This window comes from Gymnogyps californianus, chromosome 2 (genome assembly GCF_018139145.2).
Source record: "Gymnogyps californianus isolate 813 chromosome 2, ASM1813914v2, whole genome shotgun sequence".
In the NCBI taxonomy this organism is placed as follows: domain Eukaryota; kingdom Metazoa; phylum Chordata; class Aves; order Accipitriformes; family Cathartidae; genus Gymnogyps; species Gymnogyps californianus.
The window spans coordinates 43419002-43491090 of record NC_059472.1 but is presented as its reverse complement, the minus strand read 5'-3'; the positions used below and the strand labels follow the sequence as shown (position 1 = coordinate 43491090).

The 72089-nt window shown below is 40.5% G+C and overlaps 1 protein-coding gene across 2 annotated transcripts; it reads right to left on the bottom strand.

Moving 5' to 3' along the window:
• Positions 1-29164: 29164 nt before the first annotated feature.
• Positions 29165-49828, bottom strand: OPRK1 (opioid receptor kappa 1). Of its 2 annotated transcripts, none has more exons than XM_050891611.1 (3): positions 49569-49828; positions 34417-34769; positions 29165-29697 (listed from the first exon to the last, which is right to left on the bottom strand). In XM_050891611.1, the coding sequence occupies exons 1-3, from the start codon at positions 49826-49828 to the stop codon at positions 29165-29167; spliced, it is 1146 nt and encodes a 381-aa protein (XP_050747568.1). The 2 variants fall into 2 exon arrangements, with proteins under 2 accessions (XP_050747568.1, XP_050747569.1); XM_050891612.1 differs by having other exon boundaries at positions 29165-29687; positions 34413-34769; positions 49569-49672.
• Positions 49829-72089: the final 22261 nt, after the last annotated feature.

The following is a 72089-nucleotide window of genomic DNA, read 5'->3' as shown; positions in this document are numbered from 1 at the left end:
CAGTCAGTGAAATACAGGGAGTGACTCATTATAACCCTAGAACTTTCTTCAGAGTATCTGCTTAGGCAGTGGTTTTCCAGTCTAGATTTCATTACTGATGTGTATTTAGATGTAGGAAACATTCATGTATATAATTGTTTCATTTCGGTACATGAGCTTGGAAAAAATTCTGTTTAAAGTATGTCTTTTTTTTTTTTCTGATGTAAAGTCTCTTCATATTTGAATACTGTATGAATAAAATTAATTACAACTGTTCAGAAAATTTCACTTTTTTTTTCTGCAGGCAAAGCATAAGCTTATTTATATCCACACTGTCACATGAAAAAATGTTTCTCTATTATAACAGAAAAGATAGATATGCAATTGTTAAATTGAAAAATCTACTAATATTTCCTCCCAGCAAAATTTACAGCATTCGGATATATTTGATTTTGGTAGACAAATTTCTAAATTTTGTGAAAGTCAAATTTCCCAGGTTGCATTGTACTCTATTATGTGTGAAGAGGCACTTCAGCAATCCAGTCACAGTAACATCAATATCATCACTGCTAGCCTGAGAGGAATCAAGAAATCATTAGCACTTCTATTAAAGGCCGTTTAATCATGTCCCTCACTTGACACACATGGAGCAGCATGTATTGGCCTTACAAGTAAAACCACAGTATGTGAACCACCTGGCAGCTGGAAGTCTTCAGAATTATCTGGTACTCAGATCTACCTTATCCTTAAGAGAGGAAGACTTCCTTGCCTTGCCATACCCTCCTCTTGAGAGATCTTCATTACAAAAACCAGAAAAACATATTGCTAACCCACTTGGCTGGGAAATGTATACTCAGGTTTTTTTATCCTATGTTCATTTTCTTTTCCTAAGAACTTATTTTTACTTAGACCTTGATAAATGCATGTCTTCTCACCCATGGTTTCTTGGTATTAATAAAAGGAACCACATAATTTAAAACTAAATTTTTTATTTCATCAAAGTGCTAGCTGTTCTTACATATATAATAATTGAAATTTGCCTAGGCAACCTGCATAACTACTCAAGACACAAAGTCTTGACATGGAGAAGTCCTCCAGTGATACTGGCTCTGACAGCTTGCACTTAACCACTTTCTTCTTTAGGCATGAGCAGCGGATAACCTTGCATCTGTACGGTACATTGCCCTCTCTAGACATGACAGCTCTGTCCCTCACCTTCAGCTTTTGTACACAAGCCGGCCAAGGTTAATGCTGGCCTTATGAACTCAGTCTCCTTGTATTGCTCTTGCAGGCAAAGGAGGGAGATACGTTCCTCCCACGGATGGGTGAGTGGCTCTGCCTCTGTTGTCTGTTGAGAAATCCTGAGCCAGGGAGCCCAAACAGACTAAAGTTAGCCTTTGTGAATACATCACGGTCTCCGCTCAAGCAAATTATGATGAACCCATCATCCATGTCTCTTACTCCAATGGCTTGTTAAATATGGGAGAATGATTTTAAAGCTTTCCTTGCCAGATTAAGTCCTTTCCAAAAGTCCATTCTCAGGCAACCACTGATAAGAAAACCAACTGGGAAGTTTGTTTGTATAACCTTAAATTACAGGGTTTTTTCCTGAAAACTGATAGCACAGTCAGTTCTGTGCCACTCCATGTTCACTGATGCAATATTTTCCATACTGATGTGTTTAGTTTACAAGTAATGTTCCTTTGATTTTTAGCCCTATACATAACCAGCAACAAGAAGGCAAACTTGATTTCTTTGTGTCTCATCTTTAATAAAAGTTTAAATTTTACTCTAAAAGTATATCCACACAATAATCATGAGAGTGACAAAAGCAAACAGCTACCCAAGTAAGCTGAGTCAAGTCAAGTTAAGAACCACAACTGTGTGGCCAGGTGGGTGTAGATTTGAGCACTGGCTGATTTACCACACCCTGATGTATACCAATCTCAACCATGAAGCATCTTGGCCTACAGTGTGGCATTGACCTACATAATCTCTTACCTTTGTGTTTGCACAGGTACAACCATTTTCAGCAGGAATGTACTACATTTATGTATTTAGGATTTTTTTCCAGAAGGAAAAGTAGCATCCAAATCATTTACTTTTAGAGTTCTACTGTGCCCAGTAGCAAAAGTAAGAGCGAAAATTTACTTTAACAAAAGCAAGAAGATAAGCCAGGAATGCATGGTAAGCAGAAAAACAACCCCAAAAAAATGTACTGTGGCTGTAGTCTACTCTCGAAACAAACCCCAGCTATAAGTGGTTATGTTTGCATTTTTAATTTACATTATCAAATTAGCGTTCATTACCCACAGTCAAGATAAATCCCATGTAAATTGAAATTAACAAGTTACAGTACTGAATTAAAGCAATCCAAGATGAACTACCTTATAGAACAGAGATTAAAATTCAATTATTTTTAGGAGATAATAAATTAAATTAGGTTCCATATTTTATTGGGGAAAAAAATCAGCAAAGTCCTCAAATCCTGGACAAAGAGTTTAGAGCCTGAATTAGGTTGGCAGTGTTCTCACAAGTCTGAGGGTTGCTTTTTCAGTCCAGGACTTTTAAATAACAGACTAATAATTCATAGAAATTAAAGTGACATTTTGGTCCTGCAAAAAACCACAAACAATATCACAGGCACAGTCAGTGATAAGCCCTACTGCCCCAAAATAAAAAATCCCTGGAGATATGACTGTGACTTTGTGTCCTGGTTTCGGCTGGGACAGAGTTAACTCTCTTCTTAGTAGCTGGTACACTGCTGTGCTTTGGATTTAGTGTGAGAATGATGTTGATAACACGCTGATGTTTTAGTTGTTGCTAAGTAGCGCTTATCTTAAGCCAAGGACTTTTCAGTCTCCCATGCTCTGCCAGCAAGCAGGTGTGCAAGAAGCTGGGAGGGAGCAGAGCCGGGGCAGCTGACCTGAACTAGCCAAAGGGGTATTCCATACCATGGAACGTCATGCCCAGTATATAAACAGGGAGGAGTTGGCTGGGAGGGGTGGATCGCGGCTCTGGCATCGGTCAGTGGGTGGTGAGCAATTGCATTGTGCATCACTTTCTTTTTTCCTTTCCCCCCCCTTCCTTTTTTTTTTGTTGTATTCCTTTTCATTACTGTTATTATTATTACATTTCATTATTACTATTGTTAGGATTATATTTTACTTTAGTTATTAAACTGTTCTTATCTGAACCCACGAGTTTTACTTTTTTTTTCCTTTCCTCCTCCTCACCCCACTGGGAGGGGGAGGGGGAAGTGGCTGCGTGGTGCTTAGTTGCTGGCTGGGGTTAAACCACGACACCCTGTCTTCTGTAATATTCTGTTACGTTAATTGTATTGTTCTCTCATATGCCACTCCCTTTGCCTATTTGGAGGCCTCATTTTGGCTTTGGTGAGGTTTTACATTTGTCCTTGTGAAGAACAGGAATTTTAGAACTAAAAAGCATGAAAAGGTTAAGAGAAACATTTCCTTTCCTGTTTCCTCCTTTCGACCAGCATCCCAAGACCATCAATGGTGCAGATCATGGAAGAAACAGTGCCCAAGACAGGAATAGGGAATAGACAGGGAAGGTTGTAGTAAACAGTTCCAAGCTTTAGCAAAAAAAAATTCCTACACCAAAGTATAAATAAAGGTTTGAGTAAGGAATGTTTGCCAGGAGATACAAATTATCATAACAGATAAAAATGAAAAAACTTTCTGGCATAGAAGGTGAATAAAGAAATGAGTCAATGTCATTACAGTCACGATATATATAATTCAGCATAAAATATCATTTGAAAGACAGAAGACCGAAAAAAATTACCAGGATAACTTTTTTTCCTAGTGTTCTGGGTAAGTTATTGATAAATGTAAAATCTGGGTGGCAGAACTGAAAAAATAAACATTTATTTTCTCATTAAGTATCAGCTTCTAGAGGTCACTTTTGACATGCCTCTAACTTTGATAAATCTCAGAAATCCATAAAAAGCAGCACAAAAATAGGCAAGTGGGTCTAAAGTGGTTTGAATTAGTTTTATTAATATGTCACATATTACTTTAACCTCCATTTCATGACTGGAGACTCATGATGGTATAGGTTGGTACAGAAAAAAAAATCGAAGGTCCTAGTTTTCAATATCTCTGTTCTGCTACTGAACCACAGGTTTGTGTTGAAGGTGCTTCTTAGCAGCTGTTGTCTTTGCTCTGCTTAGTTGCCAACCTGTCCTCAGACTTTGCCAATCATTGTTTGATAATCCTTTGGTTCCCCAGTCAGGTATATAATTTAAAAGCAAATAATCAATAAAAAAGAAGGCAAAGTAGCGTAGCTTCTGTATGAGATACTTGGAAACTGCTCATTATAAGTGTGAGAACCGTGTTCTGGCTTAAAAGAGTGTATTTCCCATTTTTAAAAAGCATTAATCCCTATATTCTTATGTCAAAGTTCAGTAGAGTCTATAGAGATTTATTTTTAATGAAAATAAGGTGTTCAGCTGCAAATATAGGTGTTTCTACAATGTTCAATTCTCTACAATGTCTAAACCATATGATTTTCATCAGCTTACCCATATCTTTATCTCCATTCTTGCATCTACCCATCTTGATGGTGAGGTAAGGAGTACAAGATGTGTTTTAAAGCCCCCAGTCTAAAGGAAGGTTTCTCTAAAAAACTTTGAACAATTTCTAATGGCTACCTTCTGATTCTTATATCAAAATTCTCTTATATCATATGAAGAGTAAGCCAAGTGTCAGAGATGATATAAAACTAAAAAGTGAAGGTTCATAGCATACCTACAAAAGACTTCAGGTTTACCCAAAATGTATCTATGGCCACCTCAGTGCTTGGAAAGGTCAAAGGTTACACGTATGGGCCATCTGAACTGTTGCATACACCTACAACATACGGCAGAAACGCTTCCAAAGGAGCCAAAAAATTGGATAAAATTATGCAGTTTTGAAGCTCTGCAAAAAAAGAAGTATGGCAAACTAAATAACTCATCAGCATTTGGGAGAATAAACACCAGAAGGAGCCCTCAAGGAGATGTGTGTCTTGCTGCATTTTAAACAAATATCAAGGTAGTTAACTTCCACGATAAAGACACTGTCATTTGATGTCAGTAATTTCTTAAAAGGAATGAAATTATATTTGTTTATCTCAAACAATTACTGAAATTGCATAAGTTGCTATGTTATTTTCACGCACAATTTCAGTCCCAAGCGTGAATTACAGCAGAGAATTTCTGTTGTATTTCAAATGCTTTTGAACCACAACTTGTCCTACACAGGGAATTCATGCTCCATAAGTTTTCTGGGCAGAATTAAGGTTATGCAAACACACCATTCACCATTTTTTATCCCATCATATGCTAGCTATATCCTCACACTCACTTGCAGTGCTAATACCTAAAAAATCAGATTTTAAATCATCAGATCTATTTTTTAGGAACCTACTTACCCCCACCCCATCACTGCAGTACCTAAGTCATGCAAGACTGCCATGTGTAGGAACAGGCTTTTTCACAGTTCAGTCTCTACGTGTCTCTCTTGGTTCGTGCTCCCAACCAGTTCTGTCTGCAGCCACATACCCCAGGTAGAGGGCTAGTGGTCTGACCTGCTTATCACAGTCAGACCTATAGAAAGGCAGTTTCTTCAGCCAACAAAAGGTGGTACCATTACAGCTGTGAAATTACTTAAATCCTATAGACCATCTTTGTAAAGGCATCTGAAAATGCAGATATGCCTCCAGTGTTATTTTTAAAACATACTGGCACCCAACTCCTTCAGGGAGTCAGCTGCCTTAGCATTTCCGAATTAATCTTGCTTGAAACTACCATGCAAATTTTGCCCACCTGATTTCTTTGATCTTCCAACAAGTATCTGTGACAGCGTCCGGGAGCAAGCTTCAGTTTGCCAAATGTTGGTTCAGGATACCTGCAGGATCATCTTTCCACTCCTGGAGCTGTTAATTGAAGAGCTAAACTATAAGTTTTGTAAGAGACAAAACATTACCAGCTTTTTTTTGATAAGTGCCACAAATATAGCTTCTGTTAAAAGGAAATTTGGAATACACAGTCACTTTCCACCAGTGCAAGTTTCCCATGGATACTATGTAGCTTCACTTGTTGAAAGCAAATTAACAACATGGTGTGGAACAGAGCTAGCATCTGTGCATTCACTTATGCCCAACACCCTGTGCTTTGACATATGATAGCCGAAACATGAATTCTTACATGATCGTATCTCAGATCAATCAAAGCATTGCCTACATGAACTCTTACTAACAAAGCAGAGAGTAAGGAAATAAAAAACTGTAAAAAGAGGATAACTCTCTTTTCAACTGAAAGCAGCTGCTCAGGCTGTCTGAAAAACAAGAATTCAATTTGTAGCAACAAAACCAAGACCACTTGAAAATGTTTGGGGAGAGAGAGAAAAATCCTCAAATACAGACCTGACAAGCCTCCCACACTTGTCAAGACACTCATGCAGCTGGCTCCCATCTTGCACTCCTCCCTGAGCAGAGCTGTATCCCACTTATTTGCAGAGCAGTGTCACGGCCTCTCTCCTGCTCCATGCCAGACGTGGCCTTGGGTACCTGGGTCTAACACAGCAGGTCTGACACTGCCTGGGCAGGGCCCACTTTCCAAGGAGCCCAGCTAATAGGCTGAGTGTCCTGCCTTCACAACCCCTTGTCATAACACAGCTTGTCTGAAGCCCCCCATGCAGGTCATCTCTCCCATGGCATGAGCCATTCCTGGGTCTCACATCTCTCCAGAGGAGAGGTCTGCACAACTGGAAAGTGGCTGCCAAAAGATTTCATTTAGTCCAGGGATGAAGCCACTATCTAGGACATGGGAGATCCACGTCACAGTCCCTGAACACCCCTTTTCAGTCGTACTAAACTCTGTCTCCTGCATCCCCAGTAAGCACGCAGCACCTGAACTGCAGCTCTTCTAGAGGCTGTTGTGTTTGTTTTCACTAAAAATTACACCCTTCCCTAAGAAACCTCCCCTAGGAAAGTTTTATCAGAGCAAATACATTTACAAAGAATTTCAGTTTTGACAAAACAATACTTCCTAGTGATAAGTACAGCTCTCATGGTTGCATCCTAGTGCATCAATGTATGTTAATTACTGGGATGTGGTGAGCTTTGTTCGCTGTTTACAAAAATGAAAGCATAGGCAGGAACTCTTTCTGTCAGCTGTCATGATGAGCAATAAGCTAGTGTTCACTGAATAAAGTTTCTGGCAAGTTGTCAACCAGAAAATTGAAAAGCAGGAAGAGAACATTTATCAGACTTGAAAAACAAATGTAGCATTTAAGCATGCTTAAAGCAAGGCTTGGTGTCACTGCATACAGCTGATCCATGTGGAGTGGAAACAAACAGAAACGGGTATCTGTTGAGAGAGAAGGAAGGGAATAGATTTGCTGACAAGGGGAAAAGTGTTCTGGGAATTTGCAGGAAAGTCTAAAGCATCCAGTTTACCTTGTTTACTAAGTTGGAAATTTCTGGATATAGCTCATAGTAGAAGCCCTTCCTTATCTGCCCATTTTTGCGTATCTCCTGAGGGAATTCACCTTACGCTTGCTATGCAAGTGTTTCTATCTCCACCGAGGACAATGAAGAATAATGAACTGGAAAAGACTTAATCAAAATGCCACAAAAGTTTGTAGGATTCACCATGTCAAATTGGACTGTTGTTCTAGCAAGATCAATGGACTTCTACAACAGGGGCAGTGACAAATGACTTGGCAGAGGGAAAAAAGCAACACATCTGAACCCAGATTTAATGGAACAACTACATATAAAACTCGCATTTAATCTCCTAATTTTTCATTGACTTTTAAGATCACTGATAAATATTTTGAAGCATGATATCGAATACTATTTTTCCAGCATATGTAACTACAGCAAGAATGTGTTATTGAGGAAAACAGCTATAAAGAGCCTTCACACTGAGAGTATGGGACATGTTAGAAATATATGCAAGGCTTACAAATAACAATCCAGATGAAAGCAATCTAAGACCACTTCAGGGCTATACAACCCTCCTTTTATTACTGGAAGGGCTGTAACAAGGAACAGGACAAGACACGCCTGTCCTGAGATGAGGGAGAAGGGGTGCCAGATGAATACAGAAGGGCGGGATCAAGAAATGGAGAGAGTCTCCCGTTTCAGACAGATGCAAGGTTACGTATTTGGAGACTATGTATTGAAAGTCAGCAAGATAATTTTTAAAAAGGTTGCATGATTACTCTAACAGCTTTTATGAGCTGCTTACCGCACTTCAGTAAGCAAATTTCCCTCACAAAGAAAAATTCCCTCTATATTCCCATGCGAATCCTTCTTCAATGTCCAAAGCAGGGAGGGAGCCATCTGGCAGATTCATACCAGACTAAGAACATAAAGCAGAAATTTCCTAAGTAGGGCATTTAGTTTGCAGTGTGGGTGTTATTCATGGAAAACATCAACAGGGAGAAGACTGAATATCTGACCCTGCTAATATGTGTGCTCTGTCCCTCCAAATAATATTGTGATTCCTCAAAGGCTAGATTGAATGGCTTTTCAGATTTCACTTTAAAGATACAGGCAATACAGATGGTTCCCAAAGGCACATCAAGGATGGATGCCCCTCCAAGGGACAAAGTAACAGGGAAAATATTTCCATTATCCATCAGCTACTACTGCCCAAGAATGATGTGGCAGCAGCTGTAAGGATCTTGGGGTGGGATAAGGGGGCCGAAAGGGCAGCTCCCAAATGTGCCTCTGAACTGGTTGATTGTCTTCCTCACGATGACAGAAGATTGTTTCTGAAAGATTCCCTATCACTACCCTTAAGACTCCAGGACCTGTGTCAAATACAATGTTCATGTTTAAATTTCTGCTTCCAAAGTACTTTCTTATCTTGAGAGGCAAACTGCCTAGAAGCCATACCAGTACATATTACCAGTCAGAGGTTATAAACCCAGCATTGCTTAGATGGGCTATTTCAAATGGGCATCTTGCCTATAACACCTTCAAGTTGTCTCACCCTCTTTAGTTAGCTCTTTCTAGGCAGAATCTTGTTATGAATACTTTCTTCTGGACTGTCTCATTCAGCTTTTCATGGAGTTATACTGTCAAAATAATTTTCTGTTCATATGTAGCCTGCAAATACTGAAACTCCCTTTGAGGTACCGTCAGCATGGGAGCAATGTAATGAATCTAGGAAATGAATAGTGTTTTTCAAGATAAAAACAAATCTCTTCTTAAAACCTTAGCAGTTTGGTAAGTACTAGTATCAGAACAAGGAACAGGCACAGGAACAACGTTCTCCATAGGTGTTTCACCTGGGCTTGGCAAAATGCATTTTCAGAGCTTGGTCAAAAGTGATGGCAATTTTTAAAAATATTTCAAAAGAATTTTCAAATAGGTGAAAGGTACTTGCAAAGGGCGTATATTCTTTTTCATGTTCACCACAAGGGAGAGCATAGGACGTACAAGGAGGGACTGGGAGAGCAGGGTTTGTTCAGCCTTGCAGAGTGAAGGTTCAGGACTGAATGTATTACTTCCTTCAACTGCCTAATAAAAGGGTGTAGAATGAGTGCAGCCAGGCTCATCCTGGAAGAGCACAGTGAAGAGGTAATGGGCACAAGCTCGAATATGGGAAATTCCAGTAAGGTACAAGAAAAAAATAATTCAGCAGGAGGTTGGTCAAAAACTGGAAAAGGTTTCCTAGAGAGGTTGTGGGCTTTCCATCCTCGCAGATATTCAAAACTACATTGGACATGGCCCCCACATAGTTGTCTCTGCTTTAAGCAGTGGTGGGATGAGATGGCCTCCAGATCTCCCTTCCAACCTGAATTATTCTGAGATTCTATGACAAGCAGTTAATGAGATTAAACTACAGCAAGGCAGTTTGTTAGACATGTAGATAAAACTTCCCAACATCAGGAAGAGTGAAACTCTGAAATCACTTGCCTACAGACTATGAACATCACTAGAGGTCCCCCAAAAACAGTGTAGGGGAACATGTCAGGTAAGTCTTGTTGATCCTGTTTTGGGGTGGGATACTGGGAGTTCTATATCTATTCAGTGTTTAGACAATTTGCCGCAATGTCTTAAGTAAAAAGCCTCAATGTCTTTTTTTAACACTGTGTTAGAAAGGAGAAAGATATTGACCTACTTAAGCCATTTAAAAGTTAAAATAAACATGTAAATCAGATCTGTCAACCTGCCAAGCTCCAACTTTGAAAAGTAGTGCTAGAGAAAGGTAATGAGGCAAAAAATTTTCTTAGATGAAACAGAAAATGCTGTCAGATTAGCTCTTTAGAGGACATACATAGAGAAGCATAAGGCTGGTAGCGGAGAGATTTCTGATGTAACTCATTTTCCACAATAAAAAGAACAGACCTCGAATTGCATCTAGTCTTGCAAAGTCCCAACTTTGGGACTAACCTGAATCATTTCCCTTTAATAAGAAATCTTCAAGCTATGTAGCCTGGAGAGACATTATCAAAGGTATTATCTTACTTTTGGGACAAAGTTTGCTGTGCAAATAGCATATAAAGAGCTTTTCACAATTGTATGCATGAGAATAAGTAGATATCACTATGACATTGTTGTTTCCAGTAGACACAGGGCCTGCTAGCAAGTGTCTCATGTGATGAATTTCCCACTCTGTCACCAAGGATATAAAAGTCCAAAAGAAGATATGAAAAGGTTTATGGACAGTCAGAGGTAGGGACAAATGTCAGGTTAAAAAAAATTTAAATAGTGATTGGAGGGTAATAGGTGATTAAATATGTTTCACAAGTAGGAAAAAAATGTTTATAAATATGTGAGTAAAGAAGGGACTTCAAAATTAAAATTTGTGATAATGCTTATTGTAATTACAAGCAGAAAAATAATTTTTAAAACTACAATCTATAATCACAAGACAGAAAAGTATACTTAACAGTGTCATCTTTTATAATATTACAAAAATACCATGATCACCATTAATTAAATCAGTACCTTTTAAGAATTTGAATTGATTTATTTTATTTACTTATACTAGCACCATGATATCATATGTCTCTGCTATATATCACATTTTGATTTGGGTATTAAGAGTGAAAAATGCTCTGCCTGCAACAACCACAGACTCAAGTCTCCAGAAAAAGATGACGTCACAGAATAGTTGAGGTTAGGAGGGACCTCTGGAGGGCATCTGGCCCAACCCCTCTGCTCAAGCCAGGCCACCCGGAGCAGGTGCCCAGAACCATGTCCAGAGGTCTGTTGAATATCTCCACAGCCTCTCCGGGGAACCTCTGCCACTGCTCAGTCAGTCTCACAGTAAAAATGTATTTGCTGATGTTCAGAGGAAACCTCCTGTGTTTCAGTGTGTGCCCATTGCCTCTGGTCCTGTCACTGGGCGCCACAGAAAAGAGCCTGGCTCCATCCTCTTTGCACCCTCCCTTCAGGTATTTATATATGTTGATAAGATCCCTCTGAGCTTTCTCATCTCTACGCTAAGCAGTCCCAGCTCTTGCAGCCTTTCCTCATAGGAAAGACGTTCCAGCCCCTTAATCACCTTTGTGGCCCTTCATTGGACTCTCTTCAGTTTGTCCATGTCTCTCTTGTACGGGGGAGTCCAGTACTGGATGCAGCGCTCCAGGTGTGTCTCACAAGTGCTGAGAAGAGGTGAAGGATCACTTCCTTCGACCTGCTGGCAATGCTTCTCCTAACACAGCCCAGGATGCCATTAGAGTACTGTTAATAGACTCGTCTTACTCAGCAATATCATGATTTCTTCCTCATCATTCAAACCCAGCACCTTCTCCATTCAAATCATTGTCCTAGCTTTATAAGTAAGTGCTGTGAATGCAATGTAGAAACTAACACAGAATACAAATAAAGCTTCGTATTTTATCATTTGCCTTACCTTGCTCTTTCCAAGAGCCACAAATTTTAAAATTAAAGCTACTTACCTAAGTTTTGCCAGTGAGATAACTAACATGCCTGTGCCTATAGGCCACAGCTACATGCCACAAGCAGAAAGCTGTTCAGAATGCCAATTTAGCTCCTTGAGCAACTATTAGCTCCCAAGTAATTTCCTCCCTGCTCCAAGAACATCTGCCCACTACCAGCCCCCTCAGGGGCTGGAGATCAGAGTGCCAGGCCACCAACAATACGCTATTTTTCCCCAGAAAAGAAGAAAAAAAGACTCTGTTTTCCTATCATCTTTTTTTTCCCCTCCATCCATCATAATGCTTTTCTGAAAGGAATTCCATATTCGGATCAGCTGTATTAATAAACAGGGCAGCTTTCCCCATCTACCAACTTCTTCCCTGCTAAGCAGCAAATCTCCATTTCTTTCCTCCGTTTATTAAAGTGATGACTCATTTTACACCTCAGAGAGTTCCTGTAAGGCTGAAGCACCCAGGATGTGTGAAATGTTCATATCAAACCAAGCCACAAGACAGTTTACAAATTCATAAAAAGCTGTTAATGCCGTAGTAATCCACAAATATTTTTCTCACTGACAGACTTTGACCCCTGTTTGTGTTTGCAGGGGGAAGAAAGCTCATTCCACAACGCTCATCTCATGAAGACCTCTTTCCCCAAGCAATCACTTTAAAAATATGACTCTCTAGGCCCTGCTTGAGTTTATTCCAATTCCAAGTTTATTCCACCTACTTTAAGAGTAATAAAAGTAGGTGGTGGAGCTAAAATAGAACACACTTTGTGTTTTATTCTGAAAATACATGTTTAGCAAATAGTGGATAAGCAGCAACAGGCCAGATATGTGAATGCTGTGGCCTGCCCTAATCTTTCCTATATCATCTTCTAGTATGGCATATGCTCCCAACTATGCAGCGCCATAGCTGGCAAACAGCCAAGTGTTCTGTGGTGGGTTGACCCTGGCTGGATGCCAGGTGCCCACCAAAACCACTCTGTCACTCCCCTCCTCAGCTGGACAGGGGAGAGAAAATGTAACGAAAGGCTTATGGGTTGAGATAAGGACAGGGAGATCACTCACCAATTACTGTCACGGGCAAAACAGACTCGACTTGGGGAAAATTAATTTAATTTCCTACCAATCAAATCAGAGTAGGGTAATGAGAAATAAAACCAAATCTTAAAACACCTTCCCCCCATCCCTCCCTTCTTCCCGGGCTTAACTTTACTCCTGATTTTCTCTACCTCCTCCCCGCCCCGAGCAGCGCAGGGCGATGGGAAATGGGGGTTGTGGTCAGCTCATCACACGTTGTTTCTGCCTCTCCTTCCTCCTCAGGGGAAGGACTCCTCACACTCTTCCCCTGCTCCAGCGTGGGGTCCCTCCCATGGGAGACAGTCCTCCACAAACTTCTCCAACGTGAGTCCTTCCCACGGGCTGCAGTTCTTCACAAACTGCTCCAGCGTGGGTCCCATCCACGGGGTGCAGTCCTTCAGGAACAGACTTCTCCAGCGTGGGTCCCCCGTGGGGTCACAAGTCCTGCCAGCAAACCTGCTCCAGCGTGGGCTCCTCTCTCCATGGGTCCACAGGTCCTGCCAGGAGCCTGCTCCAGCGCGGGCTTCCCAGGGGGTCACAGCCTCCTTCAAGCATCCACCTACTCCAGCATGGGGTCCTCCACGGGCTGCAGGTGGATATCTGCTCCACCACTAACCTCCATGGGCTGCAGGGGGACAGCCTGCCTCACCATGGTCTTCACCACGGGCTGCAGGGGAATCTCTGCTCCGGCGCCTGGAGCACCTCCTCCCCCTCCTTCTCACTGACCTTAGTGTCTGCAGAGTTGTTCCTCTCACATCTTCTCACTCCTCTCTCCAGCTTCAATTGTACAGGGTTTTTTCCCCCTTCTTAAATACGTTATCCCAGAGGCGCTACCACCGTCGCTGATGAGCTCGGCCTTGGCCAGAGGTGGGTCTGTCTTGGAGCCGGCTGGCATTGGCTCTGTCGGACATAGGGGAAGCTTCTAGCAGCTTCTCACAGAAGCCACCCTTGTAGCCCCGCTGCTACCAAAACCTTGCCACACAAACCCAATTCATGTTCCCATCAATATCAGTGCTTTGTCTGGCTCTAGAAGGAGCTAAAATCTCTAAAAGGCAGCACTTTTTAATCTCTCATTGCAGAAATGAGAGAAATTAGAGAACAAATGTGTGGAAAAAAAATTTTTTTTCAATACATTTTTGCAAAAGTATTGCCACATATTACTTGTTTTGGGAGGAAACCAGATAAAAGGTGAAAAGAGTAAGGCAATTTCCAAGAAGTATCTTCTGTTTGCTAAAAGAGCAGGAGTTTTTGAAATAGAGTGATGTAACAATTTTTAGCTTATGAGGAATGTTTTTCAGTTTAGCTGACTGAATCACTCACAGTGCATGTTGAGACAGCATAGTCTTTTCTGTGCATGTTACATGTCATTTGTATTTTGCCATGAGGGGCCACAAAGTCTGTTAGATTGCAATAAAATAGAATGAAATAAAATAAATAAAATAAAGTATAAGTTCCTGAGATGTGTAATGTTCAACTACTTATAACTAGAGCCAGTACTGACAGACTGGATTAGATTAAAAAGTGATCTCTATTACTTCACTACACCTCTCTAGCAAACAAAAAAAAATCTTAATTCTAGTAATTACATAAGCTTAACAGCAGCTTTATAGCATCTATGAACAATATGGTGGTGAAGGACAAGGTAAGGTGGATTAATGTATCACAAGTAAAGCAAAAGCCTGCACTAAAAACTTGATGATTGTTAGAATGCAAATGGTATTACTCCATCTTCTTACCTGAGAATGGCAGTATCCATGTACCCAAGGTACTCCTACCTATACCAGCTTCTTAATCAGCAATACCCAACGCTGGAAGTCTTCTTCACTGGGATGGAGCATAGGAATCAAAGCTTTTTGAGTAGGAAGAAATATAAACCAAGGCTTTCAGCTCCATTTCCTGTGATGGGTACAAGGCCAGAAGATGCCACTTCAGCAATACCTCTGTAGGTGCCTCAGCCTTTGAACTGCCTTAACAAGAAACAGTTATTCCATAAAACAGGAGGTCCTCAAAGTACCATCTGAGGGACTAAATATCTTCTGGAAACAGCTTTTGCTGGTCAGACAGGAGGTACTCTGTGAATAAAAGTCCTGCTTCAGAGCTGCAGGTGCTGCCAGCGATTCCTCTCCGTGAGCCCTTTTCATGCCCTTTTATCCAACCAGCGTGTCCTCCAGTCCTGTCTCCCGCCTGGTTCCTTGTACTTGGTCGAACCAATCCCTTTCCCTTGTCAGGAGCCACTGTTTGCCCTTTGGGAACATCTCTGCTGTAAAGAACATCAGAGTGGCTGGAAACCCTGCCTGCTTGCTTTCTGCAAAACCATAGCATTTCCTCCAAAGGGGCTGGCTAGTTATAAGCCTGGCCATTCACCTGCCTGAAATTCTCTGGCTTTACATTTAAACAAAAAGATCTTTTCACTTCTCTCAATAACCAAATAGCTTGCTGCATTTCTTCAGCAGGAAAGAAATTTCTGTTCATTGTGTGTATTTTGTAAAGTACCTTGGGATCCCTCCAAATGAAAAGGGCTATAAAAAGATATAGTTTTATTATTTTAATTTATTTGTAAGCTCTGTGCTGTTTGATAAGACTACACAAAAATGTTTCCTACAGAACAGCATGATGATTGCCCTGACTATCATATGAATTTTTTTAAACCATATAAATGAGAAATATCCCTTTAAAAAGCCTTTCTACTCTTTCCTATACTGGTTAAGAAATGAACAAAAATGTTATATATGTGTTGTATAGTGGTTGTATGAGGGAATCTAATCTGACATGTTGCATATGTGACACCAGTTAATATTATTTGAATAGGTAGGATTCAGAATTTGTGTGCTCCTGGCCAGAACTGGTATGAAGAGTTAAGCTTCTAAGTTCATAAACAGATCTTTATATTAGTCATCTGATGTTAATGGGGTTTGAGTTGCAGCTGTGATGTTCATTAGGGGTTATCATTAGGTCTGTGTGACTTAACTGTATTTTATTTTCTGTTTAAAATTCATTTATCAGAGTGAAACCAGAAATGTGGCTTCTGTCACCCACAGAACAATTACTTTCAGCACAAAGCCTGTGAAGAGAAAGGTCTGCTTCTCTTTGAAGAATAGGTAGAATTTAACACAATTTTGTACGCTAGCAGCATACTTTCTATATCTTGCCCAGCTGCCATTTAACACTACAGAAACCTATAGGCATATATGTGTTCCTGAAGTTTTCCACACTCCAAATTTTTGCTTTGTGTATGCCAAGCCTGTGCCCAACCCAAGCAACTCCTTTCCTAGTTTATGCTTTTTCCTGACAGTTGTGGCTTAGAAACCTCTCCTACATGCCTCTTGGGCTTCAACATAAAGTGTAGTTGCAGCTGCCACCATCTGGCATTCAAGCAGGTGAAAAGAACACCGTAGGAACAGCATTAAGCTGGGGACAGAGCACTCTACACCAGCTCTGAGACCTATTACATGAGGTTCAAACTTGTATCGCTCACTCAGCTGAAAGTGCCCTGACAATGCACATGGAAACTCCTCTGTGTTGCAGAAGGTTTGTTGAAAGTGGAAGCTGCAGAGAGTTTTATACAGTGGAAAATGAAAGCTTTTCCACTGTATAAAAACAAATAAAGGCCATTGGCCATAACTGAAGTGTTCTCCTGGGATGAGAAGGGCTTCTGTTCTCCTCCTGATGCCAGAGACAGTACAAGCATTTTTTCATTAAATGAATGAAATGTCTCAAATGTCTCATTTTGTCAAGAAAAATATTTCAATTACTTTCATAACATTTTATATGATCCATTTATTATTACCACTATTATTATTATTATTACTCACTCTTATGGCCGCCACACTGAGGAATCAATTTGTATGTACCTCTGGGTTATGGCACAATCAACAACAAAATATTTTTAAAACGCACAAACACAAATGCAATTAAGAACCATCCATATCATCATATGTTGCTGATATCCACAGGGTGCAGTAGAGTGGCTAAAGTTCACTTTGCCCTCTCAGATAGGAAAAGAGAAACTCCATACCAAGAAACAGCTGCCAGGGAGCACTGTATGTGAGTACTTACATATGGGGCAGAACTGTAACACCTGCCATAGTTCACATAAGGCGAAAGCACTACGTTTTTAATGTGATTCATATAGCTGGAGGTAATCACTGAGTTTTGAGGATATACAGGAGCTGTTAAGATAAAAAAAAAAAGAAGGAAAAAAGGAAGATATGGATGTACAGATAACAGCTTTATGCCTACATATAAAATTTCTAAGTCCTTTTTTTCAGCCAAGAAGAAGACAGGAGTTGGAGCAGGAGTGGTGTCCTGGTTTTGGCTAGGACAGAGTTAATTGTCTTCCTAGTAGCTGGTATAGTGCTGTGTTTTGGATTTAGCAGGAAAATAATGTTGAGAACACACTGATGTTTTTAGTTGTTGCTAAGTAGTGTTTATACTAAGTCAAGGATTTTTCAGCTTCTCACGCCCAGCTAGCAAGAAGGCTGGAGGGGCACAAGAAGCTGGGAGGGGACACAGCCAGGACAGCTGACCCAAACTGGCCAAAGAGCTATTCCATACCATATGACATCATGCCCAGTATATAAACTGGGGGAGTTGGCCGGGAGGGGCGCATTGCGGCTCGGGAACTAACTGGGCATCAGTCAGTGAGTGGTGAGCAATTGCATTGTGCATCACTTGCTTTGTATTGTTTAATTCTTCTAGTATTACTATTGTTATATTATTATTATCATTATAATTGTTTTTCATTCCTTTCTGTCCTATTAAATTGTCTTTATCTCAACCCACGAGGTTTTTTTTTCTGATTCTCTCCCCCATCCCAGGGGTGGGGGGGAGTGAGCGAGCGGCTGCGTGGTGCTTAGCTGCCGGCTGGGGTTAAACCACGACAAGCGGTAAGAAGAGGGGGGCATGATACACTAGGTAAGCCTAATCCCTGTGCAGGAGTTGTGCTGCCTGTGGCAACACCAGCAGCACCTGCTTCCTCAGCTGGTGCTGTGACCCATTGCTGAGCATCGAATGGCCCATGCTTTTCCCCATCCCGCTCCAGACACTTCTTGCACTGTGACACAAACCAGAGATAAGAAACATCACCCGACTGAGGAAAAAGGTGCTCTGAGAGCACAAAATACCAGCTTACCTACTACAGAGTGCAGTATATTCATGCTACTTTTGAGCTGAATAAAGGCATTTTTGAATAAGGGCGTTTTGGGCCATACAAAATTCTTCTTCTAGAAGAAAGGGAAGACAGAGGGGAGGTATGCATCCCTAAAATGCATTCTGCCATTTCCTTGGCTAATTAACAGTGGTTTTGTCAAGTACAGTACAACTTCACAGTATGAGAGTATTTTCACAGATCAGTCACACAATTGTCCAACAGATGCAGAATTTCAAAGCTGTGTTTCAGATTTTTAGAAATAGAAAATAAATAGTCAACAGGTTTCTTGCCCACACTAAGCAATAACTAAAGAGCAACCTTTAGTCCCAGGTCTATCATCAGACTGCCTTCATGATTGCTTCCTGGTGTTGCTTTTTGAAAACCTTCTTGTACAGCAAAATATTTTAAGAATGGTCATGGCTTTCTTGGAGACAGACAGCTAAGGATTTGCTTTGACAGGAGACAGTCTGAAATAAAACGCATCAGCAGTAATAAGTAGTCTTCTTCCAAGACATGTCTTCTGCCAAGACATGATGGCCTCTACCAAGAAATTCTGCAGTATTTCACAGAAGTTTCCAAACTCCCTTTTTCCCTTGCACCTTTTTCCCACCATACAAAATCTTTTGTACTTCAGTACCCATCTTTTCTACATTATCTCCACACACTGAGGGCCTCTATATTGTTTGTGTTTTCAAACCATTTAGAACATATTTCAGCTGATTTGAAGAGAGATAGGTTGCTTTTCTGTTGAAATGATAGGAGGAAATACAAACTTCCATCTTTCAGAAAATACAATTGTTTCAGTTTTGTTCAGAAAAGCAATTATTTTTCAAATATAATTTTCTTAAATTGTGAGTTTGAAATGGAAATATTTTTATTTTTCTTTGACTGTGCATAAGAGAAAATGTAAATTAAACAATTCTCCTTTCAGACCAAAATATAAAATCTTTCTTCTATTAAAATCTTTAAAAATGAGATATAAATAGCACTTTGGACTGCCATCCCATCTCTACGATTAGTTCTCAAAGCCGCATTGAAAATTTTCCTTTGGTAACAGTTTTTCTCCAGTTTTTATACCCCTCTCTTCCTTTTTGCAGACTAGAAATGACCTCAGAATGGCAAACATGCATTATTGTACTGACATGTTAGCTCAGCCATGGACAAAATATTTCATCCAGTCCTCCTGGGTGCTGATGGCCATTAGCAGCTTCTCCACAATACATACACTTCATCTTAAAACTTAATATTCCAGGACCAATCTTTTGCAAAACAGCATTTTATAGCACTTGACTATTTTAAGACAAAATTATTCTATTAATAAAGTTTGCCTTAGGATGGATACAGAGGCCCAGTACCCAAACTCTGCTAACAGCTGGTCTGTGGAGAGGATTTGCGCACAGAAGTCGCCCAGGAGCTCCATCTCTGCGCATACTGCCAACCTGCGTAAGCCAAAGGGATGCCACTTTCACCTGGCATTTTTATGTTTCCCTGGGGCTTCAGCTCCACAGTGGTGATGCTACCAATAACTTTCTTTTTACCCAGAGCTAATGACTTATGCTTTATAGTAGCTTTCCAAAACTGTAAGATCAGGGTTCGGTGCCTTCCCATTACCCAATTCCCAGAGAGTTTTACTTCGACAGACAGATGAGCAGGTAATTGTGCTGCAATGAATGAAGAAACACCTACAACAAAATATTTATAACAAGCATTAGGAAGAAAATTATATTTGAAGTTACAGAGAAGAATCCACAAAAGCTTAAGACCTTTTAACCTTCATGCTTTGTGAAATCTGAATTTACCTGCAGTCTTCATTTCTAAGCCAGACCAAGATTAAATCCATGTTTAATTCTGGAGCCTTGCCGAGCATTTCCATTCTGAGGAGAAACAGATGATAAAGTCAGCTGTTTCTTTGGTGTAACCCATGTAAAACAGACACAGTTTTTCACCAGAAAAAAAAAAAAAGACATCTTGTACACCCCCACATAGGTACACATGTGCTCACACACCCTATTTCTCATGTCTCCTAGCTTTTATACTCTTTTCCTAAGCATCTGCTGTCACTGTCAATACAGTTTTCTCATACCATGTACCCACTACTCCACTACCAAGTTTTCATGCCATTAAATCACTAATAAACACTAACATCTCCAGGAGGTTACAGGTTTTGGTGCAACTTTGCAGTGGAGTACAAAGCAGCAGGTATTTCCGATATTCCTTTTAGCAGGGAAGTAGCAATCTAGAGCCCTACAGCCATCAATCTGCCCCAGGACTTGGTTACTTATGAAGGAGATGGGTATTTCCCTTCTGAAACTCCCTAAATCCATTTGAGGTGTCGCTGTTGGTATAAACAGCTTTGGGAGCTGGACGAGAGAGCTTGTATTTGCTGCCAAGTTAAAATCAGCATTGGAGGGAAAGCACCCTGAACAGGCTGGTTACTTCCGTGATTACCTTCCGTTAAGTGGTGTGACCTAAAGCTGAGCAGTCCTTGCACACAGCTTGTGACAGGCAAGTGGGCACAGGCCAGGACTTACCCAAGGCAGCAGCCGAAGTAGCTGCTGAAGCCGGCAGCTCCCAGCACAGCAGTGCTGCTCAACGGCAGCAGACAGCTCCTGCGGTCAGCCAGTTTCCTCCAGCAAGCAGCTCTCAGTGCTTGCACGCCACCTTTCTTGCATTAGCCAAACAGTTGGATGATTTACAGACGTCGAAATGCTTTTCACTAAGTGATCAAAGTCGGAGATCACTAGTACCTTGTACATCAGTGCTTTACGCAACAGCTGCTCCTGAGCCACACGCAGTCCATCAGGCAGCTACCCAGATATCTGAAGAGGCAGGTAAAGCTTGCTGTTTTCTGGACAGTTACAAAACAACATTGCCACCACAGCTCATCGTTTGTGAAGAAGGCTACCATTATGCCTCTGAATTACCAAAACTGCTGCATATTGGCTCAGAATTTTACAGTTCTGTTCGGAAGAGGAGAATATTTGCTTCCTTGCTAGCAAAGCAAGGAAACTCAGAGCCCATATGTTAATGTGAGCATAAGACTCTGAAACTGGTGCTAAATCTTAGCTTTCTAATTATCAGTTGCCTCACAGTCCTGATCTACCCCAAGGACATGCTCAAAGCCATCAAATTGCCAGTTAGGAGACATAGGGAGCATGGTCCCCAGAATTTCTAATTAGGGCTGAAAAAGTGATAAATCATACAGACAAAAAAAAATCTTCATCTTTTACCTCCTTGATGTAGTCATATCTAACTACATGCTTTCTGAGAAAGTTTCAGCCTTAGCATTTTACTTGCAGTCACAATAAAAAAGCTTCACCTCTTGAGATACTTTCATCAAATATTGTATCAAGTAATTCTGAGCAACATATCCCGCTGTTTGCATGTGGTACAAACGCAGCAGGAAGAAGGAAACTGTTTATTTTCCCAGTTACATTATAATCAGTCACATGAGTAATTTGTGACAAATATGTGTGTTGATTTTGAAGATGTGGACAAAACATGCCTTTTGAAAACAGGATTATTTTGTCAATTATCCCCATGTCACACATGCAAAGCACTGTTGCAGATATTGAAGGGGAAAACAGGGGTTTCACCTCTTTTATTTTTCACAATTAGATCATTCCACACATAATAGAGCATTGGCATTATGGTAACAAGATTTTTAAAAGTTGTATATAGATTAAAATGTAACACTGAATATAAACATATAAGGAAAATATTATTAGCTGTTAAAATTAGCTGGTTGGTCAAACATTGCTGTGTTTCTTTATTCCCCAGAATCTGCTTTATGAAAATGTCCATCTTTTCTTTTTTTAGCTTCCTAAAATAGCACTTCTTTACTATCCAGCAGATACAGAATGCCTTGGCACATACATTAAAGTACATCATCAGCTGTTCCTTTCCTGAGCAATAGCTCTCATTTTAGATTCCATTTTAAAATTGTAGTTTCTCAGTCCTAAGGAAAAGCTGCTGCTTATAAGTAGTCTCCCTTCCCATCAGACACTGTAGTTCAGCCTAAAATTCCTGGGTATCCTTCCCAAAGCAACATCTACCAAAATGCCCTGCCGCACTGAGCAGGGGATTGGAATAAAGCTGGACACCAACTTCCCTTGTGTTAATCCCTGTTATGTGTCCTAAATACTTGGAATTTGTGTTATACTCCTGGCAAGGTTAGTGTTGGTTTAATGCCTGAAATGGTGGTTGAAAACTTGAAGGTTTTCATCCTCCTAACTTTCTGATTCAGCTACATAAATAATTCTTTTGGACTATGACTGAGCCATGGCCTTTAATTTCATGTGCTAGCGATACGTGAAGTGCTTTTATTTATGAGTTTTCAACTTGTTTTCAATTTCAAAAGCTGTATCTTTATTCTTCTGCTATGGTGACACATCATCTTTATCCCCTCTCAAGGTCCATTTTGATCCGTGTGTAGAGTGGCCCACCCAGCTCCCTTCCTTAATAACCTGAACTTAGCTAATGGAAACCCAAGCTGAAAAATTCGCGTAGTGCAAAGTCGCATCCTGCACATTTATTGGGTTAACTGAGCTGTGACACTGCTGCAGTAAGCTCTGCTTTTCGGGTAGCGTTATACAGCCACTGCTCCCCTGTTTTTATACCCAGACAGGCAAGGTACTATCTACTCAGGGAGGTTGTCTCCTCCCCACGTTCCCCCATGTTCTTCTGCTGGTGGCTGCTGTCACACACGTGGTAGCTGGGTCCTTTTCCTGAGGGGCAGAGGTAATGAAAGACTATATTTAATGAGCAAATTCCCTGTTCTGTGAGAAATTCTGAATATTTCCATTTGCTTCTGAATCAAGACAATAAGTCAAACTTCCAGGATTTTTGCAATGAAAAAAATCCCAGCACAATCACTCTTGACTGTCTTCTTTGCAAGGACTACATTCATTTACCAGCACCAAGAGAAATGCTGGCTCAAATCAGTGAGAGTTTTCCCTTTGTCTTTCACAGGACAAAATTTTCCCTTTAACTTTTCCTCTGAATTTCTCGGCATGTTGAGATATTGCGCATTCACTAAGCTTGGAGTTTCTCAGCATCTGAGCATCATTTCTCTGTCATCTGCTGGTCTCACCATTTCATACATTTCAAACAGATTTTTACTCATGCTGTGCCATCTCGTTACCACACAGCCTTCGCCTTAGAGCTCTGTCTTTTAGGCAGCGTCACAAGTATTTAAAGCTGGAACAAAATTCTAGCAATTCAAAAATATCGCATTTCTGTGAGGAGGTAGGACGGGGGAAACAAGGGTATTCTCATTGATGGTCATTTCTGTGTCCATTGAGCCTTTTATTAGTGTGCATAATGAGTAACCAAGCCTTATCAGAGAGCAACACTAATCAGTCTTCAAACCAGCACTTTGAAATCAATAGTCCAGAATAATTTGTTCTTTCTTGACATTGTCCCACATGTATCCTTTGAGGGAAGGGGGAGAAAAAAGAAAAGAAAAAAAAAATTCTGCAATCTTTCACAAAAAGTGTGTAGAAAGGAAAGATTAACTGTATCTTTTTCTTTTTGAGCAGTCTTCATCATTCGGTGAGGTAAATCAGCTTTGCTCCACTTCCTTCTTTTCCTTCTGTTGTTTCACCAGTTCATAATCCCTCAAAAATGTGTTGCTACTATTCCTATCATACGGTCAAGGCTGCCTAAGAGGAAGCCAATTTCTACCAACGCATTGAGCTGAAAGCTAATATACGTAGAAGTTTTCTAGCTGATTACAACAGCTGCAAGCAGAAAAAAATGGCATTTCAACATTTTAATATGAAGTCTGACTATCAAACATGTTTTAACAAGCAAGTGTATCGTTTCAGTAATGGTTTGTTTACATTGACCATACCTTGACAGAACTAAAGAGGTCTCAATTTTTAGGGAAGGTTCTGTTTACTGAGAGATGGCTGCTTTTAATGGACATGCTCTTTGAACCTGAAAAGCAGTTTTGGACGTTGGGCAACACCTCAGGGGCCGCTGCTTCATCTGCGGTAAAATAGCATCCTTTCACTGATATCTGCATTTTTTAAGTCTAGTATTCTTTCAAAAAAATTAACGATCCCTGTCTTTTCTTGAATTCATTACCAGTGCCTATCTTTAAAATAAAGTGCTATATGGTTGTGTGGAGGAGATGCTTAAAGGCACAAGTGAGATAAGACATCCAAGGCCTACTAGAAACTGTATACACTGTTGCATGCCATATTTTTCAAAGTAGTTTCTTTGCCCCTTGGGACATAAATTCCTCTTGAATGTCACAGTTGAAAAGTTGAGAGTGATACTCTGGCCTGAAAAATATTAGCTGAGCCTCATTGCTTTAGCTAGGCAAAATATGGAATTTAAATGAAAACATCTGTTCGAAAAAATTCCTTATCCATCTTTAGACTTCCTATTAAAAAATTATTATTACTGAGTATATGGAGGATAACTAAAAATTGTGATGTTTGTGTGACATCATTTTTCCTGCAGGACACTTAAGAGTCATATATTTTCCCTGAAACACCTTAACTATCACATACTTGTCTTATTTTTGTGACAGTGTGCAACACAGATCACAAGTTTTTCTCTTAGTTAGCTGGAAACAATACAAAATCTGACTGTTTTCACAGCATGTGAAACTTGCTTTTTTGGTCCCATCTGGTATCAGCACAGAAAAACACAGAAAGGAAAGTATTTTATGCCACTCTAAAGATTCCTTCTGTGTCCAGTTGTTCAATGTAAGACAGTATGAGTGGCAGCTTAAGTTAGCTGCTTTGGCAGATGCTAAATCAAAAATGTTTAAGTCCAATCCAAACCAAGATAACATTTCTTAGCATTAATCACCTCAAACAAGGTGAAACTACCTGAAAACTTAGCTCTTCCTACTCACAAACAGTAGCAGAACATATCTTATTTTTTGCATTTGAGTAATGATGCATAATCTTCCTTTAATATTTTATTTATCCATGTAGCTAGAAAAAGTAATACTGAATGTTTGTTTCCTCTTCAATTTAATGTATTCTGAATGTACTAGCAATGAGGCACAGAACAGTTTTCTACATGTGCATGCATGTGCACATGCATGGGAAGAAAAGTTATTTCTCACGCACACAGACAACCTCACATTCTCAGCACCATAGATGAGATGTTCTGCTTTTGCGTTACACTAATTGTACTTTCTTTCCGTTTCTAGGCTGTCTCCGTCACAGAAATTAGTTATGTAAATTTTCTCTCTTTCAGTGCTTATTTGCTTTCATTAGGTTAGGAGGAAACCATGACTGTCATTAAATTAAAAAAAATCTGGTATAATGTTTTCTTGGACAATAAGAAACAATGCACTACAGAACTGTAGCTGAAGGCAAAAGGAACACCTTGTGGCCACCTTGGTTTTTAGAGGGTAATGACACACGTAGACAATAGTTCTCGTATTTGAACAAAGACACTTTCAATGTGTAGAAGATATTTAGCAATAAGGAAAGTGAAGGACATTTGACACATACGGATTTCACTGGGGTTTTTCCCCAACTTGAAAAAAAGGAAAAACAAAACCACTATTATTCCTTGTGGTACAATTCTAAAATACACACATATGTAGACTGAGTTAAATCCCCAGGAACAGAGAGATTTGAATAAAGATTTTAGTTACTTTTTACACCTAATTATTCTTTTGCAATCTGCATTTAAAAATACACAAAATTAACTATAGGGGTTGGCTAGTGGCAGCTCTAGAGTATTTAAATGTTAAGGATAGTTAAACTTCCAGTGGAGAGAGAGGTGAGACTGAAACAGCTCTCTACACTGCAAAAGTCTGAGATTTCAGAGAAGATACTTGATGTGCAAACTTCAGTAACTCCATGGTAATGCTCTTTTGCTCTGCTCTCCAAAGCAGAGACAAAAACACTGAACCAGAACACCTGGTATGTTTTCCATACAAAAGATTTCTAAATTAAAAGAAGCAGGGAATACAGAAGGCGACATCCTTATATCCACACTAGTTGACTGGAAATTAACCCCGCAAGCAGGTCAAATGACTGTGTACCACAGTTTTGCAAGACCAAACTTTTGGAACCTCCCAAAAGGAAGAGAGGTGGGACTGGCTGCAGCAAGTACAGCTGATTCCCAGGCTGCCTGCACGTGTCTGCCCCATGTTGCCTTCCTCCAGGACCCATGGGACAGCGCAGCCTGTCCCTGCTGCCCCATCCCCTACCCAGCACAACGGCTGGGCCAGGCAGCTCTCACCCCTTCCTCCACCTCTCGCTGCCTCCCGGAGCTAGGGGGTTACACAAGAGCGAAGGCAGATCTTTCGTCTGGAGTTACATAGAAAGTGAGGTGCTTTACAAGGCTTAAATACAGGTTTCCAAAGTCACCACGCATGTTCCTGTGAGAATAATTGGTTTTGCTTGTTAGTCATTCCAGTCTGGGAACTGCTGAACAAACAATGGGAATTTAATCATCTGGAAGCAGATTCTGTGAGCAAAAACATAATATTATTTTTTAATATACTTTCTTGGCTATAAAAAAAATCTTGGCCAGCTTTCCTTTGTTGTTCAAAGAAGTGTAGTAAGCCGCCTAATTTGACAAGAAAACCTCCAAGACTCCTTTCTGCTGCATCCAGACTAATTTGGCTGCTAATGTTCCATGAAAGAAATAAATCTTTAGAACACATTCTTATATCACTTTTCAAGCCTAATGTTTCCATACTACAGAAAAATTGCTAGGATCTCATATTTTCCTCCCACTATAATAGGGAAGATGGTCTCCTTACCAGAAACGTAATCACACAAAAAAAAAAAAAATTTATTATTATAAAGCTCCTTTTTACAAATTAAGAACATTGATTTTTCATTACAATGCAGAGCACTGTACATAATGTATAGAGTAATAACTCTATTGAAACACAGATATACATATGCAAATGGTAAATCATGAACAAGAACACAGGTTATTTGGAATGAAAATAATTCATTAGGGCCTAGTTCTTTCACAGTTCATTTGCTCCTAACTTGATAAATACCTTGGATTGTCAATTTTTGCCTTAAACATCCTCTTTTTGTGACTGTTTAAAGGTCAGAACTTTATTTAGAAATCTGTATGCATGTAAAAAAAAGAAAGAGGGACAGAGTAGGAAGTTAGACTCACTCAATCAGTTGTGTGAGCATCATTCATTTCCCCAGGTACATCAAGTATCCTGAGGATGTGAGCTACTCACTCATCATGCAGAAACAGTCAGAAAGTGCTAGATTTGTCCATAAAGGATTATCTTGAATATTTTCATTAACAAAGACAATTGCATTAGAGCAGCTAGTTCTCAAGCACCAGACTCCATGGCCTGAATCTCACAGCTCTGCTCCACACGGCAGCGCCACTGAAAGACTGTGAACACCTCTGACTGTTCAGGATTGGTTTGGTACTGCAAGATGAATGTAGGAGCACTGCATTTATCAACCTGATGTCAAAAATATTTGACATACATGACTGTATTAACAATAAAGGATATGGAAGTTATGCAGAAGGCTGAATCTCTACAGCATTTCCACAGGAACTGTACTGCCAGCTACAAGAGCAAATCTCATTATTTATACTGGTGTGCATAAAGGATTTTTGGTCCAGTAGGACCAAATCAGACTGTTTCTGAGAAAATTTGCCATGCAATGAAAGCACCCACCTTATTCATGACTTTGTATAAAGAACAAAGTTACCAGGGAGACGTCTGGTGACCAGATCTGTTCTCAGTGAAGATAATGACCGTATTCCTCCAAACTTCAGCAATAGCGGAAGTGGGGGTAGTAATATATAACAATTAGGAAGACGAAAGGCTACAGACTGAAAGTCAGGCTCAGTTTTACCGTAAACTTACCTTCAGCAAGCCAGTAACTTGTGTAGCTGTGCCTTGGCATCTCCATCTTCACAGGAAAACAAAGAAATTTACTGAATTCATAAGACTGTATAAAAGAAAATGTATCATCATCAATAAAATGGGAACTTTTCCAATCAAGTGCCATTAAAGCATCCAGTATATTTAATCTTCATTTCCTTTGTATCAATCCAGTTAATCCATGTGCTAATCCATTAGTTTCTAATTCATCAAATATTTATTTTAGTTTGCTTACAAATTGTCCAGGAAAACAAGTACAGCACTATTTTTAAGTATGTTCTTTTGTCCCCTTTACTGAAAATGGAGTGTGATTATTTCCCCCCCATGTAATGAATGTGACACAGTTTTTCATCAGTTTTGTAACAAGTGAAGTATTTGAAGTTTTCTAGCCTCTTGTTCAAAATACACTCTGAAAATGCATATTATATTATTCACAATCAATAAATATACAGTCATATTGGAAAATCACACATAGAAAACATTACACACAGGTGATTAAACACATGCTAAAAATATACTAACAATTCTCCTTAAATCCCAATATTTTTAAATGCCAAAATGCTTTACCATACACAGACACAATAAAATCACTTTGGTGTGTAGGCAGATCATGCTTAAATTGGATTTCCACGGCACAGACAAATGTTACAGATATATTAGTTGAGGACAATATTGATTATAGCTCTGGTATCATTCTGCAGAAACCTAAACAACACTCTTCACTGTAAAAGAGTATGACAAATCATGTTGTCAAACTACATAGTTCAGAAGCAATCACTGTTGGGGCAGAAGTTTCTGGCATAACTCAGTGTTATGACCAAATGTTGCTTAATATAACCTTACGTATTGTAAAGAGAAAAGCCCCAACTTTCCTTATCCAGAATCAGCCGGTACAACACTATCTCCTGTCTCCCCAAAAGTCTGCATTAGTACCTGCTCAAGTACAGCAAACATGGTGCCAAAACCTGACCATCAGCCAGGTCCTTTTCATTTGAGCTTATTTTCAGGAGGTTCTTGTTTGTCGATAATCAGCTCGCTTTAGTTCAAACTACTAGGATTTCTGAAATATTCCAGAAACGTCTGTCTGGGTGAGTCTAGTTCAAACTGCAGTGGTAATCTGCGTCAGTCCTAGGTCGTTGGACTCCTCTCTCTCTTGAGGACAGTAAGACGACATTTCCACGACTAGTCATACAGGTTTGTTTGTCCCTTCCGCTTCCCTCATATAAGCTGGGTCTTGCACAGTGTTTCTGACTCTGCTGGTGCTCTGCCTGTCCATCCTCATCTTAAAGGGGAAGCAGAAGTCCTTGAAACATCTCTTGAAGTTTTCATCCAAAAAAGCGTAAAGGATTGGATTGAGGCTGCTGTTGGTGTAACCCAAAGCAATACAGAAGTAATAGCTGGATATAGCAGCAGTGCTGTGCGACACGTCCCCTAACGCTTCAACCAGCACAAAAATGTGAATAGGAGTCCAACAGATAATAAAAACTGCCACAACCACAAGAACCAACCTGGTGATGCGGCGAAGGTTTCGATCTTTTTCTCGAGACCCCGAGAGAAGCCGTACGCTTTTAAGGCGCAGGATCATCAAAGTATAGCAAACAATTATAATGAGAACTGGAATAACAAACGCAAAGACAAAGACACAGATTTTCATGAAGATGTCCCACCACACGTAATCTCTGTCTGGAAATTGCAAGGAGCATTCAGTGCTAGCAGTATCTGGGAATGAAAGAAGCAAGAAGAAGAAAATTGCTTCATTATTAGATATTCTAAACAATGTAATTATCATAGCATAAGCTAGGAAAAGTGATTATCATGTAATGTGATACTAATACATGGAGTTATCATTAAATCACCCCAAGGAAAGCTTTCAACTACCATTGAAACTGGTTTTATGCAGCTGTCTCTAGAAATTACTTAAAGAGATAGGGGCTTTTTAAAATGCATAACATATTGTATAAAATTTATTTCCCATGGGAGGATCTAAAATGCAGAGCACAAAACCAAAAATTTGTAAAGATGTTTCCATTTAAATCTCACTGAGATTTAAAGCCAGAATGAGCACCATGTTCAATGGAGGAGAAATCTCATAATTATTATCAAACTATGAATGTTTTTGTCTGTGGGCGGAGACAGATTTTTGGTATCATGAATGGTGGGAGCTGAATGAGGTTTTGGTCGTAGGATGATTTTGCCAATATATGATAATTGTGCAATAATCTTTTCCCACGTGCCTTCTTCAGTGCAAACGGAATACACATAAGTGCTTGCATTCAGAAAAACTTATTTCCTGGCAACAGCTTCTTTTCAGTTGAACAGAAGCAAACAAAATATGTGTGTGCACGCAGTCAAATGGAACCTGCTCATTTTGCAGATCATGTCATCGAAAATTCAGCCTGCGCAGAGGCTGCAGGATCTGGGCCGCTGACACCAGCCCACTCCCTTTCTGATTGCCCACGCCAGGATTCAGAGTCACAGTCTGTCACTTGATTTTATGTCCCAGAAATATTCCATCTGACAGGAGGCTGCTAAGGAATGAAATATTTGAGGTTTAATTCGCTGACCTCACTGGAGCCTTCCAGCATATAAACCATATGGAAAACCAAGAAACAAGATAAATGGCAAGGCAAGAGAAGGGGTAAATTTACAACTACTATCAGCAGTTAAACTCTACTGAAGACAAGTCAAGGTAACACAGGGATTTTTCACTCTAAATTGTAGCTTAGATTTTGTCTTCTTGAGCACTGCATTATTCTTTGGATCTTTTTCATTTTCCCTACCAAATTTGTAATTCCTCTACAAATTATTATGTATTGGCTTTTATTGAATCAGATCTCAGGGTGAAATGATTCAATATACTCTTGCACATCACTTTTTCGTATCTGTCTCCAGCAGAACTAGTCAGAAACTTTCCCTCAAGCCGTATTTCCCTGCTATCGAAATGCTTCACAAATCAAGATGATATTGCAGAGAATTTGTTTTGAAAAACAACTAGGGGGGGAAGTTATCATTATGGTATCATACAGACATTTCCATGGTTAGATATCAGAAAGCTTTTACTGGGTGATATTGAATACTAAAACATTCAAATAAAAAAGTTGAAATCAAAGCTAAATATTTTGAGGTTTTCTTTTAAATAATATAACAACTAATGGATGATTCTGAAAGCTGAAAAGTGAAAAGACATATCTTTCAAGCCTGATGGAGGATGCTAAGCTGCCAGCAGAAGCAAGCCTGATGGAGAATCCTAAGCTGACAGCAGAAGTATGACTTAACAGGGTCTTGACACTCAGTCAACTTTTCTAAATCCTTTGTGATCTATGTTTTTGTAAGTGTAGTTGCTTTTACGTAATTTTATTCTAGAAATGTCAACAATCATCTTCAAAGAAGTTTTCACATTGATTATTACTGTGATTTGTAGTAGATCATGGCCTAGCAGCAGCAATAAAATCAGGATGCAGCTATAGTATCTAGACTAGTAAAGCTTCATTCAGATGTGCAGTTCTGGATAAAAGTGAGATGTGATCAGGGATGACTGCTCCGGACCACATCCAGCTAGTCACTAAAACCCCCTCCCAGAGGAAACTGCCTCTTCAGATCTACTGACGTAATTTCATATATTTATCAAAATAATTAGGTCATACTTGCTACATTTTAATATAATTTGTAGTTGACAATGGTATTTTAGAATTCCAAATTATCGAATACAAATTTAATGATTGTCTTACATCTCCTTACATTTTACTTTCATGGAAAATCTTATTCTAAATTCATTAATATTCATGTGTTTCACTTGATATATATAATGCTATGAAAAGTATGGAACCCATTTACATTTTCTCAGTTTACAGCTGGCAAACAATCAACAAAGATCCTTGTCATAATGCACAATATCATAATAATTTTCAGGAACTTTGGAAGAGAATGAAATAAATTGGATAATTTATATTTTGTTGCCTGAAAAGATGCAGAACTAAGTACAGTGTCACAAACTGAGTACTTAAGATTTCATACTAGCCTTTTCCACTCTGAAAGCAAAATATTCCAAATACATTGATATATTTAAGGAAAGTTATTGCATTCTAGATGGTATTTTAGTGTAAATATATTTTAAAATGTGTTTGATAAGCTACCATTTAAGATTAATCTTGATTTTGACAGAGGAAATACATTTCTGTTAGATACATTATTAATTATGTCACCTTCAGGCATCCATACTCCTCTGTACTCAAATGGAGCCTTCATACTATTACTGGGAATACTAATAGTACCTCTAATTTTATTTTTTTTTTTTAGGGAACAATTCTTCAGCAAGAAAGGCTCCATTAAGGCCAGAGAGGGAATATTTACACAGATGTAAAATTTATTCTGCAGGGAAAATATATCCAGAAGGACACCACTGGGAGCAATCCTGTACTGTGAGAACAAAAGGAACTAACTGAGCATGGGGTAGGAACTTTAAATATAATCACTTTCCATTTGATCTTCAGTTGTTGTTTAAATCTGAATCCAACAGAGGCCCTGTAGCATATAAACAACAACTATTTTGACCAACATAACATAAAGTTTCAGTCCTGAGCTCCAGCTGTCAGGCAAAGGGAGGATCCTTGCTTTTCCCCGTCAGCATTTATCAGTGCAATTCAGGAACACACCAGACAATATAATTGGCAGTAAATGCTCAAGAGAGACCTTAGATCAGACAAGCAGGGCTGAACAGTAGGGGCTGACAAGCATTTGCCAATAATTTCCAGCCTCGTTTGGCCCAGCTGAGCTGTGTATTACCAGTCTCTGTTTCAGGAGAAAAAAAAAGGCTGCCTGCCACGTAGCATGGAAAAGGCATTTAATAATTGCTGGTCTCAGAGCAGCCCCTTGATCTAAATGTGATGCTTACTGTGAATGACAGGAATATTCTGCTAGTCAAGCACACTCCAACAAAACACCTGACTGAGCCAATGTCCCACGGCCTTCAAGTTCTCATTAGTGAGACAATCATTATTCCCAAATGAAGATGCCTGGAAGTTAATGTCTCCTGAGCTAGACATTGTTTTATAGAGCCTGTCAAAACTTTACTGGGGAGAAGAGTTACAGCACTGCAGACCAGGACACTTGATCCCCCAAAGGGCTGAAAGAAGAGTTTCCAGAGGACTCTCCTGTCACCTACCCACCAGAAGACCAACAGCAAGAAAAAAATCTATATATCTTCAGCCAAATCAATCAGCCCTTGAGCAGCTGTTACTGAAATGTTTTGTTTACATTGATCTATGCCAAATAGTTTAACACACAGCATTTATTGTCTCTGCCAGATAGAACAGTGTCCTTATGTAAAGTTTACCATTTCTCTTGGGAGGAGTGAAACCTTTCTAATAGAAAAGGTTGTTAATTTAGGAAATTATTAATCATTTTCCAAAAGATTATTTACATCTCAAACAAGACTACCACCAAATAAATATGCATGTCTTGTATTTTATCGAGCCATCCATTAACAGGATGGCCCCAGCCCAAGGACATCATTAGAGGCCTCAAGCCATTTGAAGACACTGAGGTGCTCCTGCACCACAGTCATACCTGTGGGTATGAAGTATATGTGTGTGAGAATGCTTCTCCCCTTTCCTTCTCACGGAGGACTTCAAAATAAGATTAACCCCATAGCAGGGTAGTTTTGGTAATGAGTCACTAGTTATAGGGGCTAAATCCACAGTCCTTCATGGATTATGAATTTCAAGCAGAGCCTACAGGTGGTCTGTGTACAGATCTCACTGACTTCATGCTCTTGTAGTTGCTTCCCTGCCATGGTCTATATTCCCAGTTCCTCTGCTGATCCTTATTCTCAGCTTTTCCAAGTCTCCATATACACCCCCATCCCTTTTTAAAGAAGAATTTGAGATACTGTCACGTATAGTTTAGCTTGATTTTCTCTCTCCAGTTACTGACTTTTCCTTTCTTCACCATGCCTTCAATTTCTGTGAAATGGCTGTTGATAATAAGCTCCCAAGTCTTAATACTAATGATAGTTTTAATATTAATACTAATGACAAGCAATCTAGTTTCTGCTTTTGGAACTTCATCAGAACTACTCTCACAACACCTACAAAAAGCACCTTAAGCCCAAATTTCAAGTTTCATCCTAAACTGATCTTTGATCTGTCCACTGTAATCAAATTCCTGATTATTTTCCCCTGCTATCTGCTAGTATTTTTTGATGGTCTCATTCTAGCACAGGCAATGCTTCAAAGTGCATTTTGTTCTTTTAGTTGGCCAGGGCATCTGAGCTTAAATGATTTATATGTCATACTGCAATGTTCCACAATATATTTCAAAATGTCAGAAATTTAGACATATTTTTTGAAGAAGGAATCAATCAGGTTTAATGAATATTCAAAGCTACATTTTATGTCATCTGAGAAACAAAAAGACTGAATTTTGAATGCTCACACTCACCTTCCCTGACTTTGGTACCTCCGAGAACTATCGCAGATATACCAACAGATGAGGACAATAGCCAGATGCAGATGTTGATTATCTTCGCCTTGAGAGGCGTACGGAAGTCCAGAGCTTTCACAGGGTGACACACGGCAATGTATCGATCAACGCTCATCATGGTCAGTGTGAATATGCTGGTAAACATGTTATAATAGTCAATCGAAATAACTATTTTACACAGCACATCACCAAAGGGCCAAGAGTTCATCAGGTACTCAGTGCTTTGGAAAGGCATAGTCGTGGTAACTAGTGCATCTGCCATAGCCAGATTGAAAATGTAGATGTTGGTTGCTGTCTTCATCTTTGTGTACCTGACGAACAAAAAAAGTAAGGCTTTATTATTTCAAAATTTGATTGTGCACATTCAGATATGTAACAGTTTATCAGTCAGGCTTTGCCATAGTTGGGTTTTTTTCTGTCATTTCTAACTCATGACAGAACTGCACACAAATGCAAGACCCTTGGGATAATAGCAAACCCATTTGACTCAGTCTCTCAGCACCTGCATTAGCAGCTAGAACTATTCACCACAGGCAAAACCAGGTATATGAATACATTTAATCTAATTAGCCAAATGCTGGTTTCAATTCTATCTTCTCAAATCCTTCTACAAGAAAATATCATTGTCACATTTGCACGTGATCAAAACATTTTGTGTTTCCTTTTCTTATAGCTGTCAGTGATTGTGAGCTTTCTGAGTTTGTTTTGTGGAAGGAATAGTTATCCCATTCTCCGGTAAGGATCTATGTTAACTGTTACATCTGCCAGGCCAGATTGCCTCTTATATGAAAGTTTCTCTTCCTTGAATTCACTGCAACAATGCCAGCTTATACAAGTTTTAGTCATTTCCTTTCTTTGCTCCTTCATTTCCAATTTCTCCTCCTTTCTTTTCCTCAGCTTTTCCCAGTCCTCGCTTTTGTGACTGCTAATGTAAAAGATGACCATTGTTTAAGTAGGATACCACGGGGGGGGAAAAAGATCAGCATTTTTTCTGCATCCTTTAATTTCACCAAAATGAAGCACTTATTTTGTCCAGCTGGTAAAGAACCTAGGCCTACACAGAAGAATAGGATCTGGTTTTTTGAGACAGCACCCTGCTTTGTTCTGCCCTGATGACAGTCTGACTCTGGGGCACAGCCTGTGTCCCAGGGTGTGGAGGACTGCTTCGACTGCTCTGCTACGGGCACAATGAATGAAGGAGAGCCTGTTAACACAGGGATATACCTAACTCTCCTTTCTGAAATGCTTCCTCCCACTAGTTACTTTTGCTCATCGCTATTAATTTATTTTGAGATTCAATGACAGATTTTCCTTCTCAGAACTGTTTCACCCACATATTTTGAATGTGTATCCAAACTAAAAGGTGCACATGCAACACACACAGAAATATGTCTAGCTAGATTTTGATACGTATCACTAATAATTTATAGTGGAAATATAAGACTTGATCAGTCCAGCTAATGAACATGTAGGGCAATGTGTCTATTTGCCTTTAAAACTTTGATGTGTAAAATAAAAAATAAATTGAAAAAAGTGTTAACAAATTGTGCCCAATGAGTAAATTAGCTATTAATTAAAATATGGGCAGAAATGTCATTTTATGACCAACACAAAATGTTAAAAATAACATCAGTTTTTCTAAAACACTCTGATTACGACCTATTGAGAAAATGAAACCAAATGCTGGTTCAAAGCATAGAAAAGAGAACTGTAAGGGAAAAGAAAGTAAACCCTTCTCACCCAGGTACCATGCCCAGGCTCATATCTTGAACAAAGCCAGAGCCAGTGAAGCATTAGAAGTCTCTGAGCAAAGACAGCCAAAAGGAAGCAGCAACAAAAGCTCTGCGCTGTTGGCGTGACCCCCACGGTCCAGACTCCCTCTGCCCCAGTCTGAGCTTCTCCAAGATCAAAGGCAGAGCAAGGAGGCACCCGCCAGTCAGAGCTGAGCTTCTGCCCCCTCTCAGATCAATCTCCTCAACAGACCCTCCAGCAGAGGAGGCAGTCTGTCCTGTAGGTCACATTATAGCCCGTAAGGCACAGTTCAAACACAAATATGAGAGTATATAGCTAGAAGAAACAAATATAAGACACATTAACAGACTAGGAACTTTCCTCCTGGTAAAAAAAAAAAAGCAGTTCTGAGTGCATCTCAGCTGTAAGACTGAACAAAAACTCACTAAACGCTCAGATTGCAAATCCGTGCTAAAATGGACTAATTTCCATTAAATGTCTGAAAAGGAGTAGTAGAAAGGTGATTTTACTTCTACGGGCATCACTGACGATATTTGGAATTGTTGTCTTGTTCATATTGCAAAAAAAAAGATTATGAATAGTTGGAAAGGATGCATAAAAAGCACCACAAAAATAAGTGAAAGGACTGGAGAAAATTCTTACTGTGAATAACTTAAAAAGATCACCACATTTAGTTTATCAAAAAGGAACACTGAAAGGCGACTTGACTACAGTGTCTGAGGACCTCCACAGGGAGAAAACAGCAGGTACTGAAGAGCTCTTTCTTTGAGACTACAAAGAAAAGCACAACAAGGACAAATACGTAAAAGCCAAAGCCAGACAAACTCAGCTTAGAAACAATGACAGATTTTTCCTAACAGCTAAGGTGATTATTATTGGGAACAAATTACACAAGAAAGGAGTAATTTTTCCATCTTTTGATGTCTCCAAATCAATGTCTGCTGCTTTGCAAAGGGTGTGCTTCAGTCAAATATAAGTTACTAGACTCAATACAGGAATATTTAAATGAAATACAATGGCCTGTGATAAGCAGAGGTGAAGTAACTAGTAGTTCTTCTGAATCATTACTTCCGTAGATCTTTAAAAACTTCCCCAAGGGTTGGGATAGCGAAAGTTTGCTTTCACATACAGAAGAATTAGTTTGACCTTTTTTTCCTTAAAGAAACTCAGAAAAGTAGTGAAAAATAACTAAGAGGATTTTATTAGCCTTGAAAAATCAAATATCTGAAACTCTTTATATCTAACATTTCCTACTCCGTGCAACCTTAATTCAATTCTTTTGTGTGTGTGACACTGTGACCATATATACCATATTTTCCCACTACCCCTTTCCTTTCTCCCCCCAGCCTTCCAGCGGCAGACTAGAAAAGACCCTCTGTAAAATAGAACTAGTTTTTTAGGTAACTTCAAAATTCAAATTTTTGAAGCTGCAACATAAAGCATGTTCTCTGTATACGTATTGCTTCTATTACACATGTAAAGTGAGCAATTTTGATTTCTTGGGCTATGCAACACATGCACATATAAGAAAACTACTTTTCCTCACTACTATTGATCCAACAGGAAGGATGTCTTGTCATTCACAGGCAGTAAGAAATACAGAGTCATCCCAGCATCAGCATTTAGACAACTTCCAACGTAACCAAATCAAAGCTGTATATGGGAGTGAAAATATAATGTGGAAAAGAAAAACCCGCAGTGTGCCATTCCTCCCATAAAGCTCTATGAAAGACTGGGCTCATTTCAGGGGCACATACACACATAACAATCCCAGGTTTGATAACCTTACCCAGTGTGCATCTAGTGCTCCCCCACAGCTCACCAGCCTGGCAGTCCCATGACTGGCCTTGCCCAAATCCACCCCAGTTCACAGACCACAGATGCCTCCTTGCACCACTCACTCTGAGCCAGAATAGGCATCTGACTACTTCTCTGCCAGACGTTGAACAAGTAGGCAGGAGACCAATAAATACTGCTCCAATAAATACTTTATTACATTTAGACACTCAGTTCTCCCAGGCACTGCAGAGGCATCATTCGTACCTAACTCAGGGATGAAGGGTGCACCGGTTAACCTCAGCAATGCTAAGTCCAAGCACATTTTACTGATGCAACGTTAAAACTCATTGATCCCACACACGTAATGTAAAGAGCTTGATTACTTTCACCTGAAAGCATTGGCGTCCGTGTAAATGAGATATTGGCCTTTAAAGTTGTTAGGCAATATAGATTAAATCATACATTCATTTAGAAGTTCATAAAATTCAGAAATGCCTTCGAGAATCTGGACTCAATCATCCAAACTCCTTTCAATGTTTTTAATTAAACACCTAAAAATTATTAAATGCCTACATGCATCTGAAGATATGTGCTTGCAGGCTTAATCAAAAGTCCAGTTAAAGTAATGGAGTGACTGCTGTTGCTGTCAGACACTTTGAAGTGGACCCTGGTAGAGTCTTGACTCGAACATGAGATGAGGGATTTAACTGCTTTTCTACAACTCATTCTATTGCACCAAAATATAGGAGGCAATATTTTTATGTGGTCTGGGGTTTTCCCACCATACTCTCCATTCCCCCAAATCTGCACTTGAACAAGGCCAAAACAGTGATCGAGTAAAGGAATCTTGTCTTCCTTTGCAAAATTAAAATTATTGATTAAATACCTGAATTTCATTTAAGGAAAAAGTACTGCTATCTGCTTTAATTAGTCTAGCAGAACAGATATGGGAAACCTGGACATAACTACAGCATAGATGGCACAGTGGTAATTAATGACCAACTGTCCTGGTTTCGGCTGGGACAGAGTTAACTTTCTTCTTAGTAGCTGGTACAGTGCTGTGTTTTGGATTTAAGTGTGAGAATAATGTTGATAACACTCCGATGTTTTAGTTGTTGCTAAGTAGCGCTTATCTTAAGCCAAGGACTTTTCAGTTTCCCATGCTCTGCCAGCAAGCAGGTGTGCAAGAAGCTGGGAGGGAGCAGAGCCGGGGCAGCTGACCCGAACTAGCCAAAGAGGTATTCCATACCATGGAATGTCATGCCCCGTATATAAACAGGGGGGAGTTGGCTGGGAGGCACGGATCACGGCTCGGGAACTAACTGGGCATCGGCCAGTGGGTGGTGAGCAATTGCATTGTGCATCACTGTTTTTTTTCTTCCCCCCCCCTTTCCTTTTTTTTGTTATATTCCTTTTCATTACTATTATTATTATATTTCATTATTACTGTTGTTAGTATTATATTTTACTTTAGTTATTAAACTGTTCTTATCTCAACCCACGAGTTTTACTTTTTTTTTTCCTTTCCTCCTCACCCCACTGGGAGGGGGAGGGGGAAACAGCTGCCTGGTGCTGAGTTGCTGGCTGGGGTTTGAGTAGCCACAGTGCCTGTCATAGGGATTAGAGTAGCTGCAAAAAAATTTTCTTAGTGTCTTTGAGATACAACTTTCAAAGACCATTAAAATATTTATTGTTGTATAAACTACTGTTATATAAACTGTTCATGGGAAAACCCATATCTAGAAAATGGTTTGTTAAATACTGGGATTTCATAACAAGGTGATAACTTTTCTAATACTACATAGGAATGGAAGATCTCTCTCTTAAATCAGGTGTTAGAATCTAATTTCAAGAGGCAGAAAAACCTCTGATGACTTAAGCTGTTTGGTGGATCTTGAGACTGCTTGTCAAGCTATAAGCAGGCCACAAGCCTCTGTAGACTAAATAACTGGAAGATATATGGAAACTCCGCAGAAAAATAGTCAAGATGAAAAATAAAACTTTGGTTTGGATGTACTTTTGATAGATATGTGATGATAGTTTTTAAGAAGCAAGTTTTAAATGATGTCTACTTACATGTCAAAAGTAAAATTCTTAAAACTGTCACAATTTAGGCTAAGTCCACTTTCCAAAAGTGGAAAGTTCTTTGAGACTGACTTTAGACTGACCCTTAGAAAATTTCCCCCATTTCTCAGTTGACTCATCATTACTGTACTTTTCCTTCTGGAGTACAATTTAATTTGCACATTTTTTTAACGCAGTAAATAGGAAGAAATCACACCTCCAGCCTAAGCTTATCAATGAAATTGTGGTAGCAGAAGAAGGAAGCATGCTATTAAGGAGTTGGTATGCTTTCAGAAAAAAATCGAAATGCATTACTAAATCCGCTAGTAGAGCCCCTTAAAGTTATTATCTCAAGCAGAGGAGAGGAGTGTGATTCTAAAGTACACCGTACCATTAGTGAAGCTAATAAAAGCTGAGAAGGAGGCTCTGGTCAAATTTTTTTCATGTAACTGTAATAGGCTGAAATGTTCCCTGCAGTATGAAATGAGGGATGGGGAGGGGAGCAAGACTAACAAATATACTACAACAACATTCTCCAGCAGCAGAGTGAAAGTACAAAAGCATGAAATACAACAAAATATAACAAACACATATTTTTGGCAGATACCTGAGTCAGTGAAAGAAAAAGAAAGCTAAAGCACATCTAAAAGCAAATTGCAAAAACACCTATCGGCAGGATGCAGGCTCTGTTCCGCTAGGTTCCTCTGAATGAAGCATATGGAGATCAAGCAGCTGAAAAGCTTAGTCAGGAAAGCTCTAAATCTCAAGGCTATACTCAGGGCACACTCCATATCATACTGCATCAGAACAGGGGGGAAAAATAAAAATAAAAAAAAACAACCCAGGAGGATCTATTCCAAACATATACCGTGTCAAAAGGATGGCTCAGCTATCTTTTGGATCTTCATAATTCAATGCAAAAGGCTTATGCCAGTATGAAACTAAGACTGAGGTCATTTAAAGAATGTAAAAATCAATATGCTGCAGTTTCCATGTTCATATTGGGTTGTATGTTATTATCACATTTCGAATGACAGCCAGAATTTAGCTGTAGACAGGACCTCGGAAAACACTTTCAATAAAGGCAAACATTGTTACTGCACACATTTAAAGGTTGCCTGTCTTTAACATCAAAATTGTTAGGAGCCTACAAAAAATTGTATATGTTGCCTACAAAATAGTACCCTAAAGTGGAATTCTCTTTATTAATAAGCACCTGTAGGTATCTATTTTTAAGCAGCTTAAAGAAGAAAAGCTTGATCTTGTCTTTTATTCTCCCCTCAGGAAGCATAATCTACCTGAATGTCAGAAGGTATCATTAAAATCCTTACAATTTACCACTACCATTACTCCTCTGAAGAAGCCATAAACTGAGCCTGAACAAGATCTTGCAGATTTAGATTAGATGTGGAAGGTTTTCTTCTTGAGCTAAAGAACCAGCTTCTGAATTAGAGAAGTTCAAGTCTACATATATCCTGGTCAAAATGAAGAAAAATTCACACTGTTTAACAAAAATGAACTATTTTTCTCCTTCTATGATAAGGACTTTTAATATTTTTACGTGAGCTTAAGAGCCTCTTGTTGAAGAAATATGCTTAATGTTAGAAACAGCAATATTGTGAAATTTTTGCTTCCATGATTTTGGTAGGAGAGCTCAGAGAAATGTCAAGGCGCTGTGATTTAAATTGGTACTTTCCTCAAAACCAGTATGTCTAATATTGTTATTAGAGAGCCTAGACAATTAGCTTAGATTATGTAACTGATTTTTTGACCTCTATTGGTAAGTAAGATGAATCTAGACCTTGTCAAGCAGCTGACTGTCTCTTGAGAAAATTTATGCTGCTGCAGATGTTTTCCAGTGACCAGTCATGCTACGGGGAGTTCCCGGAGTGTTACACAGCCTATCCTAATCCTTCTTACTTGCTACAGGTACATTGCCCTGGTGAGTGCTGAGTCTCTGTCAACATCCATGTTTCCCGTTGTTCTTATCTCTTGGAAGGATTTTTTTTCATGAAGGACATGAGCTCCCTTAGCAGAGCAAAGTGCTTCCTATGTGTTTGTGGGAGAGGGAAGTGAGTAGGACAGGGATTGCCTGGCAAAGAGAACAAATCTCATTGCTCAAGGGGACAGGGATAGCAGCTCTAGCAGAAGATTTTTCAGGGTCTTGCTTTCCTTCTTATTCTTTGGAGAGGCTCTGATCTCCATAGGTAGCTATGTATGCAGAAGTTGGTTAGAAGCAGCCAAATGTTGTTGAACGTTGACTTCCCCTAGATGTTTCTGCAGGAGACAAATAAGGAAACAATTCAGAAATCTCTCATCTCACACAGGCATCAAAACAAGGCACCTCGTCTCCATTTTGCCACAGGGATGAATAATAACTGCCACTGCTGGGAGTGTTTTATAGGACAACTACACACTTCCAAGTGAGGAGATTTGAATCTCTGGTCAGCACTCCTGTAATAAAGTTGAATGGGAGATAAGGGATCTCACTCTATAACAAGTACAGGATTACGTGGTAAGGCAACAAATCCATATAACATTAGTGAGCCAGCTCAGGGAAAAGTCATCAGTCCCTTGTAGGAGACAGCTGGGAGGCTTTCTCTGAACTCTACCCATTCATCTGTTTTCCTCACCTGCCTCAGAGAAGCCCACAGCACAGACCAACTGAACACACACATTCCCAAAGGAGATGATTCAAGTGAAATGCAGGAAACTTTAAGACACAGTCAACTGAACAGCACAGCCGGCAGCTTCCATGGTGAAAATATTCTTCTTCTCCTGTGCACTTTAACAAACCAGTCATTCTGAAAGGCATGGCTAACAGTAAGTCCTGATGCTGTCTCCCAGCCAGCAGCATGGTAAAAAAACTTTTCTGAGTGTGAACACTAAATGAACATTGAATAGCTTGTCCGAACTAATCCTACCATGCAGGTTCCCATCTGCCACTACTCAAGGGGGCTTTTTCCAGTTGCCCTACGGTAGCCACAGTGGCTAGGCTACCTACAATGCAGTGGGAAGTGGATTTGGCTATGTAGTCAGTCAGCAAATATAAAATCCTCTGTCTTCCAGGTGCAGTGTAGCTAAGTTTGGGAACCCTAGATATTCACTTATAATGCACTGCTGAATGGCACTGACTTTTGGAGCAGAGACAAGGAGCCAGGCAGAGCACCACCTGGTGCATAGGTGGATTGGCATGAGGAATGGAAGAAACGGAAAGGTTCTGCACGCTTTCTTGCCAGGTATTAGTGGAAACTCGTGCGCTGAAGAAAGTCGTGTTAGGCTCTCATACTCATGCAGGGAAGACAGAGGTTTCATTGTAAATAATGTCTCAAAACAGAAAAGAGCAAACTGCCTAGAATTAATTTTCACTTCCCTAGGGATTAGAAGGTGAATCTAATGAGAGCTGAACCCTCTGGCTTCAGGAGAAATAAATAGATCAAAGATGATACACAGGCTAGTATGCAAACTTCCCAATAGGACCATGGAAATGCTGTGCACCTTTACATATTCTTTATTTATATTCTTTTTACATTTTGCAGAATGCCAGCATGGTCAGACACTCCTCTTTCCATGTCCTTGTTCCATCTGTACACACCCCTTCCCCACAGCTAATTCAGTTTGTGCACTGATGCCTCTCAAACTCCACAAAAGAGAACAACAATAAACAAAGCACAAAGTCTTCCTTGAGCAGAAGAGCACAGAATCCACACTTTGCAAGAATTATCTGATTTTTACACATGGGAGGACCAAAACAGAGACATGAAGTAAACTTCCTAGAAGTAGAGTTTATCAAAGTTTTTCTGGATGCTTTTCCTTTAGAAAGCAATATGTAACTGAAATCAAAACTCTCCTTGGGAACTCATCTGTTTCAGAGAATTTAGCTTAAGGGACAAACTAATCACAGTTTGAATAGACAGTGAGAGTAGGCAAGCCAGGAAGATTATCCTCCCTTACTTTTAGTGCATCCTAGGCCATCCAAATCACCAAGTTAAGAATTTTCTGCCACAACATCCTTTCAGCAAATTCAAAATCCTCTCTCAGGAAAAATGAAATGAAGGGTCTCCACTCTTCCCTCGCTCTGCCCCCTTCACCAGAAGGGTTTAGCCAACCTGCCCTCTCCAACACCATCTCCCCGCTATGCTCTCTTCCCATGTTTCGTCCAGGAGCATGAGCTTCCCCACCACTCTCCTGGCTGAGGACAAGAAAGCTATCTCAAGCTTTCTGCCTTGCGAGCAGCCAAAATGGAAAGTTCTTGTAAGTTTTCACTTTCTGCCAGTTCAAAAGGGCTCCCTGTAATTTGTCTTGCTTCCAGATGCTGATTCCAGTTACGTCTTTCTCTGAAATAAATAACTACCTGGCTGCTAGCCCAGCAGAAGTGTCTGGATGGATAGCAAATTACTTTTCAGAAGCCAAACGGATTACTTGCTATAAGCTATAGCCTCTCTCTAATGCTGTCTTTAGTAAATATTCCTTCCAAGACTTTCCTCTGCTCTCTCTGCTTTTTCAGTATCAGCTCTTCTTATCACAGAATCGTATTGGGAACTCATGTTGAGTATCTTGTCAGCTTATAAACCCCAGGTCTCACTTAGTCATTGTCTAGCAGGGTATTAAAAGTATTAGAAACATTCAAATTTGGTTTAAATGTACTGTGCTTGTCAAACTACCAATACTGTTTTATAAACCTGTCCTCTTCCGTGTTTCCTGTTACCCTGGTCTTTGTGCCATCTGTAAAAACTGTTGGTAATGATCAGTCTTCAAAGTTGTGATGAAAATTATGCCAAGTTTGGCCAAACCTTGCAGAACCTACCAAAATTACCTCCATTCAGTGAGGTAAGGCTAGATGCTCTTTGAGGTCCTGTGACGAATTACTATCAATCCATTTGATACCTCTGTACTGATAATAGTAAGGTGTCAAATGTTTGATCAGGTAAAAAAAAGGTAAAAAGCCATAAACCTCACGAAGTATAGTACAGCTCAGCCTTTACTTTTAGCAGCCAAACCCTTGATTTCATAAAAGAATGAAATCATACCAACTGCAAGTAATAGGGAACAGGTAATTCAGTTAGGTTGACTCTTTTGGAGCTTCATTTTTCATTTCAGAACAATATACTTTCCGAATGTAATTTAATAAAATTAGAACAATAATTTAAAGCAAATTAACAAGTAATTTTTGATGTTATCAAAATCTATTATTGATTTAAACCAATATATTGAATCAATTTCATTTTTTTATACTTTTTTTTTATATATTTTCATTCTTGTTTCGAATGAATGATGGAGAAGATTTTAAAACAATCTGGAAAGGAGTCAATTTTATACGACATTTCTTAATAGACTCTTCCTGTTACATAAGATTCCACCTGGTTTGATGAATATAAGAACAAAAATGTATTAGTAGTTACATTTTTTCTTCAACATTAGACTAAGCAGAGGAATACAAGCTTTCTCTTTTCCCTTAGGAATCAATCTACATATCTGTGACACAGCCTCTTGTTAAAACTGTTTTTGAATATAGAAAATTATTCAGTTCACTGGAAGCTTGAAAGATAATTTTAAAAGAAATATAGGATTGGCTATTTAGGATCCTGATGATAGCAGCTGCTCTCAGTAAATGACTTCAGGAACAATGAGGGTAAGGCACATACATAGGAAAAGTGAATCTGGAGTGGGTAAGAGACAGCATCTCTCAGAGTTTTTACCAGAGTACGTTTATGGTTTTGATAAGGGCAAATCCATAGTTAAAGTTGTAACTTTAGTCAGGAGACTTTTCTTCCCCTACAGCTGTCACAAGAAAGCACCATTTTCTTTAAAGCCAGCACTAAATTTCAGAGAAATAAAGTCAGGAGGGAGGAGGAAGAGAGAAAAAAGACTTTTTGCTTCCAAGGACAAGTAATTTTATTTATCAACTTCAGCCAACTATTTCACCTCCAGAAATATCTTCTAAGACCTCAGAGGTAAAGCTAATCTCAAAAGAAAAACTTTGGGGTTGAGATAGATTCTGATCATGCTAAGACACACATAGCTGTATAACTTTACTCAGGTGAGGTCAGATAACTTCACCTGGTTTCTACAAACCCATTTCATGCCTCTTCTCCTCCTCCATAGGGGGAGGACTGTGCTTCCCACATAGTATCTGCATTTCCCACCGGTGCAAGAGGCAACGTGATGCCCCCTTTCTCTCTTATTCCCTCCGCAGGAAAAGCAGTGGCCGCAGGAGAGAGTTACATCCCGTGTGCCATGGCTCGGCGTGAGCGAGGCACTCTCAGCCCACCCGGCTGGCTGCTGGCCTGACAGCAGACCCCGTGGGGCTGGTACACGTGCCTCACAGCTGATCCGAACACAGGGAGAGTTCCTGCAAACCACCCACACCGTGAGAGCCGACTGCAATGGGCGTGCAAAGGGTGCAGGTTGCATTGCGTACTCAACACAGAGCTCTTTCTGCACATTAAAAATAATCACTCTCAGTGTGCCTGAGGAGTCTGGGGTGCTTACAATAGCCCTGGTCTTGCTCTGTTAGGATTTTTAGTGATTGGCTTTTGGCTTTTAAATCTAACAGTTGCTGTGTGTTTAAAGACAGTGAATACCAGTATCTCTGTTTTACATGTGACGAAACCAAGTCACAGGGCCATGAAGTGACCTTGTCAGGACAGGACAAAGTGTTGAAGCCTGGTAGTGAAACCAAGAGAAGAATTCAGGTCTCCTGAGACATGGTTTAACAGGCCATGCTACCACCACCATACTGAAGTACCATTCCCACTTAGCCTTCAACACAGATCTCTATTTACAGGAGCTGTATCAAACTCAGCTACTTTTCTTTCAGGAGCTTGTACATGTAATCAAAGTGTCATTCTCCTGGTATTTTTCCCTCTGAGGTAACTCTGAGGTGGTTTTCCCTCTCAGTAGAAACACACCCCACCACACCTGAAGGAGATTTCGGACACCCAGCACTCTATGCACAGGCTGCTGAGATGCTGACTCGCTGGTCTCCATGAGCTTCTTTTGCGGCCCTTGTGCAGAAGTAGCAAAACCACCCCTGTGGGGGTATTAAAGCAAGGAATTGGCCAAGGCCTGCCTATGCCACAGCTTGTGGCTGAATTTGAGCCTGTTTCTGAGGCATCTCAAGACTATTTGGAGTCTCCTGAATCTACCTGAGCTTTGACACTTCAACAGTTTCACTGAAAGTCTCAGAACATAAGAGATCTTGTTTGTGTCACCCAAAAGGTGACTCAGTGTCAGCCCTGAAGTGGTCGGGCAGTTGGACTAGATGATCATTGTAGGCCCCTTCCAACTGAACTATTCTAACAATGTTAGATGTTGTTTAAAAGAGCAAAGAGAGGAGGAGCCGTGCCTGCCTTGCCTGCCAGTCCAGAGGGGGTTAGGAGGAGAAGAGCAGATCTGGAATTCAGAGAGATGAGAAATGGCAACGAGGGGCATCACACAAACCCTGTGCTCATCTGGAGGGTAAAGAAGAGCCACAGTCTGTCCCCATCCTCCTTTAGAGTTGTGGCAGCCGGAGGAAAGGCAACGTGGGACGGCTGGGGGACACAATCCCCCTCTCCCTTGCCACCTTCTTTCACAAACTTCCCACAGACCTTGGCTTTCCACACAAAAGGACATCACTGCAGGCTACGTTTTTCAATGGGTCATGAAAATCCATCTTGAGATGCAATCATGCAGAGAGTGGATGTGAGAGAAAGAGAGAGGGAGATGAGAGGTTAGGACAAAAATGAAGAAAATATACCTCTTAGACATTTGGAATATTTTGAAATCATAAGAAATGTTTGAAACTGTAGGTTTGTGTATACATGCACTTCAGCTAATGATTCTAGCAGTGGTTAAAGCATTTGCCACAGATAAAACCTAGGAGAGGAGGATACTGAAAAAAAAAGAAGAAAAGAACCAACAGGTGTTTTGTCATACTTATTTTTTTGATCATGTAATCAAGAGATGGACCAAGAGGAAATTGAAGCAAAAGGCTAATGTAGGAACTAGTAGGAGAGCAAGCCATAGCTAGCTAGACCCTCACAAAAATAATCTTACGAGGGTAACAGAAGGAGAGAAGAAAGGAAATACATATGCACCAGTATAATCCATACATGCTAACTTTTAGGGCTCTGGCTAAATTTGAATTTATTTCCACTGCCCAGGCCAGTTAATCAACTATCATTGTTAGTGACTGATGGCTTAGAAAATCTCTGCCTTTGCAGCTGTGTGTGTGTCAAGTATGGAGTCTCTCTTCTTGCGAGAGAAATACAAAAAGAAATGAAATCCCTACTCTGAATGAAGGGCAAAAGGGCGTGCAGGGGTATAAAAGTTACAGCATCACAAAGCTGGAGCAAACCAGTTTCTCCAAATCGACCACAGGCATCTTTATTTAGTGCAGTGACTATTAAAGGGGAATTTATTTCCGTTACTCAAGAGTATTCACCTGGTTATAATTCATCTTTCATAAAGTACCTCATCAACAACTTCACTGCCTCTAATTAACTCTCCCCTATATTATCTGACAGTTATTTCACCATCCTGCAACTGCTTGACCCTTGTCATGCATGCTTTACTAACAAGATCCCTTCCAATACCTCCATTTTTCTTTCTGTGTACAAGCTGATTTAATTTGAGCAATGAATACTCCACAATTATTTTTTTTTCAGAATTTTTTGCAGGATTCAAATGGACTGTGAAGCAAGAGTCCAAAAAGTTGCATGATTTCAGTCCCCTTGGTTGCTCATTACGGTCCTACTGATCTGTACTGTCCAGACATTTTTATAACTTGCAAAAGGAAAGGACAAAAAGAGAGAGAAATCATAGTGCAAGCTAAAATACACACCAATACACAAGCGTAAGTACAAGTATTGATGCATTTCACCAATAGTGTGATACGAAAAACTAGCTAACACAGATACACAGCTTTCTCCTGTTCCCTGAAAAACGTTAGGAAAGGTAGATCCCTCTCAGCATCTGCTCTGCTTTCTTCAAGCGAACACCAACAACTGGAGTCAAACACCACTAGACAGAGAAACAACATCTCTTGCTTTACATTAAGCATTTCCACATATTTTTATAATTTCCTTTTTCTCCCACCTTGTTAAATGAGCCGCTAGGTGACAAGGTAGCAATGTATCAGTGTCCATATGACTAGACACATAAGCTGTCCCTCAGGGACTCCTCACAGGGGAAAAAAAGCTGCCTTGCAAAAGTTTCTTTCTTCCACTTGAGCTTTCCCTCGGATGCGAGCAGCCTCTCATCCCTAGAGGGCACCCGATGAACGCAGCTCCGGGGCACAAAGCGCCTTTCCCGCAGGCTGCAGGATTTGTCACTTTTAACCAGCTTCTCCCTTCTGTCTCTAACTGCGCTTCCAGGCAAACCACTGGCACTGAAAAGGTTTGGGTCATTCCAGTTGCTTTTTTCCAGCTCCTCATGTAAGCACACCCAGAGAGCTTCCATAAACTGCTCCCCCCCCCCCGCCAAATCTAGGGGTGGCCATTTGTACCAACAGGTACTCCAAAGCCCCTTACCTTATGATGACAAACATGACCAGAGAGTTTCCCACCAAGCCGACAACGAAGACCACCGAGTAGACAGCAGTGATGATGATGGGGATGGCAGGGGAGATGCTGGTGTGGTTGTGCTGGGCGTCCCCGAAGGCCCCAGTGGCGTTGCCGTCGTAGTCTGCCCAGCCCAGGAGCCAGCTGCTGCTGGTGCTGGGGGGACGACAGGGCCCCGGGGAGCAGGTGGAGTCCGGCTCCTCCCGGAAAATCTGTACGGGGGCATCCATAGGGGCACAGCCCCCACGGGCAGGAGGGAGATGGGGAGGAGAGTGCAGGCAGCAGGAGGCAAGTACGCTGGAAAGAGGGAAGAGAGGGAAAGAAACAGAAGTGCTATTGCAACCACAGGATGTTAAGACCTCTGAAATTTGTATGTAAGTAATATTTGTAATAAGGGGAGCTCTGCTGTGATGGGAACAGCAATTTGCCAAGCAGAGATTTAAGCAAACCACATTCATATTAAATAATTACAAGTTTTACGTCTCGCTATGTAATGGGTAAGCGTTGTTCCTCCAGGTGCACAAGGAAAGTTTTCCTCCACTTTCAGAGATTGCACAGAGAAACAAATCAAATGGGAAACAGCTCAAATCCACCCCCACACTTTAACCCTGTCTCTCCCATCCTCCATATTTTAAGTCAAACTGTACCCTAATGACAGGGGCTCCTTACTGCCTAAGCTCTGCTATAAAGGGGGGGAGGGGGAAAACCCACCACCTCTCTGCACATCTGCTTTGACATCCTGCCCTGAGTTATTTTTTTCCCGATGCCGTACCTGCTTTCAAAGAAGAGACACATTAATGACACAAAATACCTCTTTCAGTCCGGGAAAAGGAGCGGAGTCCTCAAACAGATGTTCTTCACAGGAAGAGAAAAAAAAATAAAGCAGCTCCGCTTGGCTCCTGGAAGTACCACTGACCTTCTAGGACTTTTGAACCTGAGGCACCTGCACCTTCGGAGAGGCGTGCTGGGAGCGGAGCCGATTCCTGGGCATGAGCTGCAACGTGGTAGCAGCCGTTGCTGCTGTTCCAGCTCCCACCACTTCGCCTTTTCCCTCTCAGGCTCCCTCTGCCTCCCTCTCACTCTGCCAGGGCTCCAGCAGCACTCTGCACTGATGCACACGTTCTCCTCTGTCTCTGTCCCTGCAGCTCAGAAGCTCACATGACTTCTGTCTAAACACTGAGAGGCAGATAAATTAAAAGAAAGTGTATTTTTAATACACTTTTCCAAGTTGCCTTTCCTCATTCCCCCTGCACACCCAGGCCTCAAGCAATGATTCTCTCTGCCTTATTGAATCCCACAGCCTTTTACAGACTAGTAGATGCTGAATAAAGCAGGAATTTTCAGTTTAGATGCCTTGCCTGGTCCATCAGCTCTTTCATGCCTCAGCTCCACAATTGTGCATCCAAAACACTTCTCGCTGGGTGTCTGTGCCCCTGTTCCTTTACACCTGCAACTTGGAGGAAAGTCAGAAGCTGGCTACCAAAGCAGAGAGAGGCACCCCGATTACTGTCCTTAGTTTATTCAAGCTGTCCCACACCATATGAGAAGCCAAGAATTCCCTGTAGCACTGCCAGAGCTCTGCTCTCCCTGGGCTGCAGCTGCAGCCGGGGATGGAGAGATGGTGGATGCAGAAATCACATCCCTCAGAGCTTATCCCTAATATACCCCATCAAGCAGGGGCTGGGAATGCGCCGATCTGTGTTCAGGATATCCCTTAATTTGCACACACACCTTAATATCCCCACCAGGAGTCCCTCTAAATGGCAAATTGGGAGAGGTGAGGCAAGACCCTGAGTTGTTCCCACTCCCTTGGAAGAGGTGGGGAACAGCCAGGCTGGCTGCATCTCAAAGCGTGCAGCAGGAAAGCAGGTCTCTGCAGGGAATAGCAGACGGCTGTGCCTCTCTGAGCATTTGGTGAAGCTTAGATGGCTAGGAGAGGGGCTGTGGGTTTCCTTCATCCTTTTCTAATGTTGAAACTTTACTTTGTGCTCCTCTTGTTGGGTATCTGTGATCAGACTGTGGTTTCTATTTCTAAAACAATTATTTTTCTAAACCTATAATCAAGATGAGAAATTATGTCAGCTGTAGAGTGAAAAGTCACATAGGAGGTTTAAAAGGTACAGAATCCCTCTCTTAGGGGCAGAGGCTTGAGCAAACGTGGTGATGGCTTTGACCGCGGTCACTGTGTTCTCCAGAACATCAGCATCTGCTCACTATCATCTGTATAGAGCTGTCTAAAAGTTTCATCCTTAATGAAGATGGATAAAAATGTAAAATAGCAAACTTGACAAAAACACCCCCAAGCCAAATACATTTTAAGAATGGAACACAGACCTGGAACAATAATAATTTTTTGGAAGATAAAGTGAGATCCTAACATAAAATGTACCCCAATCCTGTTTTTATCCTCTGCAACGCATGAGCTCTTGCAGATGTACTGAAGGGAATTACTACTGCTATATCTCCTCATACATAGTTTTACTTGGCAATTTTCAACTTCTTGTTAACATCTTTCCCGGACTTCTTCACATTCTGGAATTAAAATATACAAGAGGGCTTTACAATAGTAATATTTTAGCATTCATTGATAATTCATCTCCTACGACCAATCATTTTGTTTGGATAAGTACCTTCAGTATGAGCATATACAGCTGCAAAATAATCAATAAAATGGATTCTAAGGGTTAGGCTGAAATAAGGGAGAAAGAAGCAACAGTTTATCACTCTGCAATTGCTACAGGTGGATCAGAAACTTCTACATGGGGAAGAAAAGTCTATTATTGCTCTGCATAAATCTGAAGTAAAGATGATGTAAAAAACTCAGTAAGATTAATGGCAGACTCAAAGCTTTTTCAAGCACCAGTGGCTGGACAGCAAGCTACTCTTTCGCTAGCTAAATTCTGTGCTGAAACTCTCCAGTGATCTTAGAGTTAGCACAAAAAAGATGTGCTCACAGCTACAGTCACTGACCCTTAATGGAGTGTACATTGCAACTACATGCGACTGGAATGAGGTGGAGTTTGACCACAACACTGCAAATTATAGGGTGATCCAGAGGCAACATTAAAGTTGCCAGGTGCTTTCTATCTGTGTGTGCTCCATGTTGGAGGCTCAACTCTGGCTCTTGGTTGCTGTAGGCCTTTGCAATTCAGTAGAAAGCAAGTACTTGGGCTAGAGAAGTGCCTTTTCTTCTGAAAGTCAAATCAAATTTTGTCGTGGTTTAACCCCAGCCGGCAGCTAAGCACCACGCAGCCGCTCGCTCACTGCCCCCCCCACCCCTGGGATGGGGGAGAGAATCAGGAAAAAAAACTCGTGAGTTGAGATAAAGACAGTTTAATAGGACAGAAAGGAATGAAAAACAATGATAATGATAATAATAATAATATGACAATAGCAATACTAAAAGAATTAAACTATACAAAGCAAGTGGTGCACAATGCAATTGCTCACCACTCGTTGACCGATGCCCAGTTAGTTCCCGAGCCGCGATCCCCCTCCCAGTTAACTCCCCCAGTTTATATACTGGGCATGATGTCATATGGTATGGAATAGCTCTTTGGCCAGTTTGGGTCAGCTGTCCTGATGGTGTCCCCTCCCAGCTTCTTGTGCCCCTCCAGCCTTCTTGCTGGCTGGGCACGAGAAGCTGAAAAATCCTTGACTTAGTATAAACACTACTTAGCAACAACTAAAAACATCAGTGTGTTATCAACATTCTTTTCCTACTAAATCCAAAACACAGCACTATACCAGCTACTAGGAAGAAAATTAACTCTGTCCTAGCCGAAACCAGGACAAATTTATATAAACTGTTAAAACTAATTTTTCCCTTTCTTGTGTTTGCTTTCTTGATGAAAACTTTAATATCTGGATTATCAGCAGTAACTGGTCTCACCGCAGGTACTGGAAACATCTGCTATGATACTGAAAGAAAAACCAAGGGCAGAGGCAGAACCATGCTCGATCACGATCTTCCTCTCCTTCAACATGTAACTGCTCAGTGCCCCTGTGTCCTTCCCAGTAGTCCTGCAGAAAAGGACAGGAGTCTCCTGAAGTCACGAGGGAAGAGAAAGAAAGGGTTTGCAGGTGACCTAACCCAGACTGTCCGTCCAGTAACACACCGATGCCAGAAGACCCTGTTCCCTCTGAGGGCTCACATTAGACAAAAGGCCCTGTTCTTTCAAGGGAAAGCAAGGAAAGATTTAGGGAAGAAAGACAGCGTAAAAGCACAGTCCCACCACTCAGCTACAACTTTCCTCCAGCACTGTTGTTACAAACCTGTGGCTCACATTCCCACCAATTTTTTCACTATAATACTGTAGAGCCAGTGTTCACCTCGCTGGACTTTGGGAAATACAGCAGAAATCACCTGGACTTTTTCATTAAAAATACAAAACTATACATAAAATTCTATACTTAGGGAACATTGTTTAAGTTGTGAATTCCAGCCCTCAAAGGTAAAAAATACCACATTCAGCTGTCCGACACCTAGGCATTACAATACACGTGCATTTACACAACCTTTTTTTTCCCCCCTCTCCGCCTCATTCACAGATCGACTACACAATATTGCTACATTTAAGTAGAAGGACAACCATACATTGGGAATTTTGTATCTGTAAAGTGTTGTCTTCCGCAATCCTAATGAAATTCTTTGAATGAATAAGGAACATGGGGGGAGGGATATATGTGATATTTAACAATAGCAGGTGGGAAGGGCTTCAGCATTGTCTTTTTTATTACTAAAAGCTAAAGTAAAGATCTGCCCCCATCAGCACACTGCTGCAAAACCTTAACAATGTGCTGGGACATTAATTCAGCCCTGACTCAGAGGTAAGAATGAACCACACTGAATCACCGGCACGACTCTTGCGCAGCACCCGCTCACCGTGCCGCAGCAGAGACCCAGCTCCATCCCTCCAGCGCACGCAGGTTTTGAGTGAAAGCTGCTTAGTTGCCGACAGTGTTTCCCAGAAGACCGTGACACTTTCTAGGTTTAAGTTAAATGTGCAGGATAGGGCAGACCTTGAAGTTCAGCCATGAATTGTAACACTGGACACTTTGATAGAGGATCGTTTGCAGAGGTCTCTTTTTATTCTAGATGTTGGGAAGGAGGCCAGATGAGTTAAGTGGAGCACAGTGTCAAGACGCTTTTTTTAGTTCATAATTGTTTTTACTACCTGATTGACCAAAGGCTACAATAACAGTGAATGTTAATAAAGGGAGGAGCTGCTGGAGCAGCTTTCTGGTGGCTCCAGTTGCCAGGGAAACAAAGTTCTCCTGTATCTCTGCATCCAGAAATGTTAGCTCTCTGTGTGAACACAGCTCTCGGGAAATGGTGTGTTTTATCCTCTTCCAAGACAAGCAGGAAAGTATATGTAGTGCTTCCTAAACAGTTTTTGTACACATATTTTGGTCATAGCAGACTAAATATTCAGCATAAGACTTGTGCTTTGTTTTTTACTTGTAGATGACAGAAGTTTGTGTTACATTTTAAAATAAATTACTAGTACAGATCTCCATTGTTGCCTTCAGAAACCAACCCGATGAAACCCTGAGCACCGGGACAGCCTCTGTGGCCTGTCCCAAGACACGTGCACCTTCCACAGGAAAGTCTTTGGGAGGGTATGGAGAGACCAGCCACACTCAAACTGCCAACTGCAGGGAGGTACTGGGCAGGTGTTGAAAGGTTTCTGACCCTAGGACTTTAAAAAGGAGGGGTGCCGTACAGACAAGAGCTAACTGGCAGCGAGGAGGTCACTGGCTGGGATTAAGGAGTTCAGCAGGTCATAACAGGAGGCCATCTGCTCTGCTCTGCTGTCGCCCTGCCTGCCCCCGGCAGCACTACTGCCGCAGCCAGCCATGGCACACAGGCCAGCGCCTGGGAGCAGGGGCAGAATTGTCAAAGCAGGTCACCACTTTGCCATCTTCCCTGCATTTCATTTCATCAAGGTCCTCAGCTGGAGGTTTTATAACTTCCAACTTTTCTGGAGCAGGCTACAGCTGTGGCTCCCAGAGGAGACACAAGGATGCTGACAGTGGCTGAACGTGAGATAAAGAACAACTTTTAGCGCTTCTCTTTAAAAGAGAAAATTGTAGTATTCTTCAGATATCTGTAGAACAGATACAGATATCTGGTCTACAGACCAGCTCATCTGATAACAGATTTTTTTTTTTTACTAAAAACCAAAACAAAACCATTAAGTCTCTCTAATTATTATTTACAATTACTTCTCCTGTGGGGCACTATCAGTTAATCATCTTTCACAGCAGGCTGGCTTCCCAGCATGTGGAAGCACAGTTCTACCAGTAGCTGGTGCGCTGCTCCAGGGAGGGAATGGGGATCAGCTAAAACAACTCGAACTTTCACCCAGCTTCGGCTCTGAGACACAAGATTATGTTGATGCCATTGATAAGTTTTATGGGAATAAATAAAAGCCACTTTAAGATTAGCCTCGTTGTTTCTTTTTAGGATGATCCCAGTGGATTGTGTGGGATAAGTACTGACTTCTCCCCAAAGAGCTCAAGCTTCTGCAGAGCCTTCTCTTTATCTCTTTGACAAGAAAAGAGAAGTGATTCATTTTGATTTCAGTGTTGATTATATGCCAATGATACCTAAATCTTAATCTTCTTTGCTTCAGACTTAGAATTGTTTGTTGGCTTTTTCTGATGCCTGGCAGAAGTAAGAATGAGACTGAAAAATGATGTGGCTGAAACTAGAGAAAAGTAAATTTTACGTACACAACCCCTAAACCTTGCCCCTCCCACCTCCTCTGCCTCCTGTTTTTGGCACTTTCATTCATACATAATTAACGGCTTAAACACAACAGCGTTGTAATAAAAGAGGGGTGAATTTAGCTCTCTGAATAAGGGGTTGTGCCTGCGCTAGCTGACTAAGCCAGTCTCTGCTGACTCCAGGACAGAGTGGGGAAGGCTAAAGCTCCCTTAGCCGTGTCCCCTCCCCTTCTCCCCACTAATCGAGTCCTATTAGTCGCTCAGTCAATGCCACAGAGAACCTACCTGAGCTGCAGGAGTGAACGGTATATTAACAGTGATGCTGAGAGTGAGGAGTGCCAAGAAAAATCAGACGCGGAGGACAAAGCTTTCCTCAGTGCAGGAGCAGGAGTGAAGTGAAAGAGGGATGACTTTTAAATACACGTGCACCAGTGATACTCACAAAACAAACCCGGAATTACTTGAGGTTATTTGGGTTTATCTAACCACCACCGAACAAAGGGTTAAGAACTGCAAGCAGTTACTCAAACACAAGGGTCGGGGGGGGGAAGCCCAAAATTTATCAAACTCCACTGAGAGCCCATTTAGCCAGAGCACATCCGGAGGGGGGGACAAACAAAAAAAAAAAAACAAAAAAAAAACCCACGTGCCCTGTACGAGACGGGGACCGAGCACCCACGGGAGGAGGCAGCCGGTACCCGCCCTCAGCGCCGTTTTCAGAAGAAACAGCAGAGGGTGTCGGTGCCCCGACACGGGGCCACCGAGCAAAGCAGCCGCTCGCCCAACCCGGCTGCGCTTGCAGCCCGCCGGGGACCTGTCCCCGTCCCCCCCCCGCCTTGCCCGGGAGCGGGGCCGCCGCCCCGGCCGGGCTCCCCGCGCTGCCGCCGCCCTGTGCGGGGCGGGAGGTGCCGCAGGCAGCGGGGGGTGAGGCCCCTCGCAGCCCTCTCCCTTCTCCCCTCCGCCCGGCGCTATCAGGTACCCCTATTCATTTTTTCCCCTGGTTATACTTGTAATTACTCAGCGGCGTCAAGCAACAGGAAGGCACACATTTTAAGCCTTTTGCAGCCGTTTGCTTCAGCGTGTGAAATGGCAACATCCGTTAGAAGATGAAGACAAAAAGACATTTAAGCTCATGTATAAAATGTCACAAAGAGGACAAACAGGCATTTTACACTGTACTGTTTGATGCTGTTACTAAATTGTAGATTACTAAGTGTGAAAATTAATCTGAAAACTCGTGCCAATGTTTTGCAGCATATGGAAGTGCGCCTTTTGAGCCATTTGTTTAAATAAGCGATGCAAGAAGAAAATTAGTCTGGGATCAATTTGTCAATTGCTTACAGCCGAGTTGAGGATCAAACTGGAAAACTCATGCTTCACTTAGAAGGGTACTAAGTGGGTCACGTAAAATACCAAAGTCCAATTTTATTGCCATTACTTACCGTGTGTAGTGCCACTAAATTCAGTAATACTGCTCATGGAGTAAAAATACCAGGCTAAAAATTTTATTTCTAAAAGACAAGGAGGAGGGGAAGGAAAAGAAAATCACTAGAACACAGAAAATTGCAAGAGCAACCCAAGCTGAACAAAACCTACAGAAGGAGAAACTGTTGACTAGGTATCATTAGTGCGAGCAAGTGGCACCAAAAAGAAACATCGAGTGTAAATTAAGACTTTGGCAGGGGAACAAAGAAAATCATCAAAGGCATAGACATTACACTGAAGTATACCCCGTGACTAGGTTGTCTTCACCTTTTTTCTGATTTCACCTCTTTTACTGTTAGTATAACTGCCTATTATTACAAATTATCAGCATGTTCATAAAGTAAATGGTACCAAGGCAGTTCCTTTTATTTGAATAAATTAGAATCCCATACCAGCTAATTTTCCAAAGTACTTTTCAATTGGGGTAAAAGAAGATTACTAATTGCTTTAGGTTGCTAATTGCTCTATGTACTGAAGAATTTTTTTAGTAAATGCAAAGATCCTTTGAAACCTCAAGAACAGAAAGTATTTCAGTGCCCAATGGTTTTATTTTCATTGTTTCAATAGCACGTTTTAAGTGAAGAGAGCAGAGCGTCTTTACTGTCTGTGACTTCGTACTTGCTCTGCCATGCAAAGTGGCAGAAACTGCTGCTTTCTACCAGTAGGGAGAGTTGGCCAGTCAGGCATTTTACGCAGCTGGCTGTTAAAGATGGAACGATCTGGGTTTTATCCAGACAGGCTATTAAAGGACAAGGCATTAAACATGCATAGAAGTGCTTGTTTCATATGACACAAACAAATCACTGATTAGCTTTAGAGAACATGAGACATGCACACAGCCTGTAATGTTCCTGACAACCTGTAACCCTTCGGCTCATTTGCATCCTACAGACAGAAACTCTCCTAAAAACTATTCACCTTAGAGGGACTGAGCCCAGCAACCAGCTTCTTATGCAGATACGCAATTTCTAAGAAAATCTGCATCATAACTAAAACCAATGTTACTCCTAATATTTACTTACAGGTAACCAGAATGTAAACGCTTTTTATAGGTGTGCCATCCAATGGCTCTAAGTAATTTTGTACAACAAACAGACAAATTCCCTGAGACTGTCCTGTGCTCAGCTGGCAAGGACACTGACTTGTATAGCAGGTTTTTCTCAAGCCAGAAAAGCTCAAGATCTGTAAATAACCCGTTCTTGAACACAGTTTTTGTAGAAACTGTCAATTTCAATAGCACTTTATTACTGCCCAAGATGGAAGATAGATGCATATATACACATACAGGGAGAGTGAGAGAGAGGGAGCTCCAGTAGCTGAGGCTGGCAAATGGGCTGACGGTTAGGGTTACAGAAACAACCCATCTTTAGGCTTTAGCCTTTCCTCTTGGAGCCAGTCCATTGTAGATAAACAAATATTCAGAGAAAGACAGATTGCTCTCTAGTCTAGTAGCCAAAACTCTTGCTAGACAAGTAGAAAGCCAAGGCTCATCTCCTTGCTCCAAACTAGATATAATAACCGTCCTGATCTCCCACATGCTGGCCAAGTGAGCCTGTCGTTACTGGGTTCCACCAGTAATGTGTTTGGTTTCATCCAAAACATTCACATTTAAATTGCCAATAGCAATTTAACCTGTAAATTCTAGTAATAAAACTTAAATATTTCAACATAAATGATAAAATCATCTCACTATTTTTAGGTGTGAATCTGTGTCTTACTTCAGTCATTCAAATCTGAAGTTTTGACTGTAGATTTTGAATATTTACCTTGAATTTTACCAAGTGTTTACGGGATGTTTTATAGTTTAAAGCCACACAATGCTTGTAGAATGCTTAATCCACCTCTTAAATTGATGAAGACTTAGGAAAGTCTCAGAAACTATTCAGATTAAGTTTATTGTGTTAGCAGTCAGCAATAAATTCAGACACAATTATAGGTCCTCTAGCAAGATAGGTTTGTTATTTATGATGTTAAGATTGATATGGAAGAGGCTAAAAGTTATAAAGAAAAACTTCTTCAAGTAAACAATGTCCGACTGTTCTGGAATAGTCAGGCAAGTGTAACAGGATTAAAATATTTATTGCAGTATTGCAAAATCTGTATCCTTCTCATGCTGCATGGCAGTGACCCACACAGTATTGTTTCAGAAATCACAATGTACACATCATCTCAGAAAAGAGTTTCAGAGATTGTCTTAGACGATCACAGGGATGGATCCTGGTTCCAAGGAAACAAGGGTCTGGGTTTTATAGACGGGTCTACTGAGTGCAGAGGGTCATTATGAGGTGTTCTCCTTTATGCTTTTCAGAACAATGCAGGATACCTCTTGTCATTAACTTTCCCTCCATTATTAGAAATACCGAAAATACAGGACCAGCTTTTAGGAACTGAACAGTATGAAAGAAGAGAGAAGAGCTATTCTTCTACAGGAGAGGTGACACTCTAAATTTTGTATATAGTCTGGACAATACAAGAATGAACCATTTGAAAACAGACAGAATCAAACAGAGGCTTCCACTCTTCTACCTTTCCTGCCTCTGAAAAAAAAAATGAAATGAGCCCAAGGCTGCCGTGAAGAGTTACATTCCTGGGTTTCTATAAGTGTCTTGGGGGGAAAAAAGCAGATAAGCTGTTCTTATAATTAGATTTTCTCTTCTTTTGCGTGTCTATGGCAACAAAATAACCAGGGATCTTCAGAGTTCATGGTCATCCCTGTTGTTCAGCCCAGCCCCACGGGCAAGATCAGTCCCACCACCCCTGGAAGTGCTTCATGCAGGCACGCTGGCTTTTAGGTGAAGGTCCTCTTTCGCGGATGTTGCCATGGAAGCTTCTTAGTAACTCAGCTCTGATAAGCCCTTACTGTGCAATTACCAGCTGGCGGTTTGGCTCAAAAAGCCTACAGTCCCTCAGCACTGTGATGCATCTGAAGACCCGTGGCGTGTTTCGGCTGACGCTAGTATTATGCACCCGGGGTTTGCCTTGACTTTTTAGCCGTCCATTCAAACGGCTGGTTTTCCTGGTCACCCGTTCTCCCTGTAATTCCTACTCCATAGGTGCTAGTTCACCCCTATGGGTTAGTACGTTATACCAAACAACTGTATATTGAGGAAAAAATAATGAAGAAATACAATAAATATTTAACAATAAACTTGTAACTCAACCATTTCTGCACATCTGAGGTAATAAGATAGTGATAATCAGGTGAAATAGTAATCTTATCCATATAACGTGAGCTTTCTACAGACACCATTTCTGCAGCAACTTATTTCAACAAATTGAAGGCCAGTTTTATTTAGTATTTTGCAGACTATGTTTGTGAATATTGTTCTTTTGCAGATTTTGTCACTTGCAAGGATAAGTAAGACTTTACCATTTCCAGATTAGTAATTCCTCCTGGAGAGAAGGTGTTTCTGGGAAAGGATCTGGGTTCAACATTTTTGAACCTGTGTACCATATATACACACAGCTACTGCTTTCCCTCCCCACGTTGCTTTATAGCAATGCACTAAATGGATTTTGGCGGTACACTCCGCTAAAACAATTTTCATCATAATTATGTGTCCAGGTAGGTACAGGATTTTTAAATCCCCCAACTCTTCTTTTATTTCCTTGTGGGCCTTGTTTTGTGCATAACTGGACACGATCAAATAAATTCTGCCAGCAAAATTGTCTGAACCAGCCCTGCGTGGAGGAAGAAGGGAAATGCCATTGTTGATGGGAACTTTCTGCATTTTGTGCATTCTGATTAATTCTAACACAGTGTTTTACAAACTGCTTAAGCACTGCAATACTGCTGTGAGGCAAACACAGTAAAAAGGCGCACCATCTGTAAGACGGAGAAAACGCATAAAGGTTGTACTGTGCTTCCAGACATACAGAGGGCATCAATAAGAGGGCCAGAAGCAGACACTAAAGTTCCTTCTTTTTTCCTCTACTTATTTCTCCTTTACCAGATCATGTGTCTGGCCTTTCTGCAAGCTTTCCTGTCATTCCTCTTCCTAAAGCTTTTTCCCTGTGTTAATATCACTAGCTTATGCATCAGATCTGTGAACCCTCTGTGAGTCAAATAGTCCGTCTGTATCAAAAGCTATCCACTGAAGGCTGGCAGGACTTGGTCCAATTAGCCCTGTTAGTAAGGCCCTACAGGACAGGCCTTTTAAAATAGTAGATTATTTTTCCATGATTCCAGATCAATAAGAAGGATAGAAAATAAAAGCACGCCTAACACCATACTCTGTGGAAACATCTATCCTTAGTATTTCACACCACCTGCATATTCAGGAAAACAGTCCCTTTCATAGTCTGAGTACAGCTCTTTACCTTGCAGGAGAAGGCAAGGGATTACGTGAGCCATTCAACTCTAGCACAACAGGAGTTTTACTGGTATAAAATCCATATCCTATTGGTGCTGTAACTTTATGACAGAAGGAATTATTAATTAGTGTGCACAATAATAATTTCAGAAACTGAGCAACAGCAGTACTAGCAGCTAATGCCTCAGCCACCAGTCTTAAAAAAAAACTGTTTCCACAAATGAAAATATATACTCAGTACATACATAATTGATAATTAGTACTTGCATTGCTACTTTCCTTTGAAAGATATAATCAACAATTAATTACAACTATAAAAAACCAAAATATGCCATTTGCCTTTCTAGTTTTCATTTTACTTCCTTGAGGGTAAATGAATTGCATGTGATCTTATCACACCTACGTTTTGGTAAGACTTTGTACATCTTTGAGGTATGAAAAAGATCTCTTAGGAGGTATGAATTGAAACATGAGAGAGAGCAAATCTTCAAAGTGGTTTAGCCTTATGACCTTTTCAGTGCAACCAAGAAATAAGAAAACCAGAAAATAAGAAAGGATGACACATGTAATTCTGGCACTGATATATCTATAAGGTGCAGCCACCATAGATATGAAATACAACTGCCAAATCATAATTTACGCCTCTTGGGGAGGATTCAAATTTGGCGGTTTTAAAATTCTATCAGATATTAAAACAGAATTGAAAAATGTAATTTATTGACTTGGAAATAGTTGGCTCCATAGCTCTCCTTCTACAATAGAAGATGCACATATTTTCGCTCCTGAAATACTATAGGTGGACATATATTTCTTCCTATGATCATGTCCCCAGACTGCACTGGTATTAAACCTTTCCCATTCTTATTTTTAAGAAAGTTTTTTCTTTTGCCTTTCTTTATTTTACACTCAGCAGAAAAGAAATATTTCCTATTCAATCAATTCTGCTGCAACTAAATTCTGAACATAAAACTACTAATCTCTTCACCATGAGATCCAAACTTAATTTCCACTATATACCTGTTTGCCTTTTGAGATACAGACATAGACATGTGTAGAAGATGCAATATGAGATAAGGTAGGATAATAGCTTCCCTGGTTCAAATTTGGATTTTTTACCTTCTGGAGTACCAAATTTGTCCAAACCTGATGAGCTTAGCAACTCTTCCTCAATAAAAAATTTATGTTCTACACCCATCAAGTATTTAATTTATGCAGCATAGATACAGTTGTATATTAAAAAAATCACTGATAGGTGACATTAAACATCTTCTGAGAGTTTTATACAGTTTTACCAACACTATCATTCCCCTTTTCATGTGAAGTCAAATTGTCAGTTGTTAAAAATCATCAAACTCACAAAAGACAGGTAATGCCTGGCTAGCAAGGAGAAAAAATCCAGAATGTTTAACCTATCCTGGCCTAAATATGCTTCCAATGAAAACTGGAAAAACAGAATAAACATTGAAAAAATATGCTTCCATTGAAAAATGTTCCCAATGACTGGTGGCTACAATTAGTTGGCAGGATTAAGCCACTTTGCTGAATCACCAAGTTCAGCAAAATAAGCACGAGTTTGTGGCCCCACCCGCTTTGCCCCACAGCAGCCACCAAAAAGACATCAGCAGCAATCCCTGGAGAAAAACGAGTGACCTCCCCCTACAACAAGCAAAAAAAGTCTCCTCCTGCCCCTTCCCATAGCCCCCAGTGGAGGGCTATTTCCCAGAGGGTTTAAAATCAGCCTTTAAGAAGTCACTGCTGCAGCAGGTAGAGACGCTCAACCATTGTCCTCTCTGAGACACTATTTTTCAGTTTTCAGACAAACTTCTAATACTGGATCTGGCTGTTTTTTCTTCATGCTAACTTCTGGCCTTTAGCTTAATGATTTTGAGAGAAATTGGCAAAGAAGAAAAGCATTCAGCCACTTTGGAGAACAAGGTTAGGCAGTTTGGTTTTACCTTGTCTTTTTGCTGAGGCCCTCTAGTACTAACACATCTTAGTGGAAAGACTTCATATTTTTCAGAACAGAATCACCTTGAGCTACAAGAGCACTGCTCGTCTGGAAATTTCCCCAAATGGTGCTATGTTGAAAGCTTTTGAAAAATCTCACTTAGTAAGTGCCTCGAGGAGACTAGTCAGACCATAAGAAGGTGACGTCTCCGTAGGGTCTGCTCGCCCTGAGCAGGTTGACTCCAACTGAACACAGCAATTCCAGCTCATCAGGTCCTGCCCTGGTGCTGAGGCAGCGAAGAGGAAAAGACAAAGACACACGGAGGGAAAGGAAGGAAAGGAGGATTATAAGGGTGGGGAGACTGGACAAAGAAAGAGGCAGAGGTGGACAACAGCAGCTGGCTGTTTGCCTGCTGCCTTTACTTAGAATAAGACATAGTAACTGTAGAAACTACACAGAAAAACTGATTTTTAATTATAATCTCTGTAGAGAGAGTGTAGTCTAGGAAAATAGCCTGTGATTATTTTTTAGCTTGTGAATAGAGATGTTAAACAGTATAATTTTGATCACTTGAATACTTTTTTCTGCCTCTTCCACTTTAGCATTTCTTTCATAGCATATCCAGTCAGCACACAAATAATTGAATAATATAGAATAAGTCCAGCTGAAAATGCAAAGATTTGAACGATATCTCACCAAGATTTTCCAAAATCCAGCCACAGGGCAGTAACTTTCAGAAGCTTTGGTTCGTTCAGCCTGGAGCAAACCCAAGTCTTAAGGCTCTCCAAGTCAGACTACAGGGAATTACTACTACAGGAAATTACTACTACTATCATTTTACGGTCTATCTTACTACTCATCCTTTTCTTCTATAAGCAATGTCCAGCAGGACAACTCCCAAGCAAAAACTTTCAATAATTATGTTCATGCTTTCCTCTATGTTGCCTTTTACTTCAGGAGTCCATAGGAAATATGATAAAATTACTTAGTTTTCACCTCATTGCAAGGTGGATGAGAAAATCAATCTCTTTTACAATCATATCTAAGAAGTTTATAAAAAAAAGATGCTTTGAAGTAAATCACCCGAATAAATTGAAATTAGACTTGAAAAAAAGGATCCTTTGAAGTCCTATGCTTCTCAGTGATTTCACTGCCCTGAAGTCTGCAGGTACTCAGCAGTGCAATTGGTACTATCCTTGTTATCTGGTGGGGTCATTTTGTTACCCCATTTGTTACCCCCATTTGTTGCCTGCTGTTCTGTAGTCTGATATGGAGAAACTTCTACAGCCATGAGAGTACACTGTCTCAGGCAGGACCATCAGTTTGATAAACATTTGTTGCTTGTGAATGCCTTCAGCTCCACCACTGTGAAATTAACTTCTTTTTTGGCATTAGCAAAAAAAAGATTTGCTCAAAACAGTAGAAAATCTACGCTGGGTTGAAGGCTTATTTCCCCTTCCTCTGTCTTTCCCTCCCAGTTTTCTCCCCTCAAAACCCTGTAGTATTTGGTCCAAGAATGTATTTGGAGGAAAAAAAACCCACTACTTCACAAACCAGCTAGGTACTTCCGGTAGCCAACAGGACTAATAAAAAACTGAGGTAATAAAAGCTGGAGTAAAAATAGAGGGAAAATCCTGACCATTTTCCGGTCAACAGAAAAACAGCCCTTGACTGCTTCACCATCATGACTGTACCTGTAATTTCCTGTATTTATGGGTTTTAGAAAACATAGAAAAGGAAATTTTTAGTACGTGAAAGATGGAAATTTTCTACACTGAATTCTTCCTAACTGTATATCCTGCCTTTTTAAAAAATCTTTAGACAGTTTTTCACCTAGCTCTTACGTGGAAAACCTTGCAGGTAAGTTTTCACAAGAAGAATTTGATGAATTCCTTCTTTGCTCTTAATAAAAAAATCTGAATTTGGAAGGACAGTTACGCTGGCATTTGAGTGCTTCTAATTAAATCTACATAAATTTACCACCATGCATAAGTGTCTAAGGAAAATAACATTCATTTTATGAATGTTAGCTTTTTTTTTTAATTTTCAAGACTGTTTTGATTATGAACATGATTAAATAAAGTATTTAACATTTGAAAGGGGGACCAAGGATGGATATCAAGTGGTATTTTTTAATACTAGAAAAAATGTACAGAAAACAAACATTCATTTTGCAATGAGGCTAACATAATCTTCATGGCTAATCTGAAATCCAAAGCTATAAACCAACATCATAGTTTATATACGTTCTACAGAGATGACATGCTTCCAGTCTAGAGAAAAATGCAGAACAACATGTTGTTACTGAAGTTAATCAACATGCTATTCCCAGAGGACCACTCAATCACAGACTGAGAGGCAGTAATGGATTGGCAAAAATGCACTGTTCCTAGTGGATAAATGATGCTCAAACTGACATTTGGAAAACACAAATTTATTAAACACTTCATCATATCGTACATTTTTAAGTGTACTTGCTTTGGAAGGTATTAGGTGTACATCACTTCTGTCTGTTTCTACTTCCTTGACATAAATAATAAAATAGGGTACTGTGCCCCAGACAACTAAGTCAAGCCAGGTCAGGGATCATCATGGAGACATTTAAGAACTCATAAATGCTTTAAAAATAAAATAAGTTGTCTTAGCAGTACTCGAACAATTCCTGTCCTGTTTAAAACCTCCTGCTTCTGCCTCTCCCTCATAGGGGGCTCCTAATGTGCGCTCTCTTCTCCATCTAACCATTCAATTTCACTAAACTCATCTCACATGCACTAAATCCTTTTGATTATTGTTTTGACAAGTGGGTTAAAATTGGCCCATGGCTTTAAAAACCATTAGGAGAGACAGAGAGAAAGATACATGTGACATTTATTTTTGTTCTTTTTACCTAAAAACAAGTAATGCAATTTGATGATACCTTCTGAATTGTAGGCATTCTGTATGCAGCACAATAAGAATATGGTGCTGCCAGTCACGGCATACCTTCAAAATTAACCAGTTTCCTATGGTTGGAGGTTAAAAGAAGATAGCATTCTGAAAATGGTGTTGTCCTACCCTCCAGTTCCAGGAGTTGAGATTTTGTAAGTAGGAACTGGCCTCGGAGAAGTTAAAGACGCAAAGAAATTTCTCCTGTTTCAAGATAAATGTGATGCAGAAAAATGAGTCCCTATAGTGGAATGCACTGAAGATCTGGACTGTAGCAACAGCAGAAGAACTATCTTCCAGCAATGACTGTATAATCTATTTTCTTGATAGGTACAAAGTAATGACAGAGACTGTGACATGAATTCTGATCCACTGCTCCCACCTGCCAGAAGAGGAAAATGACATTAACTGCCACAAAAGATGAAGAATGTCTGAGCAAGGAAAATGGAAAAGGAGAGTCACTGAGGAAAAGAAAAAAACATGGAATGAATAAAGGCTTTGAAGACAAGCTCAGTTACAAGAAAAAAAGTCAACAAAAAAATAACTATATGTGACAACAAATCCATAACAGGAGTTTTTTTACAAGAAAGACATGGACCTATAAGAGCGGGTTCAGAGGAGGACCATGAAAATGATCAGAGGGATGGAACATCTCTCCTATGAAGAAAGGCTGGGAGAATTGGGGTTGTTCAGCCTGGAGAAGAAAAGGCTCCAGGGAGACCTTATTGCGGCCTTTCTGTACTTAAAGGGGACTTATAAGAAGGATGGAGAAAGGCTTTTCAGCAGGGCCTGTAGTGACAGGACAAGGGGCAACAGTTTTAAACTGAAAGAGTGCAGGTTTAGATTCGACATAAGGAAGAAATTTTTATTGATGAGGGTGGTGAGACACTGGAACAGGTTGCCCAGAGAAGCTGTGGATGCCCCATCATTGGAAGTGTTCAAGGTCAGACTGGACGGGGCTTTGAGCAACCTGATCTAGTGACAGATGTCCCTGCCACCCATGGCAGGGGGGTTGGACTAGATGATCTTTAGAGGTGCCTTCCAACCCAAACCATTCTATGATTCTACGATTCTATAATTTTTATCCCATCCAAGTCTAGTTTAATAATGAAACCTGCTTGTTCAATATAAATCAAATATATTATCCAAGGTTTATAAGATTGAAACATGCTACCTGTAATCAATGAAGATCAATATGAACAACCTGTTTAGAAAAATCAGTTTCCGGAAGAAAGGAAGAAAACCACAAGCATTGTTCATAAAAATGAAAGTATTTATCAGGAAGAAAGGAGTTTCTGCACCCAAGCTCCTAAAGAAGGAGATCCTTTCCTCAGATATTGCAGCTACACTGAAATGAGGCAAGGGCATTGAAAGACAGCCAATGCCCATTTAGTGAAGGAACAGAGATGCTGGCTCATAGTGAAAAGGTCAAAATTAGGTAGAAAATAAACATTAAATGTGGGAAAGACCAGGGTTTTAAAAACAAATGCATTCTTTTTTTGTGGAAGAAGATTGGTTAATAGAAGCAGGAAGTGCAATAGAATCATAGAATCATAGAATCATAGAATGGTTTGGGTTGGAAGGGACCTTAAAGATCATCTAGTTCCAACCCCCCTGCCATGGGCAGGGACACCTTCCACTAGATCAGGTTGCTCAAAGCCCCATCCAACCTGGCCTTGAACACTTCCAGGAATGGGGCATCCACAACCTCTCTGGGCAACCTGTTCCAGTGCCTCACCACCCTCACAGTGAAGAACTTCTTCCTTACATCTAATGTAAATCTACCCTCTTTCAGTTTAAAGCCATTACCCCTTGTCCTATCACTACATGCCCTTCTAAAAAGTCCCTCCCCATCTTTCCTGTAGGCCCCCATTAGGTACTGGAAGGCTGCTATAAGGTCTCCCCAGAGCCTTCTCTTCTCCAGGCTGAACAACCCCAACTCTGTCAGCCTGTCTTCATAGGAGAGGTGATCCATCTCTGATCATCTTCATGGACTGCCTCTGGACCTGCTCCAACAGGTCCATAATGAGAATACTTTTGGTCTCTGCAGTTGGGAAATAAGCAATGGTCTCTGACACATAGCTGAATGATTTGAAATAGATGAGAAAGCAGAATGACGAACCTTTCCTCTATTTTAAAGACAGAAGAACGAGATCCTGATTACCACACAGACATTTCTGAGGCCAGAATTTTCATTCATTTTAAGTAAAAGTAAGCCACTGGAGTGTGTATCTCCTTAAGCATATGTCAACTCATTTCTCTGTCAGTCTCTTATTTGGACTACCATTTAAGCTACCAATGAAAGAAGTTGAATTTTCAAAGCTTGTCATACCTTGATAGGTGTGTGTCCCAGTTTCAGCTGGTATAGAGTTAATTTTCTTCCTAGCAGCTGGTTAGTGTTATGGTTTGGATTTAGTATGAGAATAATGTTGATAACACACTGATGTTTTTAGTTGTTGCTAAGTAGTGTTCATACTAAGTCAAGAATTTTTCAGCTTCTCATGCCCAGCCAGGATGAAGGCTGGAGGGGCACAAGAAGCTGGGAGGGGACACAGCCAGGACAGCTGACCCAAACTAGCCAAAGGGATATTCCATACCATATGATGCCATGCCCAGTATATAAACTGGGGGGAGTTGGCCGGGAGGGGCAGATCGCTGCTGGGGAACTAACTGTGCATCAGTCAGCAAGTGGTGAGCAATTGCATTGTGCATCACTTGTTTTGTATATTCTAATTCTTTTAGTATTATTATTTTCATTTTTTTATTATTACTATTATTATTATTTTCTTATTTTCTATCCTATTAAAATATCTTTATCTCAACCCACGAGTTTTACTTTTTTTTTGATTGTCTCCCCCATCCCACTGAGTGGGGGGAGTGAGTGAGCGGCTCCGTGGTGCTTAGTTGCCAGCTGGGGTTAAACCATGACAGTGTGTTATATTGTTAGTTATCTGCTGGCTGGATTAGCACTTACAAAGTTGGTGGTTTGCATAAAAGCTGCGTGTGGAAACCAAGGAGATGGGCTACAACTTTTTATTTTGGCTGCAGATTAAAATGAGCCACATGGACAAAGCCTGGAGAAATGAGTCGTGGGTGGCCTCTTTGCCACTGGACAGACCCCAGGGTATGTTCACCATTTGTGACACATAACAGCTCACGGAAAGCACAAATGTGTGAAATGCCCACTGCTCCATTTATTGTTGGAACAGAGAACATGGTTTTCCATTAATGAGCCAACAAGGTCCAGTTTCAGGCAGAAAGTCAGGAGGTATCTCCTGCTCTTCACCTGGATCTACTGCCTTTGGGAGTGCAAATTTTCTGCAATTCTGTCACACACGTGCTTGGCCCAACAAAAAGAGCAAAAGGCTCCTGCACCTTCATTACTTTATTGCTCCCTTTTTGAATCAGCTGGTGTGATACTGCCTTGGGGAAGAAAAGCCACAACTGAGAGAAGTGTTGATTCATTTTTTCATAAGCTTTTTACCACCAGTTATGGAGAGCTGTGCTGCTGCACTGAAACCCCACAGAGCAGAAAGCTGCTTCATCCTAAGTAAAGGCTGACAAGGGAGTGCCGAAGCTGGTGGCCATTCTGCTGCCATGGAAGCAGCTAAATGTCCTAAGAAAAGTATGACGTCCTTGGCACTCACTTTGCATACAGTGACCATTTGCATTTGCACCCATTTTATTAGTATGTCAGCCACTGGACATTTAAAATGCAATTTTGACAATGTGAAAAACTATGCTATTATCAGACCATTGGCTTTACCTTGATTTGAAACTAAAATTGAAAAAGGGGAGCAAATAACTTGGGAATATTACCTGTTCTAAGGAAAGGTCACGTCTTAGTCATATCTTCACAAAACAGCATGATGTTGATTGCTTTCAAATCAGTAATTATTTTATACTTGCCTCCTTGTTTAAACTCTAAGTAATCAACATCATGTTATTTTTTTTAAATATAAGTTAACATCAATGTTTTTTTCTTTCCTACTTAATTAGTTTTGCATCCTTTATATTTCTACAGTTGACAGGATTGGTAGTACTTGGACTAAGCTTACAATCTACTTTTTATTTCAGTTACATTTATCATACATCATTTTTACTAAATCTCTGAGAGGCTTGCAAAAGATACTTTAAAAAAAATAATAAATACTTAGTTTGTCTGGAAAATTAAGTTTCCAGATCAGTAGGAAACAGGAAACAAGGATTTGAAACAGAGAAATAATTTTGGCAAAAGTAGATTACTGTTTTTTCTTTGTCCAGCACTGACAAAACTGTAATCAGTAACAGAATAGATTAGTTAGAGAATTTTTCTAGCTATGGAAATGAATGTAGATTGAAGTTTTTTTACAAAAACACATTTCAAAAGCAGGCAGAAATCTCGGGACATTCTTAAATCACAGGGGAAAGGGAGTAATCCTCAAGAATAACGGCAGACTTGCACTGAAATTTTTCTTTGTAAAGGGTAATGTATGCAAAAGAAAACAGAGAAAACATATCCTATAAAATATTCTGGAAAGTAAATTATAATGAGAGATCCTGGTCCTTAACATAAGTTGTGAAGTAAAGCAAATTCCTTCAGAAAGGAAACTGCTAAAATTAACTCAGGACACTTCTGATCCTTGAATCAGGCACATCTGATCCTGAGGCAACCAATTTGCTTCTTCAGTAGCTGGACTGAAGAGCCTGGAATGTTCTCACAGCTCTACTAGATGCGGTCACCTGGAGCTCCCAGAGAACCAGAGACCCTGGGAGACACCCCTTTGCTGTGACCAGCACTGGTCGGAGTCCTGCCCACTTGCCCACACGTGGGGCAGGAGCGCAGCTCAGGAGGCCCTGAAGAGGGATTCCCATGGGATGCTCATGAGCCTGGAAGAAGGAAGGTTTAGCCAGGCACAACAGCCTGTGGATAGTTCTGACATGGGGAATAATGCTGCCCTAAAGTGGGTAGAACAAACCTTATAGTGACCTTATGTTTAGATGCCTTCATGTTTGGCATCTGCTATATCATGGCCCTAATTACTGGATTGGAAGCTAACAGGAAAATGAAGAATACCCATCTCTGCCCACAAACTACTTTTGCTGCTC

Coding starts and splice junctions, on each gene's coding strand:
- OPRK1 (XM_050891611.1), bottom strand. CDS start 49,828: ATGGATGCCCCCGTACAGATTTTCCGGGAGGAGCCGGACTCCACCTGC. Junction 34,770..49,568: donor GTCATGTTTGTCATCATAAG/GTAAGGGGCTTT, acceptor TTTGTTCGTCAG/GTACACAAAGATGAAGACAG. Junction 29,698..34,416: donor AGGTACCAAAGTCAGGGAAG/GTGAGTGTGAGC, acceptor TTTCATTCCCAG/ATACTGCTAGCACTGAATGC.